This window comes from Haemorhous mexicanus, chromosome 13 (genome assembly GCF_027477595.1).
Source record: "Haemorhous mexicanus isolate bHaeMex1 chromosome 13, bHaeMex1.pri, whole genome shotgun sequence".
Classification (NCBI taxonomy): Eukaryota; Metazoa; Chordata; class Aves; order Passeriformes; family Fringillidae; genus Haemorhous; species Haemorhous mexicanus.
The window spans coordinates 18,955,772-19,026,504 of NC_082353.1; the positions used below are offsets into that span (position 1 = coordinate 18,955,772).

The 70,733-nt window shown below is 40.4% G+C and overlaps 1 protein-coding gene across 6 annotated transcripts; it reads left to right on the forward strand.

The window, feature by feature from the left end:
• The first annotated feature begins 5,740 nt into the window (after positions 1–5,740).
• Positions 5,741–57,027, forward strand: LRRC28 (leucine rich repeat containing 28). Of its 6 annotated transcripts, none has more exons than XM_059858613.1 (10): positions 5,741–5,851; positions 8,098–8,315; positions 12,062–12,102; positions 14,706–14,743; positions 15,501–15,638; positions 37,520–37,726; positions 43,950–44,052; positions 47,457–47,632; positions 49,831–49,990; positions 52,882–57,027. In XM_059858613.1, the coding sequence occupies exons 2-10, from the start codon at positions 8,133–8,135 to the stop codon at positions 52,952–52,954; spliced, it is 1,119 nt and encodes a 372-aa protein (XP_059714596.1). In that variant the 5' UTR covers positions 5,741–5,851; positions 8,098–8,132; the 3' UTR covers positions 52,955–57,027. The 6 variants fall into 6 exon arrangements, with proteins under 6 accessions (XP_059714596.1, XP_059714597.1, XP_059714595.1 ...); XM_059858614.1 differs by having other exon boundaries at positions 5,834–5,974; XM_059858612.1 differs by lacking the exon at positions 5,741–5,851 and adding an exon at positions 6,366–6,384.
• Positions 57,028–70,733: the final 13,706 nt, after the last annotated feature.

Consider the following 70,733-nt stretch of genomic DNA (forward strand, 5'->3'; position numbering starts at 1 on the left):
CCTTGGAATGAAAAATAGCTCACCACCTGCCTCATTTCTATCATAATGTAACAGGTCACAGAGTTAACACCCTTCTGAAATGAATGGCAGAATTAAATTACAAAACTGGTCACCTTATACAACCAAGACATTTGCCACCTCACTTGAAACCTTTCCATAGGAAATACAAGCATCTCATAAATGGATAAAAATGTTACTTCAAGTGTGTGTATTGTCACTAAATACTTTCATTTCAAGACTATATGTGCTAAAAGTATGGAACTGTGTGGGTGAGAGTATAGGGATTTAATATTTTATCAAAGTCTTAAAGTAAATTTATGGGAACAATGGAGCTTTGCTGATGATATGGAGTCTCTCTACAAGATATGAATTTGTTTCAACACCAGATCATGGGACTTCTCAGAAGAATAAATGGCTAAGAGAAAAAATAAAATAACATTAGGCAGCAATAGACATAGATAAAAGAATTGGAGTAGGTTTGGTATCTGGAAGAAGGAACAACTTCAGAATAATTAATGCTTAATGTTATAACTACTGATTTCGGTTGAATTAATAGCAACTTCTGGTGAAATGAGATCCAACGAATCATTAGAAATACTTGGGAATCTTTTGACAATTATTGTGAACTCAGCAGATCTGTCAGCTGGACTGAAGGGAAATGCAGCGAAGATGAAAAGAAAGGAAACCTGGGGCAGACAGAAGGATGGAGAGAAATCACCACCGCAGAGCTTCGATGGCAGCTGAGGGCGGTAGTAAAAAATAATATTATTGAGGACACATAAAAATAGACCAAAGAACATTTCATGCTATTTGTTGTCTGAAAATAATAAGTGTCCATGTGCTGTCTAAATTTGCTATTCAAGTTTTACTACTTTATTGGCTTGAACGAAGCAAAACTGGAGACAATATTTTAAGTGACTTTAACCAAATCAGTCAAATTTAAAGAGTTTCATAACGTGAATAAACAAAATTTTATTCATTAATGCTTTTGTGACATACAGCAATGTTAGCAAGTTGAAAAACAATATTTGGTTAATTGAAATTAATTTGAAAGCCATGATTATCTTGTCAACAAGAGGTAACACAAAATACCTCCTCATGAGCCTCATGCTCCTTTCACAGTCTTTAAAGGACTATCAACTGAAAAGCCATGGGGAGCTGCTGGTTTGGTACCTTTGCAGTGATCCCATATTGAGATTTCCCAATGGAGCAGAGGCAGAAATGTTGATTCTGCCTATTGTTGTATTTGCTTAACACATTCACAGAGGAATTTGGTTTCTGGGGCAGCCAGTGAGGCATTGTTCTTTTTCCAATTGAGATTAATTAGATCAGTGGGGATTCAGAATGAGCAGAAACTGCATGATCAGGGACAAAATCCACTGCTTGCTTATTCTGTATTAGTGTTGTTCCATTCCAAATGCAGCCTGTCCAAATGACCAGTGCTTTCCACTACTTCTTCGGGAGTCTATTACACAATATAATCAATGTGATTACCAGGAAATTTCCCTCAAAAATCAGTTCAGCCCAAATTAGCAATAAACTGTTTTTAAAGCTTCCATTTTGAGCGATGATGATTTGAAGCATACCAGGCAGTGCAAATAACTTCCTTTGAAATTAGGTTTTTCACTAGCATTACTGTGCCATTGAAAAAGGAGTCAGTTTGAGTTTAACAAATACAATAAAGAATAAACTGAAAATAAAAAGGCTTGAGCCAAAGGTGGATGATGTCTAAACTCTGAATACTGGCATGCTGGCACTCGGTGTGCAGGAGCTCCATCTGCCTTCCCACTTTTGTACTGCTGCAGAAAGCCAGAGTTAAAACATGCATGGAATCAAAGTCAGCAGTACTGTGATGAGTCACTGTAACTTTATTCCACTCCAATAAGAGAGCTTTGTCCCTAAACCAAAATTACTAACTGAAAGTTACAAAAGACTTCCTAAGAAGAACAAGGACTTTCTGGAGAATGGATTCTTTCTCCATTAGTAAAGACCGAACATTTTACAGAGTTTATTTCTTTCTGGTACAAGACACAAATCAACAAATGATGCATGATGCAAAATAAACCTCCTGTGGAAAGAATAGAACCAAAATTCTTGACATTTATACCAACTGAATCTTGTATCATTATGCATATGAAATCTGGATTGACTGAAAACATCTTATATAAGATAATGTAAAGTGAAAACAAGGGTAAGAAGAATGAAGATTTGAAATTCTACAAAAAAGGATGCAAACTGGAAATGTTCTGTTTGCTTCTTCAAGTCTTTGCAGAACCTGATGATGACACGAGGCCCTTGGCTCTTTGTTCAAAGAACCATGGAAGAAATTGAAGAAATGGAAGTTATTTGTCCTCAGATGAGGAAGAAAACCTCCCCTTGGTGTCTGTAAGAGCAGAAAAATGGAATTGCATATTCAATTACATAGGAGCTTTCAAAATTCCAAGCAATGTTTATTTTCTAGGGATAAGCAGAAGACAGTAGGACAGCACAAAGCATTCAGCCCCCATGCTGGAACCCTGCCACTTGAAGGAGAGCTCTGCCATTTTCCTTGACCACTCCAAATGTCCCAAATATGTGTTAAGCAGATTCTTCCCCAGTCTGAGCATGGGAAAGATGTTCTCTGGCTGTGAGAGCTGGCAGATGCAGCAGGCTGGGTCACTGCTGCTTCACACACTTGTGCTAACACTTGTACACACCAGAACCTAAAGAAAGCTGAAACTCCATCTGCTGATCACTGGATTGATCTGTGCCTAGAAGATTCCTCCAGCCCACAGGACCTCTCTGCACTAAGCATAGCTGCATGAGCTTAGTGTTTACTGACGGATTTTTGCCTCACCATAATTCTCAGAACACAGTCATGAACAAGAAAGCCTGTTTTGTACTGCTACTTGACACACTGAAGAGCAGAGAATAAAAATACTTGGTAATTACCTGACCTTAAAGGAGAAACTCTCTTGCTGTCATGCATCAATCACACTGAATTTTCCTGCTGCTAAAAACTGACCTTTAATTGCGAAGTGGGTATTTTTATCATATTCCAAATTTACAAAGTCTAATTTAATGCACATGATTCAATATAAGTGGTATCCACAGCACTGGGTGGAAAAGACTCATGCAGGATTATTAGGGAGGGAGAACCTCACAGTGTTCAGGACTCAGATTCAGAAATTCACTGGGATACTTTGGATTTTGTAGGTCTGTGACATTCAGAGATAGGAAACTTGTCATAAAAACCTCAATAAACATAATTTCTTCATGTTTCACTCAGCAAAACTAAAGAAAATGTTGGCATAAAGTTTTACTATGCAAAGGTATTTCCAATTACATCTCCCCAAAGGTGTCAGTCTCAATTAGTTGCCTTGTGTAATAAATCTGGTATAGCATCATCTCTTTTTATTCACACTATCTTCATCTGACTTGTGTGATTTCAGCACACACAAGGGATCACCAGAGAAGCTGTGCCAGTTTGCTCCAGCCACTGGATTTGTTCCAGTAAACCACCAGATGATGGTGGACTTTCAAGCCACTAACAACTGCAAACTACTTGAATAGATCTACTCTAAACTGGCATTTCAAAGCAAATGTTATTAGTTTCTTTGTAGGCACAGATGAGATCAGCCATCCTTCTTACAAGATGGAAAAGTCAAGCTCCCCGTGCTCTCAGAAGCACAAAAATAAGAATTAAATTAGGGTAAAAAATAGTAAACTTTACTTAGCAGAAGAGATTGCACTAGTCTGACAAGTTAGATGAGAATGACTTGGCAACCATGAGGCAAATGGTCTCCTCACCAGAAGATCAGATTCCAATATCCCTGCTCCACTCATCATTTTTAGCCTTGTGACTACATGAGCAAGGCTGGGCACCTGTGCTGGGCAGGATCAGCGCTTCAGGGATCAGCTTTCAGGTCTGAGAGCAGCACTTTTCAGAGATCACCATGGCATTGGCTGAGGGGGGAAATACAGAATGAACGAGTGTGATGATTCAGGCTGCACAAAACAACTACGAGAGAATCCTGAGTAACCTTGCAGGGGGAAAGACACAAGAAAAAATTATGTGTGTTGGTGTGAGCAGAAAAGAACCGACACAATTTGCTCTCAACAATACCAGTGTGCAGTAATCTTATCTCCTACCTGTTACTCTCTCAAAAAATCTCCGACCAAAAAACCCCAAACCATTACAACTTATGTGTAAATAAACACATTAAGTATCCTGGCTCTGCTAAGAGCAGGTCTCCCTGAAAAAAAGCTTCATCTTTCCTTTTCTGTTTCAGTAGAAGAAGACAGAAACAGTTTCTGTCCCAATCAATAACTCAATATTCTGGAGAAGTACATTTGGTTTGACACATTGAATTCTCTCTGAGGAACATGTTGCTAAAAGTCCTCATATTCAGCTTCTACTTTGGTCTGAAATAAGCTTAACTTTGAATTTCTCAGATATTTATAGAGTGAGACCAAAGTGACATTAAGAAGTGTGATGTGTTTGCTGTTTTTAAAGGCATGGTGGTCTACAAGCAGGCCACTTTGTAACATCAGCTGAAAAAAAAAGACAAGTGCTATCAATCACAGTAGAAATCATGTACACAGAATGATCTGAGAAATATGGAAGATGGTAATTTTTGAAGGGTAAATTATTTCAACGAAACCCAATCTATTTTTTTCTGAAAAAAAACAACTCCAAAAAGACTGATTGCAAAGTAAGATGGAGCAAGTGTAGTTGTCACAATCAATTATTGTCTTTCAAGTGCAGGAAAATGACAAATGAGCCATTAAGAGCTGCTATTCTTTATTTAGAACTGAAAAAGAGAGAAATGAGTCTGCAAGGGAAAAGATCTCGAGCTTTTCTGCATATTGATTTATTTCCAATGAAAGTTATGTGAATATATGGAAGAAATATCTTCTGCAGGTAACCCTGCAGACCCGCTGTGTGAATCTCGTTAGGACCCGTTTATGTTAATTAGTCTGTGGAAACTGGAAAGAGTATTTCTGCAGCTGAGATTCTTTTTTACAGCCAGCTCTAGAGGTGATCTTCAGCAAAAAGCAACTTTTTAATACCCGGTGATGTTAAATACCTTAAGGATGAGGAAATTAGCTGTCAGCAGAGAACGGACAAGACACGAACAAGTCTTTAGGTGTCATCCTAGTGTGTATGAATACACATAAAATCAAACCATTTCCACAGGGCAACGATCATGGGTAAAAATGCTCGTGGTGGGCAGGTGGTGGGTGCAGGCAGGACCCTCTGAGCACCTCCACTCTGTGTTAACACAGAAATAAAAGGCAGCGGCAGCTGCACCACAGGTAGAGGGTGGTCCCTGACCACAACTTCTATCAGCAAATTATGTTCTCTTTTATCAGCGATAAAGCAGGGATGACTTCTTAGCACCGGGGGCTGTGTGAACACGCGGGGAGGCAAGTGGAGCCCCCACATTAGCTCATGGAGCCGCACCGGGAGGGACTGGGACACCGGGAACACCTGGAACACCTGAGCACCGGCAGAGACCGGGACACCGGGAACACCCGGACACCGGCAGAAACCGGGACTCCGGGAACACCCGGACACCTGAGCACCGGCAGAGACCGCGACACCGGGAACACCCGGACACCGGGACCGCCCGCGACCCCTTAGCCCACACTGAGGGGCGGGCGCAGCGCTGAGGGGGGGCGCGCTCCCATTGGCTGGCGAAGGGAGGCGGGAGAGACGGAGCCTTGTGATTGGTTGCTATCCGCGACGGGGCGGGACTGTGTCTCGCGAGAGCCGCGCGGCAGCCGCGGTCTCGCGCGGCCCGGCCCGGCCCGTCCCGCCCCGGGTCCCTGGGCCGGCGGCGGCGCCGATCCCGCTGCGACGGCCCCGGTGAGTGGCAGTGACCCACCGGGCCGAGGGGGGAACGGGGACAGGGCCAAGGTGATCGGGTCCTGACGGTGGGAGGTCGTCTCCGGTGCTTTGCCCCTGCTGTCTGCTCGCCGGACCGCGCGGGTACGGCACCGCTCCGTGAGGGGGTGCGCGCTAGGGCTGGGCCCCATCGCCCCTGTCTGTCCCGTTCCCTCCTTGTCTCTCCGTTTTTCCTTCTCTTCCCCATGTCCCCCTTGCCCGGTGCCCCTCTCTCCCCCTTGTTTCCCTCTTTCCCATCCCTGTTTCCCCTCATTCAGCCCCTCTCCTCCTTACCCCCTTCCTCATCCTCCTCGCCGTTCCCTGAAGGACCCGGCCCCTCACAGGGCCACGGTCACTGGGTGCTATCAGCCCTCATCCTCCTTTTTTACTCTCCTTAAAGAGCATGGTTGTGGCTGTTCCTCTTCGGTAAGGCTGCACCTCATCCTTGGAAAAAGATAATTGAGAGATGAAAAGTTTGGCTGGTGGTGGAAGGGAGTGGAGGAGGTTCCTTTGAAGTAAGAGCCAAAGTAGATTGTGACTGGACTTTGCATCTGTGGCGTTGTATGTCTGTGTATCCGTGTGTGCCATGGCTAAATGTGCAGTTGTTTTATGGAGCCACAGCTCTGTGAAGAGAAGCCCACAAGTGCAGGACACCTGAAAGCCATCTCTGGACAATTTGGAAGGCTATTGGGTATTTATGTGTGTGTTTTGTCATTTGTCAGCTTCTGATTAAAAACAAAAATCAGAGAAAGATGAGCTTTCCTTCACCTTGTCTTATATTGTAGAGGCTAATAATAAATACTCAGATTATGTTCATTAAAAATTTTAACACTTTTCCAGGAATTATTTTAATGCTGATCACAGAAGTAGAGTTGGGAATTGTCATGACTTTATTCCTTGCTCTTCTGGACTAAGAGAGCTTTAATGTTAGGAGTGCCAAGGGCCAGTGTATGTGCTCTGTTCCCTAAAACAGCTAATGAAGGCAATGGTTAAAAACCTCACAAATGTGCATTGCTGCAGAAGGACTCAGATCACTGCTAAGAGCTGTTATCTGCAAACCAAGGCAACTTCTCAAACCAATGAAGTAGTTTGATTTCATGTATGGTTGGGCTGTCGCTCTTCAGCTGGAGTTTGTGTACCATGCCTATAACCAGATGGGATTTATGATTCAGGGCCTTCACTTCCAATATTTGTTATGATTAGAAACCTCTCCTTCAGTTAAGAATTGAACTAAAATAGAAGATGTTATTGGTGGGAAGCAGTTCTGAGTCCTTGCCTTTCATTAGTGGGAATTAATTTATATATAGAAGTCTGTAGCAAAATGGTAGCTTTAAATTAATGAATAGTCTGGGTTTATTATGTTTTTGTGAGATAGTTGAAAAGATGCAGCACTACTGTTGTTGTCTAAATCTAGACAGCATAATAATGACTTGAATTTTGGTTATATCTGAAAAACAAGTTGAATAAAGTCAGCTTTCAGATACAAGTTAATTTTTAATTTGCCTTCCTGCTTTTGTTTTCTGGTTTTGAAATTGTCAGTTAAAGCTTGACACTTTGTTCTCTCTGGTTTTATTTTTAGTAGAGCAAGCTGAAAATCTGCTGTCTTATCTAACCCTTGATAAATTTTCTTGCTGCAAGTTTCAGATTTCTCATATATTAGTGTATAATTTTAAATTACTTTACTGGCTATCTATCCCAATTACCTCTTCCAACTGGTAAATTATTCCACCAGTTTTATATGGGAAAGCACTTCAAACTTTCATTGCCTTTTGTCTTACTGCCTTAAAAGATAATGGTGTTTTTAAATCATCTGACACTAAAATCCTGTATTAATTGCCTGTTTTTCTTATTTATGAGTTCTTCTTTTAGCACATGGGACAAGATAGATGTGGGACATCAGTAATGTTTAATAGAAATTGCTTTTTTCTTCTTCTTGTGGTGGCAATTTTGACAGAATAATCCCAAAGGTCCATTGAACATGCATGAAGCTAAAGGCATTAAATATAAACAAATATAACAAAGATTTTGTTATTTCAGATCCTATAATGCACTAAAGCTTAATCCAGAAAATAACTTAGAGTGTGGATGTTCTGGAGACTTTGTGTATTAACTGGAACAAGTGTGTTTAGATAAATTATCAGAGAATCTGTAATCAGGAACTCCTCCTGCAAAAGAAGCACGGCTACACCTTGGTAATACTGGGATTTTTTCCTCTTTTTGTCTCCTAGAAATGGCTCTGCTCCCCGACGAGGCGATGCAGTAGATGTGGTGCTTAGTCATGGCATCAGAACTGTGTAAAACAATCTCTGAGGCAAAGCTGGAAAGGCACAAGAACTTGTTTTTGAATTACCGAAATCTCCATCACTTCCCTCTGGAGTTACTGAAAGATGAGGGGCTGCAGTACTTGGAGAGACTTTACATGAAAAGAAATTCCCTGACCACATTGGTACGGCAGTCTCTTTATTGCAATGCTTACTGTCTGTGTGCTTAGCAATTCTGATTTTTGAAACAGAAAAGAGTTTACATTATAGATAATCTGACCCTGAATTATATCATCAGCTGTAAGATGTGAGTATTTGAACTTGCATAGGTAATGTAGAGAATAATAAATGGGTGTTCATAACATTTTATGGTTACCCTTCTCAAGCTTTCAAGACCTGCGGGGGCTTTTCTTGTCAGGCTTGTTGTTCCGTAGGATTTTTTTTAGCCTATAGGTTTTACTCACATAAGTGGTCAGTTTCTCCTGTTAGATGATGATGTGCAGTCTATTCTACATTTCTTCATTAGGCTGAATGACTTTTTCCCTTGGTGTGTGCCTAATTTCCAAGGCAATGTCAATCCCAGGGTCTAATTCCAAACCTGTTAAGGTGCCAGTAAAAACTTGCATCTATGGGCTGCTCTTGTTAGGAGAACACAGTCATATGTCACAATTAATGTGGGATTTTCTTTTGAGATTTCTTCTTGTTTTGTTGTTTTTCCCTGAACCGAGGAAATTCTCACCCTGAGTCAATGTTGTGACCTCAAAATTCAGTGTGGGGCAGTTAAATAACTGTGAGAGATGTTCTGAGCTGGTAAGACTCTATAGGATGTGGTCAGAACTTGCCACTGTCAATAGGCTCAAGTCTCCAAGTTTTCATTTTTGGTTGCTTGATTGGTTTGGATTTGTTGTTTGGGGTTTTTTTGGTGGCCTCTTCCAGGGTATGAGAAGTAAAATTGTAGCAATGGTAGAGGAGCTGTAGGGGATGGCTGCTTAAAATTCACTAAAATTGTACAGTTTTCAGGGTTTCCTAGAACGAGTCCAGTACTCCACTTTAAGGGCCAAAAGCTGAAAGGATTCTGAAGATTTTATGCCTTTTCTTCATCTGGAATGAGTCACTTAAGTTGACATGTACTGTAGAGAATTATTTTAGCACTCTGGTTTTGGGCAGTAATTTAATAATGTGCAATAATTTAACAGGAGGATAGGATTCATGGTTACAAATCAAAACTGCTATAAAATTAGCCAAAGGCTGTAAACAGCTCTGCCTTGACACTTTGTGAAATTCAGTGATGATTTAGTGCAGTAAGTTCACAAACTTTGCACTGCTCAAAAGATGAAACAAAAAGGAGGGTTTTGTATGTAAGTGTTAAGACCTAGATAAAGAAACTGAAACAAAAGTTAAAATGTAGGTCATGCTTAGGCAAAATTGCTTTCAAACAGTGTGAAGCAGAGCTTGATTAGATTCACAGCAATCAGGATAACTTGCTCATAATGTGCCTTGTTGGGCTCTCATTCAAGTGCTCAGCACTATTGTTGGAACAAGGCAAACAAATTTGGGTGTCATTCACTGAGCATCTGTTCCACAGAAGAGATGTTGGAAGTTGTAGTGGACCAAAATAGATCAAGTCAGCAGCATGTTACAAAAAAAGGCAGATGTCTTTTTGGAACATGGAAAGTTTCACAATCTCCATTAAAAGCAGAAGGAAGTAATTATTGATACTGTTAAAGCACAAGCTGGAGCAGAGAGTTTCATACCCATGAACAGCCTGGGTGAACTGGAGAGAACCTAGAGAGCAGCAGCAGGGGACCTTTAGAGAGCACGTCCTGAGAGAAAAGGTTAAAGATGATGGAGAGGAAAAAACAGGAGGAACTGGGGGAAACAGAAATCAGATGTTTTTACGGAGCAGAATTTCATAATGAGGTTTTTTTGATGTCCACTACTTGTAGGATAAGTAATGCCCTCGATTTTAGTAAAGTCATAGGTAGTCAGGTACACTGAGGCAGTGGAGGGAGTGGAAATCTCAGCTGAGAATACTTGAAAACAAATTATTGAAGGAAGATATGCCTTCCCTATACTTCTCTAATGCAAGGTGATGAGCAACAGCAACACTTCAAGTTGCATGAGCATTATTGAAAACCATCAAAACAGAACCTGAACCATATTTCTCTAAAATTAGGCGGTACTTTTATCCCACTGGTCCATTCCTTCAGAATTCTGAAAATAAATGACTAAATCAGCTTTTGTTCTTTACTCTTCTCAAATGACTCTTGTCCTTGACAGATGACTCTTACGAAATGTCTGGGATAGTTACACTGACAGAATTTACCTTGCCTAAGAATAATTTCATTTTTGTCTCCATTGGCAAGATGGAAGTGATGGAGTGCTGTGACATAATGAATGGATCAAGGAGCCATACCAGGAGTATCCCAGCCCCAAATCTTCCCACTTCTCAGTTCATCTTTGATCACATGAGCCTTCCAGTACCCAATTTCCCCATCTATTAAAAGGAAATAGATGTTTGCCTTGTTAGCTCTGTCAAGCTAAGCAAGATCAAGAGTAATTGATCTTCATTTCCTGCCTCAGAATATGTGATGCTGTCCTGTTCCGACAGAGCAGCAGGTGGAATGGTGACAATAGGTCGTGGTTCAGGTTAACATCCTTATGGTAATGAAGGCAGTAGGATGGCGGTGAAATCGGCTTTTCCCACACTTTTGTCCCTTGAGGCTGGAATGGTTTTGTGCTTGAGCCCCTTTTCCCGGTTGAAGCTGCGGGGTTTGCCCGGGGCCGGTCCCGCCGGGGCGGGCGCTGCGCTCCGGCGGAGCTGCCGCCAGGGGGCAGCGCCGGATCAGCGACAGCGCCTGCCGGCTGTGACGTCACCGCGGCGGGGGCTTCGCCTCCCCGGCGCCGCTCGGCCTGAGCCATCGATTGCTGCTCCCGAGCTGGGCAGTCTCGGCTTTGGACTCAGCTCTAGCACGGGGCATGTTTGCTACATGAGAATATTACCTTTTTCATATGAGCATATTTCTCCATCGTCAAGTTATCAACAAAAAGTTATATGTTTTAGAGAATATAGCTATTTAAGGTGTCATACATCATGTTTATTCACATGAATATCTCTAGTTTTAACAAGAATTTAATTATGTGATCAAGCTGCTTTTGAAATATAGTCATTTCTGCATCTATCAGTATTGTAACCCTTTTTTTCAGTAAGACAAATATATGTTAAAGCAGGTTTCCTAAGTAATAAAACTGTCTTAACTTTGAATAATTTTGAGTACAGTTTCCAACACGACATCTGAAGCTTGTGAAGCCAATTTTGTGATATGTGCTCATGGTTATAAATGCCACCAAGGAAGAGAATTACAGCTAGGGATCAGTTGGCAGTTAAGAAATGATATGCATGTTAATATGTAAATATGAAAATCTAGTTTGATGGATTCAGCAGTTCTGGCTTGGTGGTAATTGATCAAACTACACAAAGATTGTAGGTCATTTCCCAGTTTAGCAGCATTATAAAATACATTCTGGTTAGACATCTTGTGTAGTTCTTGTTCTGCTGGAAGTCTGTAAAGGCTGCAACTTCTTAGCAATCTCTCCCCTTCAACTAACCCATTTATTTGAATATATTTTCTAAAGGAGATGAGGTAATCTATCTTTTGAGTCTCAGAAATCTGACTACCATTTTGCTGAGGACATGATAATGGCACTTCTAGGCTGTAGTTTTGTTCAGTAGTGAATTGCTCACCCAGGATACATCTGAGATTGCTTGATGGATACTTGGGGTATGGAACCAGGGTATTGTATAGACATTCCTTGTTGCTATTTTTCCTGCTAACATGTTGTAGTGTGGTGATTAAAATGACTTGGGTACACAATGTTTGTGTGTCTGGTTTTTGTTTCGAAACCTAAAAAATCTCTAACTCTCTTTCAGCCAGAAAACCTTGCTCAGAAGCTTCCAAACCTCGTGGAATTGTGAGTTTGTGTAGGAGTTCTAATATATTTTTATTATGCTTATCTGTCTCATCTTAAAATAATCTAGAATCTATTACTTGCGTATAATTTCTCTCTTAAGTGTGGAGGGTTTTCTTGGAGGGCAAGAAAGGGTAATTTTTTTGTTGTTGTGTGTTCTTAATTTGTTTGTTGTTGGGCTTTTTTTCCAATGGAGGTGTATTAAGTCCAATTTTAATTTTTTCAAAATTTCTTGTTTATAGTATGAGAAGAACTTTATACCACTGTGTGTACTGCTGAGGGAAAAAAACCTTAGCCCATAAATTCCTTGTAGACTTGTCACACTGATAAACCCCTGGAACCTCCCAGTGCAGTGGTCAGAGGGCTGTGACAGAGCCAGAGTAACAGGTTACAGCCTCCAGCCCATCCCTTGCTGCTCATTCCCACCCCAGCTCCCAGGGGTTTTATGATCTCAGTCTTGCTGATTGCAGTAATCAGTTTTTGGAACCAAGTCACAGATTGTCAAATAGGAGCAGGGATGAGCATGTAGGGATAGTAACTATGGAATGATGATTGCTGTAGGCAGAGCAGTTTATCCAGTCTTGTCCAAAAAATGGATGTCCCATGAACTGGATTATTTTGACAATTAATTTAATTAAGCCCCTGAGACAATGCTTCCTTCCTTCCTTCCTTCCTTCCTTCCCCTTTTCTTATAAAGTTGTGATTGCCTTCTGTGGTAGGATTGGCAGTGGGGGGTTAAAAGGAATATCCTCTTCTCCCCTTTTAAGCCCTGTGTCTCAGTTTCACATGAGTAACTGGTGGAGCATTGATAGCATTGATCGTTTATTTAATGGCCAGCTCCACATGGGAGATGTTTATCTGAGGAGTCCATGCCCTCAGCTGGCTGATCTTGTCATCCTCATGTGGCCCTTTAACCCCACCTTGCTGGTGCCTGGTCCACAGTGTAACTGAACTGGTTTGCAGGTCACTGCAGTCTCTGACTCACTCAAGAGCAAATCCTATCTGATCATGCCTCTGTCTTGAGAGCAGTAAAATTAATATTTTTATATTTGATAATCATGATTTGCCACTGGGCATCAGGAAACCTCTCTGTTATTTGATACTGCTTTTAGGAAAACCTGTTTAAATTACAGCTTAAAATAATTTCTTAGAAACACTGATTTATAGGAGGCAAACCTAATTATTTGGTGTTCAGCAAGCTCAGTTGTCCCACCATTATCCCCACACATTCTGGTGGTCTGGAGAGAGCTGCAATGGGCCTGTGGTTTGTGTAGCTCTAATAGGACAAGTCAGTTTTTGATGAGACAATAAAAGGTGTTTTGTTGTCAGGGAAGAGACCACAAAACAAGGATTTATTTAAAGAATAATTTGGTACAGTATCTTTCAGTTTTGAGAGACAAATTATTTTTATTTTCCTAAAAGTTATTACATCCTTAGCTATCTCACTTGTGTGTTTTTCTGGGTGTATCATGCCCCTGATGCTGGGCTATGAGGTGTAGCTCCTCATAATACAGGGGTTTTTTAGCTTAAGTGAAATAGTTCACAAATATTTTAAGGGCTGCAGCTGAAATGGGTAAGAGAATGCTCATCCTATGTTTCTACAAACATGTATGCTATTTTTATTTTTGTTAAGTTTTTAGCAAACTACAGCTTTTAAAGAGAAAGAGAAGGTTCAGATGCCCCATGCAGTTGAAATGTTTATAGGTCGTTTCACTTGTTCTGTCTCCCTGAAAAGAGAGGTTCTTACTTTAGGAAATGCTCTTGGAATACAGTAGGAAAAAACATGCCATGAAAATAATTCCATGTGTGCCGAAGCAATTGAACTCTGAGCACTCAATATTCCTTTACAGTTGGATATCAGTATTGAAAAAATTTGTTACTGTATTTTTCTACAAGATACAATTGTTCTTTTGCAGCAATGATGATTGAAATCTGAAATGTGCAAAATCTAAGATCAGTGTTTGTGTTACCAGAAGTACTGGAAGTGCTCCATCAGAGGGTGCTGAATATTCTTAGTGAGAGATCTGGCCACCCTCTGTAGCTGCATAAATAACCATGTGCAGGATTGGGTTTTTCTTTTATAAAATGTACTTTAAGCTTGAAAAACCCACTTTCAGTGAATAGATCATGAGCTTATTTCTTCACCAGAGGTGTGAGAGTTTGTGTAGGGGAAAATGTTTGTAATTGTATAACTTCTGTGGGTGTGGGCTTTTTTGCTTACCTTGGCCAGCATTTAGTGTCAAATAACCTGGTGATCAAATATGGTTTATTCTGGTTATTCTCTCTGCTTATTCTTTTCCCTTTTTGTTTTCCTCCATATGGCTTGCAAAATTAAAGCCTGTTATTATTGTAACTGTGAATGGTTTGTTTTACTTAATTGTATGTAATTTTCTTTTATTTTTATGGTAATCATTTAATAATCCAAGTGAAACTTAAGTACCTGTCCATTGCCAATTTATACAGTTTCCACAGCTTTTGTGGTCATAGGGAGGTATGGCTTTGAGGGTGCTCTTTCAGTCTGAAACTGGATATTTTGCAAACTGATTATGTAGCAGAAGTCCTTGAGGGTAACAGGTGGTGTCCTCTGCTTTTTCTCCTCCCCCCAGGTACCTTCATTCAAATAACATAGTTGTTGTACCTGAAGGTAAGTAATCTACCAGCTCACAATAAGTGGCAGGAATCATAAAATATTCATTTTTCTTCTTTTGAAGAGACCTACTTTTCCTTTATTTTCCCATAAAACATTAAAGATTTTCATACAAAATATACCAGTGTAGCTTTTAGTTGATAATGTCCTTATTTATGCTATGTTAAATTCTTTTAATGAATTCTCAAATGCACCTAAATGCTGTTTGCTCCAGTTCTAATTGCAGAAAGTGAAAAGGCTAAATGGCACTCTCTGCAGAAACTAAAAATCCAGAGTGTCTGCTGCTTTCAGGCAGTTACCACACTGAATACTCTGCTGGTTTAGATCATGACAGATTTGAAACCCAAAGGAGCAAGAACTTGTACTAGTTTCTTTGTCTTAATTGCAGTTATGCTCCCAACTTGAGGAATTTGTGTTCAATTTATGCTCTTTCTGAATATAAATTGGATAGAGTCAAAGGAAGAGAATGGAGAAAGTGGTTTCAGAGCAGAATTGTCTGAGGAGGGTCTGGAGATGGGAGTACTCTGTACATCACTGTGTTTGTTAGCCCTGTCTCACTGCCAGCAGAGCTGTTTGTTAGCCAGAGCAGCATTTCCACAATTGATGTCACTGAGCTGTGAGACCGGCTTTAACACCTCGAGATGCGCTCAGACACAGCTGTTGGGTGCTGTGGCTTGTCCTCCTCTCACAGTCCCATGGAGATTTTAATGTCACTCTTGGGTCACATTCATGTTTTAATCTGTTCTCTCACAAGCCATTGGCTCCCTGGTTAAGCTGCAGTTTCTGGACCTGAGTGACAATGCCCTGGAGATCGTGTGCCCGGAGATCGGCCGCCTGAGGTCCCTGCGGCACCTTCGCCTGGCAAACAACCAGCTGAAATACTTACCTGCAGGTGAGTGCCGTGTCTGAGGGCTCACAGCCCTGACACAGCCCTGCAGCTTCACTTGCCAGTGATCTGCTCTTGGTGCTCTGAGTGCTACACCCTGCACTTGCAGGATTGCCGTTTGTACTGCTCCCAGTGTGCTCTGGTTAGGGAAAAGCTGTGTTCTATGTGCTTGCAGAGTCCTGAGAAATGCTGCTGAAGTGGGAAAAACGTATTTATTTAACAGCCTTTGCCATCATATCAAGAAAATATTGAACTTCTTTGAGAAGACACAAAATGCCAATGACAACTGTCATTATGATAAAATGATGTTTCTTCCAATTTTCCACAATAGAAAGGATTCCGGTCTTTCCTTCCTTTTTTTTCGCCCAACAGCCCCAATCTCATATTTTCTAAAAAGACACATGTCTAGTAGCTTTGCCTATGGCAGTTCTGTCTCATTGTGGCAGTAGATAACAAAGGTTTGTCTTGCTAGTTTATAATAGAAAAACAAAACTTATTCAAAGTAAATGTGACACAAAGTCAGAAAAAGTTGGCCATAGGCAAATTTTGAATGCTTTTTTTTTTGTCTTCTAAATACTTTGATAAGCAGATACACCATTATTATTCTTCTATCACCCTTATAAGGGTTCAGATAAGATGATGGTGATTTTTCAAATACTTTTTTAATTTTAGTTTTTAATTTTCATTTAGTGTATTTGCATTTTCTGATCTGCAGAGATGATAAAAATTTAAGGCTATGATTTCAAAAAACTGGTCTAACTTAATCTAACAGGATGAGCTCTTGGCTCTATTTTAACTAATTTCTCAATGTGACCTTCATGTGTTTTAAGTTCAGATTGTTTATTCTCAAGAAATGTTCTGCAAATGCTCCTTGAAGTTTTGGGTGCAGAAATCTTGCTGTCCTTTCCTTGCACTTTTCTAGACTGCTTTAAAAAAGTCAGAGGACGGTTATGATTAGAAAGAAAAAAAAATGTATACGACTATGTAAATGCTCTGGAATGAAATTAGATAAACCTGTTAAACATTATGACCCAGGGCCAATAAAATTTCCATCAATTTTCAGATGTCCTACATTCAAAAGAAAGGAGTGACTTGAGTGTGCTTTATGTTCCTCAAAGATAATTTACCTTATGGTGCTGTACCATGAAAGAAAGACTTGTTCAAAGAAAAAGTGACACATTTTCTGCAAAACTTCACACATTAACTTAAAAAGGTTCCAAAAAAGACTTTCAAAAGGATAATTTACATTACTGAAGAGTTGATTTGGAGTCTACCACATTTGATTAGGAACTGGTATCAGCTGAGACTTGCTGCATTAAATTCCTCCTGAAGTTTATAGAAAATCGGGTCCTGAGCATTGTCCCTGAACGTGTTTTTTGTGTGCATGACAAGGCTGCATGCTTAGGAATACTGCTGGTGTTGCCTGCTTGTGCACTGGGGGCTGCAGCAGTGTGTGGTCTTTGTGTTTGTGGTGGTGTCCCTTGTGCCACTGCTGGTACTAATCCTGTCAGTGGGACTGGATGTCACACAAGTGTGACCAGCCCAAGCAGGATTAGCCTTTCACTAACACTGCATAATTTGCCCACTGGAGAGTTAATCTATTGCACTCTTTCCTAAACAGAAGTTTAGGAATTCCCAAAGAGGGCTTCCAAGTGTGTTTTCTTAGTTGTTCTCTGTAAAATTGTGAAGACTTCAAAGACTTCATTAAAAAAATCTTAAGAGTTTCAAAATAACACTTATGTTCAACAATTGAAAAAGGAGAGCAAAATAATAAATTTTGATGAATTGTTTCATCCTTAATTATACTGGTAGCATGAATCTTCATTATAGTGTCAGCTAGCATTCTATTGGGAAAGCTGGCAAAGTTCAGCTGAACTAGGATGGGATGTGATTCCACTGCAGTGCATCATTTTACTGTGTGTTCACTGCTTTCTGTGCAGCAGACACTGCACTGCTAGGTAAAGACAGTTCTAAATGGCTCTTAATTTATAATAAGGCACCATTTAAGATATGATTTAGCTTCTACTTGTGCAGAATTTAAAGATCTGCGTTTAAAAAGTGCTTTTGGGTTTAGATGACAGTCATTTATGGAAATTACTTCAGAGTGGTTGCACTGGCATTCCTCTTGGGTCTTCATTCCCCGTGTCTGGTGTTAAAAGTACTGTCAGTTTTTTCAGAATTCCATGGATATCTAGGAAGATAGTCTCGGTAATATCCTAAATCAATTGCTAAAAAATATCTTTCTTGCAGCTGCAGAACAGTTGGATGGTAAATGTTTGCTGTTATGTGTCTGAACAACCCCACTGTTCTATTGCATTTTAATTCTTAAGAATGATTCTTTGCTGTGTCTTCCTTAATTGTGATTAAGAGCTGGAAGAAACAATGCAATTAATAGCATATGTTGATTCATTATGCATTTTTAATGGTTTTGTTCCACAATTGTGCTCTTAGTGTTCATTTTTAGTATTTAAGATTTGCCTTATAGAAATCAAATTTTAAACTAATTGAAGTGGTGTGCATTTAAGATTTAGATTTAAGCCTCTGGTCTGATTGTAGAGATTCTTCAGACTCTGATAGAGGTTGAGTCTGTGCTGTGGTTTGTCTGCACTGGGATGGGCAAGGTTTTAATCTCTTAAGTGCTTGTTTTAATAAAACACAGGAGAATTTAATAATAACACCCACTCTGCTTTTCTCAGGTATGGTCATGATTGTTCAGTGAGTTTTAAAAAATCATTTTAAGACAGGAGATGGGGGAGAATGATAAAAATACACGAAGCCAGTGTGGAGGCATCAGCTTTAGCTTCCTGAAGAAATCAGGCAATGGAGGACTGATAATGGAGAATGGGCATTAGGTGAAGCATGGAAATGGCATCCCTTGGAGATGGGGAAGCACCTTCTGTGCAGTGGCTCTCTGGTAGTGTGACTGAAAGTCCTTCCTTTGTGCTCAGCAAACACTCCCAAATCGCTGCCACCCTTGGGTCAGATCCTGAGCTTTGGCCTCAAGGCTCTGTTTGATTTTCCAGTGCTGAGGGGGCTTCTTTCAGCTGTTGTGAGAACTGCTCAGAGGTGACTCAGCTGAACTTGATGAGAATTAAAGGGAAAAATTTGTCCAGAATAAGTGTGTTGAAACTGAAATATAATAGCAAATGGCTGGAAGAAAATGCTTTGTGGAATTCTCCTAAAGTCATATTTGGAATATACTTTAGATAAGATTAATAAGTGGACCAGCTTCTGCCTAATGCAGAGTCTTCAGTATCTACATTCTGGGGTAGTCAGAATCCCTGAGAGGTTCTGCCTTTCAGAGATGAGCTGATTAAAGAGTTGCAGATAAGTAAAAAGAGATTTAATGTTCTAAAGTTCTCTTGAGGACTTGTTTTCATTTAAATGCACAACATTTTTTTGTTCTGCAAATTGTAAATCTTGTAGCTGCTGTCTGTAACAGTTTCTTGGTTCATTTATTTGGCTCTGGTAAATGCAGTTCTTGAACATGAACTAAGTTTTGTCAAGTTTTCTACTATTTAAATGCAGCACTTAAATAATCTGAATTCTTGAGGGCCATTTGGAGATGTGTGACACCAAAGATGTTACTGGAAGAAGTCAGCACAAACGAAAGATGGTTATTTTATTTTATTACATTAGTTCATGTAAGAGCTTGACTTAGACATGACACTGTTTTCACAGTAGCTGAACTTTTAATTTTTCAGAGATTTCTCCTTTTGTTCAGTGAATTGATATTTCATTTTAATTTAGAATTGTAGAGTTAGTTCTATATGCATGTAGTGTCAGAAGGAAATTTCCTGAATCTTTCTGAATTCTCTCACTCACAAATTACTAACTAGAAGGGTCCCCTTTGTTTCTGATGGTTATAATGCATATGATACTTTAGCTCCTTTCATTTTTGAGAAATAATATTTCTCTTTGTGTAATAGTTATTGTGTCATTTGAAAAAAAAAAAAAATCCAGTGAGATGCATTATAAAAATTATTGTTGAAGAGTCCCAAAGCCAAGGTTCTCTGTTTTGCTGTTACCATTTAGATTTGGTTTGACTTTAGCCTTGGAGTCTTTTGATGTGTGGTGGTGGCTCTTCAGGTTTACATTTTGGTCTTATAGCTGGAATGCATCTTTGGGGAACAGATGACTTAAAAGAGGGTGGATTATGCTCAAATTTGGATTCAAGTTTCTTATTTGACAAGGATTAGATTTTTTTTTTCCCCCCATTATTTGAGAGGTACTTCTCTTTAGAAAGAGCAAGTTTTGTACCATCTTGTTCTAAGATTTAATTAAAAGTGAGGTTATGTTTACTCAGCACATGCTGGAGTTAATTATAGATTTACTGAAATGAAAAGCTTAATGTTTTGCCAAGTCAAGAGCAAAAGCTAAGTAATTAAAGAAGAGGGTATGGTTTATGATCCCAGCCCATCTTTTGGCAAAATTCCCTTTAAGAAGAGGGGAAAAAAATCAGCAGTTGTCTTTACATGGGCTAGACCGTGGTTCTCTTTGTGTTTGTTGTTCAGGAACTTTAAAAACCAAGAGCTGAGTGCATTGACCAAGAAAAAAAAAGTGACCAAATTTGTTGTCAGAAGTGGGCTTGCTGTTTGTTGGAATGGTAGAGGGAAGTGCAGGTGATGGAGCAGCTGAAAGGGTGCAGGTCTGTGCCAGAGTCCAGGGCAGGATCCTCCCCAGCAGAAGGAAAGTGTGGCTTCCACTGGAAATCCACACCTCTGTGTTGTCTCTGGAAGCTCTGCAGCTCGCATCCACTTGTTGCCATTTTGCTTCCTTTAGGCAGACTGAAGGAAAATGAATTTGTGTGTGTGCCTTTGGTGTATTTAAAGTGCAAACTGCAGCAATGTTAGGGGAGGTTAACAGCACAGAGACCCTTCCTTTCAGTTCTCTTCAAATCCTTTTCCTTTTTAAGGCAAATTGTTTTAGAAATATAATCAGTTTAAGACTCATTAAAATACATTTGTAGGCTTATAAAACTTTATCTTCAAAGCATTTGAGAAAGATCCTGTGAAGCTGATAAGGGAGTGTTATCCTTATTTTACAGAGTGGAAAAAAAGTGTTTTTAACAGAAGTGATTTGCTCCAGGGCACGGCAGGAGTCAGTGTTAGCCAGAAATAGAACTTGGGTGTTCCCATTCCATTTGTTAAGACCACACCTTTTTGAGGCTGATCATATTTAATGTTAGGGAGGATTGAGTCTTCCCACCCATTATTAGGAAATTAATAATTATCTCTCCATAATGAATAACCCTCTAAGTTAATAGGAAATTAATAGCGGTAAGATCAGTGAATTTTTGTAACTGAACCAACTCATGCTTCCAGAAGGCTGGAAGAGTTTAGGATGGTGAATTTTGAAATACATTACTTTTATAGATAAATACTACATCATTTTCTCTTGCATAGGTAACTTCAGTGTAATGACAAGGAGGGTTCAGTCGTTACTAAAATTATAAATGAAACGATAATTGTTGATTGCTGCTTTGTCTGTTTATACAGTAACCCTTGGAATGTTGAGTGATTATTGCAAAGTCTGCTTTGCTTTGGAATTTGCTTTACTAATTGGGGGCAGGAGAAACTTCCAGATATGAAAACTGCATATTCATTTCTCTCACTTTTTTAATGTTGCTGTAAAGTACAATATCTGTATTTACTATTCATACCAGTATTTAACTGGTAAAGACTTCTTGAATACCCAACTTAGAATTCTGAATAGAACTCAATATAAGGGATTTCAGTAAATCTCAAGTAAAGGTACATAAACACGACTTCTTCCCTCCCTTCTTTTCACAGTAGATTTCCACTGATGGGGACAGCATGCCAGTAATTCAATTTTTACTCTAGACCCTGGCATGAAAATATGTGGTCCTAACTCATTTTTTTGAACTTTTGCTCCACATTTTGATTTAGAGGCTTCAAAATCAGGGGAATAAATTTGTCTTCTTACCTTTTCTCCCCAAATTTCCCTTCTGCTATTATTATTATCTCTGGTTAGGGCAGATTGCTTTGATACTTAATAAAATGCAAATTTTTTTTATAGTGGTTCTGAGTTTAAAAGCAAAGGCACAAACTGATGCAGACCCTGTTCTTTTTTCCAAGTTGGCATAACCTTAGTCCACTCTGCTTTCCTAATTTAGTAACATGGATAAAAATATGCACGACGGGCCAGGTTTGGTACGCCAGGCACCCATCCAGGAGCGTGGTGTTTTTAAGTAAATGGACTTGTGGGGATTTGAGGAAAACACAGATTAGGTTACATGAGCTTTGCACTCTGGAAGTATGTGACTATTTAAAGGAGCATGGCCTCCTAAATAAAAATGTTAATTATTATAATAATATGTTGTTTTCTGTGAAGGAGTTGATGCCTAATTATTAAAAACAAGGTTTTCTTTGCACAAATCTGTAAAATATATGCTCTGTTTAATAACTCAATTCTGCCTTCAGTTTGCTGTAGAAAACCAAGGGCCAGAATACATTACCTCTTTTCATTACCTCTTAGGTTCAACAACAACTAATTATAACTTTTTCCTAAATCAATGCAAAACTTACCCACACTTGCCTATTACTGTGTTGTGTTTTTCACATCAGGGTTAGTAAGGCTTTGGTAATTATGCTGTATTAATCCAGAAGCACAATAAAAATACCTGATAGTATCTCTAAGTCATTCCTTAGATTTCTCAGAGGAAAAGCTTTTAAATGTTTTGGCTTTGTATAAACTCCAATGCAGCTCTATCCAGGCAGCCTTTAAATTTTTTTTAAGGGAAAAAAAAAATTTCAGCAGGGAGGAGTCAGGAACAAAATGGCAACGTGGATATGGGAAATGATAGGGGTTGGACTCTGAGACTGCCAGAGGTGACCAAAGCACAGGGCAGTGTATTGTACAGCTGGTATTCCTTATGGATTACCTTCCATGCTCGTCCAAACACAGTGGTACCTATTTAATTAAAGGATGTTGGTTGCTTGAGATTTTATAACAGTCTGCCTTGCTCAAACATTTGGTTTGGGTTAAAATCTCAGGAGGACTACTAGTACTTCTGAGTGCTTGAAATTTATGGGGAGGGAAGTGAAGACAGAGAATAAAAGAATTCCACTAAATTCCTGGAAATTTTCCTTAACTGAAGTTTTTCCTGTATACCCTCACCTGTATAGAATGTCAGAATGAGTCATCTGTGCTTAGAGCTGCTCACTGTTCTCTCTTTGTCTGCTTGCCCCTTCTTGGTGTTATTTTCTTTTCCACTTCCCCCCTGTTGAGGGGCTTTTAAAAGCCTCTCTGTTGCTATCATACAACATTTTTCAGTGTACCACGGAAGGTTCGTAATGTCACTGGATGCTGGTAACAAAAATAGTATAAACATAGTCAGAAAAGTTCCAGACCTATATTTTATGGTTAAAAATGTTGTTCCAATGTAGGCTTTTGTTCCAACACTTCTTCCAGATGGGCTTCTATTGGGTGCACTGGAACTGAAATATTTCCCGTAACTGTAGCAGAAATGACGTTAAGAAACAAAAAATCCAACAGAAGTATCTCTTTCAACAATGGCCTGCGGTATTCCTGGTATTCCTCATTCTGGTGGTGCACAGCAGGTCCTCAGAAATGCATGTGCTGAGTATGTATGTGTTGTAATTCAGTAATGTGAAAACTAATGGGAACCAGTTGGAAGAAGCCATCAGCGTCTCTCATTGTAACATTTAAATTAGAGATTCAAATATTGCTTTGTGTACCAGGCTTATTGGACTAGAAAATTCCATCTTTGAATTTGCTATTCTAATTTTGAGCAATCACTGGAAAATGTATTTAGAAATTAGGCTCATTTAATGAGCATGGGCTTAGTTAAAAAAAGAAATTGTGATATGGTTCAGTGCGTTATATTTTCAAGTACCTGCAATTTTATGAAACAGATTTTAACTTCTGTGATCATTTCATATCAGAAAAAAAGATGAGGCACAAACTGAAACTGAAGCCTGGCGTGGAGGCTTCATGTCAGTAACTGGAAGCCTGAAATCCTATTGTAGCACAAGGTAATGGCCAAGTGTTTTCAGTTTTTTAATATTAGTTTTATAATATTTAAAGGTCACTTGAAATTGTAACATAACTTTATTGATTTTGATTTTTTTTCTTCTTTCTTGCACATTTTAGCAAGATTATAATGATTTTGGCTCTATCACGCTTTTTTTTTTGGCCTCTAGTTTTAGTGATGCTTTAACTTGAAAAAAAATCTGTGCCTGATTGAGTTCTGACTGTATTTAAGCATGAGCAGTATGCTGATGTAATTACCGAGTTCATTAATAGATCCAGGAATGTCTGGGAGCTGGGTGCTGTACATCAGCATCTCAGACATCCTTGTTTTGTTGGAATTCCTTTGTATGATCTGGGCAGAGACTCACTAAAATATTCCCTTTTTATGTGGCAGTTCTTCCTGGCTGCCAAATTGTAGTGACAGTTATGGTGGTATCACCTGTCTGGACAGAGACAGCTCAGAATAACACCACCTGAGTTCTGATCACTCATTACTTTGTTAATAGATTGTTGAACAAATCTGATTGTAGAGGGTATCTCTCTGTATGCATGTGAGGCTGCCTGTGACTTCCTGGTGCCCGATTTTTTTATTTTCAGTTCTGATTTTATTCTCAATTCCAAATCCCAGATCCTCATGTTTTTCATTTTGAGACTGGATTCTGAGAATGGGCCAATGCTGCCATTTGTTCCCTTCTGTTCCATGTGAGATCCTAGTGAAAGTTTTCCATGCATCAAACTCACAGAATTACCCTCTCCAGCCCCCTCTCCATTCCTTCCCTCCTTTGAAGAGGAGCTCCTAAGAAACCTGATGAGGTGTAGGTGAAACCAGGATGGAGCAGGAACAGCCAAACTAATTATTGCCCGTGCTGCTCCCAAGCCTGTTGAGCTTCTGGCTTAGCAGTGCTCCTGAAAATCAGAATCCTTGCAGGGGCACGTCTGTTGCTGAGCTCTGGGCCATGGGCTTTCCCCGTAGCTGTTCCCCTCGAGGGCTCTCTGATAGGAGATAAAGGAGTTGGAGCTGCTTCTAATGGGGGTACTTGGATGATTCTCACATTCCTGAGAGGATGGGAGCAGATTTAACTGGATTCTCTATTGTTCTGAGATTTGGTGCTGCCTCTCAAATCCTGGCTCCCTCTCCTGCTCGGCAGTGCTTGATTTCTCAAGTGACTGTAAGCCTCCTTTCTCCAGGGGTTTTCCTCTTGTTTGTGGGGGTAGGCAGGAATTTTGAAGATGTTGAGAGTGCTTTAAGTAATCCTGACAACCATTCATCTGAAGCTTAAAACTCTGTGAAGATGTTGGAGGTCTTAATGTGACTGTAGAAGCGTGGTAGTTATGTTGCGTGTTCTTATGCCATTTTATTAAATAAGGAGACTTAAGTACAACTCATTTCAACACAGTTCATTAAACATAAAATTGCATAACATTTTTCTAGTAAACTCAATTTGAGATTTCTCAGTGAATTGTTAAAATACAGATTTATTTTTTTTTAAAAAGGGAAAGACTTCCATGTCCAAGTAACTTCCAGACTTTGCTTTTAAAAGCTTTGCTATGTTGTGTATGCAAAGCAATAAATTGAAAGGAATTTAAGATTAAATATTGATTTTAATACTAGAGTGAGAAACAGTCTTGAGATGACAATAAAATGAGTAATAGGGTGATGTGGAGATACTGCCAGACCGACAGATAGTTGATACAGCAATGTACAAAGTTGTCATTGAAACATCTGACAGAAGAAATGACAACCTGAAATTTCTAGGGTATATGGGAACAGAGCCCTGATGGAATTCCTCTCCCCACTCCTGCCATGGGTAGAGCTGCCACTTAGGAACAGAGGGTTTGGAAAGGAAATCTCCTGACCTTTGAATGTCCCCCCAATGTCATGCAGAGCCTGAGGCCACGAGACAAAAGTGGGAAGTTTATACAGCAATATCTAACTTTAGAGAACATTAAGTTGTCATTGCTGCTTTGATCAGTGATAGAATATACTTTGATAAAACTCAGATAAAGGGCTTCAGGCTGTAGCATCAAAACAATGCATTGTGTTCCTTTTAGTTTGAAAAATGTATTTCTACAGTCTGTTTTTAAGAAGTGGAATGTGCTTGTGAGAACTGATTAGACCTGGCACACAGACCTAAATAATGAAGGTCAGATAGAATTATTTGTTTTTTACATTTTGATTGTTTGAAAACCTGGGTTTGAAATATATGGGGAGGACTTGTTATGACACTTACATACCACAGAAAAAAATCAGTCTGGAAGTTGCTACAGTTATGTTTGAATTCAGTCATTATTCCCTTTGTGGTGTTTGTTCTATGTGAATTTATTGTCTGCACAGCAAATGAGAGGAAGAAGTAGAGGGTCTTTGGTTGCTTTTGGTCAATCTTATTCCTGTGGAGTTGAATCTAAGATGTAGGAAAACAGACTGCAAGAAATTTCATTTTGCAGGGTTGTAATTCTGTGTATTCTTGCTTGGAGTATTTGAAGGTGTTAGTTACATAAATGTATCTAGAAATCCATAAAGACTATAAAACCTAACATTTCTAGTTGTTGTAATTTTATGGATTATCAGAGTAGGCTATAAAGCTTAATAGATCATTACTCTCTGTTCATAGCTCTGGCAAATCCCCTCCCATCTCCAAAATTCTTGGTGGCACCTCTGATAATCTTGATAAATAAGAGAGTATGATGGCTCGTTGCTTGCCTGGCTGCTTTGCTGTGCAGGAAACTGTCATCAGGACTGTAATCACTGTTGTGTTTATTATGATAAAGTGTGATAAAGATTTTGTGCTTTAGGAAAAGCCCAATCTAACCAAAAAAGGAATCTTTAGGATCTTTTACCTTTATTCATACATAAGAAAAAAATCTACATCAAAAGAAAATTCATGTAAGTTTCTGCAACTTCTTTTAAGGTGCCATTCCCCTGCTTTTGAAACTTCTTCCCTCAACATGCTGAATCCTTTACTGAGAGCACAGCAAAGCCTCCTCTTTGGAATTTGATAGCAGGGTTTTTCCGTGCTAGGGCTGGCAGCAGTCAGGTTCTGAGCAGCACCCCCGGGGCTGTCACGAGGCGGATTCTCCGCGTTGTGCAATGCGTGCATCAGCCTGTCTCCATCGGGGGAGCAGCAGGAGGGTGGCACTCCTAGTAAGTCTTCTCCCTCTGACTGGTCTTACAGAAACCACTTGTTAATGAGGACGTACTCTGAGAAGTTAACCTCAGCTCAAGTAATTGTGTAGTGCCTAAGCTCAGACCTGCTTCCTAAGTTAAGGAATTGAAGAAAAAGTTGGTTTGTAACTCATCTGTCATCACTGAATTCTTCTGCTGATTATCTGATTGTAAAGATAAGCCTTTACTGATTGCCTGGCTCAAACACATGTGAGATATATGAACCTCTCGCTTCTGCAACTTCAAAACAGATGCTCTTTAAAATACTTGTAAAAGTCTTTGGGGTAGAGCTGTTACCCAAAAGTAAAACTGAACTTCAAGGGAGTTTGAAGGGCGTCTCTCATAAACGTTTGCCAATAGCTGTTCGCACGGGTGAAGACAGATGTGTATTGATAAGGCTGAGACCAAACTCAGAGGTGGGGATGTATTTTGAGAAAGATGTTTCCCATACAGATGGTGTTGAGCTTTCTGTAGTATGAGAACTTCTTTAATACCAACAGTCTGTTCAGTGGTGTTTAGTCAGGCTTTCAGAGAACCTCAGCTTTGAACAGATACTAAACTGCAGGTGTTTTTTCTCTGAAATTTTTCATCAGTTTGTAAATGTGTGAAAAAAAAATGGTGGTAAGTGCTTTGCAGTTTCCAGGTTTCCCTCAGAAAGGCCTTAGTGATTTCACTGTGCTGGACTGCCAAGGAGCTCTTTGTTTTGCTGCAGTGACTTATTTTGGGAGGGTCCTAAGACAAGTTCAAGTAATCCATCCAAGCAAAACCAGCTTTTCAGGGGGATTATGTCCATGCTTGCTGCTTTTACTGACATTGTTTTAAAATAAATGTATCTGTTAATTCTAATTAAACTAATTTGCTAGTATTTTTTCATTTAAAGTCTCTTACTAATTTGCAGTTTGTGAGATTTCTTTTTTTTTTTTTTTTTGGTTGCACTAAATTAACATTTGTGACAGGAAAAAATAGCTCTTGAAACTTATTTTTCATAGTTTCTAGGGCTGGTTTTAAAAGTTAACTTGCTTCCCCCTTAAAGTCTTTATTTATAAAGTTATCTATGAATGTACTTTTTTGTCTCTTTCGTTTCCTTGTCTCCTTTTTTTCCTTTCTTTCCCTAAGCTGTCCCCAACGTATGTGCAGTGATTAGCAGTATTAACAGGTAGTTGATTTTACTTGTGCATTAAGCAAATGCAATTTACTAGTAGGGATTGAGTGCTCAGGGAAGCTTGGAGAACAAAGTCATTCAGTCTTTGAAAGGGAACAAACACTAACTGTTAATGCTGTGCAATAGAAGAATTTTATAATATATTGATTTCCATTTTGACCATATTGACCAAGTATAATTTCGTTTTCTGCATACCACTGAGAGAGAGTTAAATTACTGCTTGTTATTGATGTCCTTGTTTTAACTCAGCTGCTCTATTAAATGAATTGAGGCAAAATAAAATGCATCATTTACTGACACTAAATCTAAATGGAAAAAGCCTGTAAAAAGAGAATGTGTAGAACTCGAGGTATGATGTGAGATTAACCTTCCCATGGTTCATGTCACACACACAGAGTTTGATACCTGTATTTCAGTTAACTTAATGTTATTGCAGTGGTATTTAAAATAAAGACATGTGTTTACCTTGGCATTGTCCAAATCTGCATTAAATTGTCATTCTAGATGGAGGGCTTTGATGCCAAGCAAGTGCAAGTGTACTCTAGTTGATAATTATTTAACTTTTGAGAGCTTTACAAACTAAGACTATTTGTTTGTGTAGGTAAAGGAATGCAGTTCAGAATTACTTGAGTGGGGGGTTTGGAGTGTAATTGCAAACCTTACTTGTCTGCTTTGTGCTGATTTGAAACACTAAACAGCAGAAACTATCACTGATTAAGACAAGGCTTGCAGTTGCTCTCAGCATTTATAAAATCAGGACAATGCTAGTGTTGCTTGAAGTCAGATGTCTTCTTTTTTACTGATAATCTTAGTTTAAAACTGTTAGTAGTTGGTCCATAGCATTTTTCATGTAGTAACCATGTCGCTATAGCAGCTCCTGCCTTCCCTTCTGGGCTGGTGAATTCTCCAGGCTGCTGAGTTCAGCAGAGACAGCTGGGACAGTGAGGAGGGAGGAGCAAGAGAATCTCCTGGTGCTGCTGCTAGAAAAGGATATCTGGATCTATAGTTTTCATGGCTATTATAGTGGGAATGTTTCCTGTAAGGTTTAGCCAGTCCCTCCCCAGTAATTACTGTTGCAATTTGTAGTAACTGCCAGTGGCCTGGAAGAGCTCTTCTTTTCATAGGACTTAAGACAGTCCCATCCAGTTGCATTCTTTAAAAAAACAAATATAGTGACTCCACTGCTGTAAACGTGGCTCCAAGCTAAAGATCTCCCTTTGATTCTTTTTCTTATCCCACACAAATTTATAGTTGCATCTTTTTTGTTATGAAGGCCAAATTTGACCCACAGGGAAGAGTGTTCTGTGGTGTCTCCCAGTAGTACAATGAGTGAGCTGTAAATTGTCTTGCTACAACAGTACTTTCCACTGAAAGATGAAAATTGAACCTGGACTATTGCTTTTGTTATGCATTTAGTGGAGAGGAAGAAAAAAAACCCTAACTAACCTCAAGAAGAAGAAAGATGTGTCTGTTGTGAGTTGGCTGGAAACAGTTGATAGCAACAGTCACAACAGATTGGTCTTTGTGTGGATTATTTAGACACCAGTGCTGTAATGAGTTAGAAGCCACTAATCTGTGTTTGTCAGAGAGACCACTCTGTTGTGTTGATCTCAAGTTGTTCCTTGGACGAAGAAAGGAAAAAGCTGTCCTAGAATTTACAGCCAGGACTAGCCTTGTCTCTGTGGCTTCCTGAGCTGTCCTTAATATCTCCTTAGGATGCTTCTTTTGTTTGCCTTGGTTTCAGTACTGGTTTGTTGTATTTAAGGAGCCATCTTCAGCTGTCTGGCATCATGAGTTCAAATCATCAGCTCTGTATTTTATGCACGAAGTTTTTCTGGAAGGCTTCCCGCCTCCCCTTTCCATGTATTGATATTAGTGCACTTTGAATTGTGGACAAAATGCAGCAGTAAAGATAGTCAGACGTCAACAAAACAAGAGAAACATAACAGGTCTCATACTTTATTCATGTCACTTTTGTTTATGTTCTTACCACCCAGAAAAAGGAAAACAGCTGCTCCTCAACAGAAAGATAACAGCAGAAAAACTCCATAAATAAGAGACTTTTACTGTAGAGTGCTAGCAGAATTTTTCATGCCATGTATTTGATAAAGTACCATTTTGACTCTTTATACTTAATTTTGGCTGCTCTAGTCAAAATTTGAGGTATCATTTAATAAAACCATAGAATAATATTAATGCATTAATCTCTTGTTTGTGTAACAACAGTACCTTGCTGTGGGGCAGTGAAATAGGCAGAGCACACTAGAGCAAAATGAAAGGATAGGTTGTCTTCTGAAAAAACAAACCAACCAAACAAACAAAAAACCCCAAACCAAGAAAACAGCAAACCTGATAGTTTCATGGCCTTGAGTTACCTTTGTGCATAAACAATTTTTTCCTCTCCCTGTTCCTCTTGCCCTTCCTCCCACCTTTTCCACTTTTCTCGCATATGATAATTTCTGGTATTTTTATCATCTGGTTTATCCTAACTGTTCTCATTGAAACCATCAAATTGTGGACAAAAATGTAATTCCAGACCTGCAGTGAGAGGAAATACAGGCTAATAACCACTGTGGATCTGTGCTCTGTGTGTGTGCTGAGAGAAGCACAGAGCGCTGGGCCCATGGCATTCAGACAACTGCCAGTTCTGTTAACTGAAGTTTAATTGTGGTGTAAGATGGGGAACCACTGACCTTTAGAAGAATTTGACTTAATGAGACCCTCATACCTGATGTCTATTTTCAGCCATTTTTAGCTGACCTAAAATTACTGTTTAGCAAGGTTGGACTTTATGGAGCCACTTTTCTCACCTTTGCTTGTGAATGATGGCACAAAATAAATAAAGATTGGTACTAAGTTTGCATGTGACATTTAGCAAGGTTGAGGGAAAAAAGATTCTATTTTGGTATGTTCAGCAGAAGTATGTATTTTTCACTTGGTTTTGGGCTTTGTCTGCTTCTTAAGTGTTTTGGAGGAGAGTCAATGTAGTTTATGGCTGAAGTAGGTGAAACCAAGAATTGGGAACTGCTTTGAGAGGTGTTACGTGACTATGTTCATTCACAAAGACTGTCCTGCCCCAGAAAAATCTTTTCCCTTGTTCTTTGCAGCCAGAATATTTTTATGAAATGCAGCCTTAAGCATTGCTTTGAAATTAATAGATTGAAGTTTGATCAGCTGGGATAGAGGCTTTCTTCTTCCATAGAATTTTTATGGGTTTGAACCCTTTGAGCACCTTATTTAAAAGTGAGTTATTCATAAAACAGTTGCTGCAGTATCACAAGATGTCTTCCAGTACCTCCTTTTTTTCTTCTTCTTTTAAAAAACTAAGCAAATATTAGCCTATATGGTAGAAATATGAGGAAAATCATCTTCAGGTCTGTTAGATTTACAGACCACTTTTCATCACCACAGTACAGAGAAAGAGCTGCATGCCGTAGTGTCAAAATGTAAATGGGATTCAATTTGCCTGCCCCTTTCATTGTCCTTAAATCAATGATACCAATTTCAGTTATGGTTAAACTTCCTTGTTTGAAGATGGCACAGGTCTGCCTTAAGTGTCAATTTGTGCTAGAAAATTTAATTTTTATAGGCTATGGAATGTGAGCTGCGTGGTAGAACAGTAAATGTAATGTAATATATAATAGGCTATTTAATTTATTTTAACCATCTTAAAGTCTATTTAAGTCCTCCTGAGACATCCCAGAGCAGATCTAAAGGAGATCTTCTCCATCAAGCTCTCAGCAATTTAGACTTACACTTCCTGTCTGTTACAGTTTTCAATTGATAATAGTGTTCACTTCAAATTCATGGCATGTATAGACTTGGATTTTTTTTTTTTTTTTTTCTAGTGGGACAGGTAGTAAGTTCTCTTAAATATGGAAGACTTCAAACACTTTTCCTCACTGGTGCATGTTTTTACAGGTCTAATAAGGAAATGCATCTTGTGCTCAGGTTCATGGAAGTTGATTAAAACATTATTTCAAGAGTGAAGTAGGGTGAAATTGCACTATTGCCCTTTGGGCGGGAGCAAGTGTAGCCAGTACCTCTCCTCCTTCACTGTTTCAAGCAGAGACCTGACTTGCAGCACCTTCTTATCATGATTTTCTGTTCTTTTTTATTATGGTTTTCTGTTCTTTTTCTTTCCATTTCTATCCCTTAAGTCTAGAAGTTCTTGCTTTTCCTGCTGTATGACAGTTTGGTTATCTACCACATTACTGCTACTTTAAATACTTGGGTTGACAGCAACCTGAAACCTAATATTTTTTACCCAGGTGCAAATTGAGAAATCTAAACAAGGTAGACCCTTGAGGAACACCACCACTTGTAATATTTTCTCCATCCCAGTAGTTTACCATGAGGTGTGATCCTCATGTATTACCATTAACTAAGAAATTTCATCAAAGATGAACCTGTATGACTTGATTGACATTTGAGAAGATCTGGGCTGCATTTCTATTCTGCTTTCTATTTATGTTGCAGTCACTGGTTACTCTTGGGTGCTCTTTCCCCTTAGAACAGTTATGAGATGCTGAGGAACGCTGAGCTCACATTAACAGGTTCTACATTTCTTCTCCAGCCCTAGGCTGCTATCCCAGAAAATGTCCTATTCATTGAGAACCCTCATGCCCAAATCTGCAATTTTGATATATAACCCTTTTTTTTTTTTTTCAGTATTCTGGGATGGAAATTTTTTTAGGCAGCCTCATTTCATTTTAGTAATGGATGTGGTAATTTGCAGTGCTTTGTCCTTGTTCCCATGAGGTATTCTGTCTCTGTCCTCACACACACCATTATTCTTACAGGAAAAAATGATGCAAAAACCTAATTTAATATTTGGTTTGTCCTCCTAATTTCTACTCCTTGTTGACATCAGTTCTTCATTTCTTGCTTTTAATCTCTTGTTGAGAAACCATTTGTCTGTGAGTTCCCATTTTCTTGGCAGTTTGCATTTAACCTCTGCAGCCTGACCTCTGAAGTGCCAGCTCTCTTTGCTGATCAGTCCCTTTTTCCATTCCTTGTAGGTTCTCTACTTTCCCTTAATATCCTGCTTTGAGGTGCATTCTCATGCAGGTAGGTCTGTAGCCCTTTCCTCCCCCCCTTTTTAACTTTACTGGGATATAAGGACTCAGATTTAAAGTAAACCCTTCCCTCCCATACACTCAAATCCAACTGTGTATGTGTTTCATATATCTGTGGATGAAATTTTGGTTTATGGCCCATCAGGGAAAGGTGGGATTACTCTTGAAATGTAAAGAAAAACTGTTGGTTATTTTTGGGTCATGCAGCTGGTGAGGCCTGTACCCCTAGAAAAGATTAAGGAAGTTTGAATTGCCTTTGGCAATTACTCTATGTTGTATAGGCTGCTTATTTCCAGATGGGTGGGTTTTTGGTTTTTTTTTTTGTTTTGTTTCCTTCACGTAAAACCATGGGAATTAATTTTTAAAACTGGCATTTAAACTGTCTGAATCAGAAATAGATTTTTTTTCTTTATGCTAGTTATGTTTATATAAACACCGTCCGTTTTGTTAGAAGGCCAATAATTTTGGACATTCCCTGAAATCCTTACCTGGTTTCACTTTTTAAAAGAAAAATATTAAAGGTATGCTGATGTTTCATTTTTCACTATGTTGGGGGCCAGGTCTATTTGGCACCTTTTTGTTGAAAACCCTAACACACAAGAGGACAGTTCACTTTTCCATTTCTCCAAGTAGTTGGGAGAGCTCTTATAACAGATGCCAAGGCTGCTTTTTGGAGCTGAGCGATCCCTTCTGACTCTGCATATTATCAAGGGAGAAAAGGATAAAATGAATTCCCCAGTTTTGGAGCACAGCCTGCGGGGGTCTGTGGCACCGCACGGCCCCTCGGAGGCTGGAGGAGAGCGCTGGGTGCGGAGCCTGCGCTGAATTTCCGTGGGGTGGGGGGTGTTGGAGTCCCAGTCTGCCAGCCCCTCCTGTGTGCACATTGGGACCATATGGGATTGCCCAGCTCCATGTGCTGGCAGCACTCCCTGCAGATGGACACGGATGGAACGCCCGAGTCCACGAACCAGCACGGAACGTCACGTTTGGGCTCTCTCTGCCTGCACAAGTCTGTGTCCTGAGCTGGGGGGTGGCAGAGCTACTGAGGAGTTGGGGTTTTTCAGGCTTCTGGTATCAGAGTGGGGCTCAGTGCTCTGCTGTGTTGATTTTGATAGTGTTAACCCTAGAGCTAATATAAATTTTAAATTACACTTTTATGAATTTCATTTAAATGTAATTGGAACTCCTCAATGTGGTCTAATGGTGATGTATAATTCTTGTCTCTTTCTTACCCTTGGGGGTGCTGGGGGAATCTCTGAAAGTCCCTTTGTCAGCTCTTTTTGTTTGGGAATATCCATTTTCTTTTCTGGATCTGCTGTAAATTTCCAAAGTTCACCTCTGGTATATCCTAGTGCTTGATGAGCTGACAGCAAAAGAGAGATTTGTAAGTCTTTCACTGTGTTTGTTAGCCAAGGCTTCCTGCAGTATTTATGCTACAAGACTTTAAAAGCAAGGATAATAGCATTTAGTAACTAAAAGCTTGAAACACTTATTAATGGACTGTTTATATTTGTGTTATTCCTCTTAATTGTTTCCCTTTGCTTTAATGAGATGAAAACCAATTTAGCGTCATTAGTAAGTGTCTGAGCATGTTCTTCAAACTGAGCTTTGAGCACTATGGTGGGGAGTCTGGGGGTTATATCTTTAATATGAGTCTTATATCCTTCATATGATGGCACTTTGTTGTTTGGCTTAGTCTTAAACTTCACTGTGGGTCAGTGGGTGTTTGTGCAACATGTGGCACTAGATGTTGAAAGTGGATGTTTACATCTGGTATGCATTGGGAGATTAAGGTAGAGAGGATGAAGTTTTGGGTATGTGTTTTTTGGATGAAGGATAAAGTGAGAATACTTTTATTTCCTCTTAGATTTGAAACATATCATTCTAGCAATGCCTTTGAAACTCTGCCAGCTTTGCCAACCGTAACATTTATGGGATTTTGGACCTAAACTGAACTAGAGAACTGTTTTTAGTGGCAGAGAAAAAGGTTAGTGCATGAAAATAGCTGGGCCTATTATTGACTGCATGTGGTCAGTGGTTTGGCTGAATGTAGGTGGCTCTTTTCCTGTCACTGTTTTCAAGCATATGGCTTTGTGATGAATATAAAACTCTTTCGAAATGAGATCTGCTGCAGTTCTTTTTGCACAGTAGTCTTGTGCTATTTAGTAGTGATTATTTTCCTTTTGTCATTTATTTTCAATCCTATAGTAAAAAAAAAAACCTTTTCAAGTAAAGCTTATTCCTGTTGACATCAAAGCTAAGAGGTTTGAAGAATGTGATCATCTGTGTATAGCAGCTGCTTCTGTCAGTAATATTTCTAAAAGGATGCATAAACTGTGTTTGTTGAGTCTTTATTGTAGTTGATGCTGGGATTGTTTGCAGTGGGCAGAAACTCCCTCTAAATGTGCACATGCATTTTGTTTAATGATTACTTGTGTGAAAATCTCTAATACTGAATTACAACTTCCCTTTCTTTGCTTTTCATGTTTCCAGTCTTGAAAGTAACAGTTATAGCAGTTTTTCCCAAGGTGAACTTCTTTTTCCCATTGTGTAGAAGACAGCTTGGGTTAACCCAGTGTTTTGTTTCCTTCTTTGTGTGTAGAATACAAGGTGCAACCTCAGAGCTCAGGGAACAGTGAATTTTCTAGCTCCTGCTGCAGAGAGCTTAAGGGCACAACAGGTTCTGTTTAACTTTAACTTAAACAGTGTTACCCTATTTATATCTTTGTAAAAGATCTGGGTGATAGAGCTGTAAATTGTACAGATTGTGGATTGTGTAGATTGTCTGGTGTTTTCAGTGTAGAAGATTCTAGTGAATCTTGTTTTAGCAGCTCTCAGATGCAAGAGCTGGTTTCATTCAGCTGAGAGCAAAGTACATTTGGGTCTGCAAGATGCTGAGAGCTGCAGCAAGTTTTTGGGGCACAGAGCACTTCATGAGTTGGTTCCATTGCTGTGAAGTATTTTTAAAACAAAGCAAAACTGTTCTGTAGGTTTGGGGGAAATGTTATGGTTTCCTCCTGTTTGAGGGAAATAATATATAGAATTATCCAGTTTTTAGAGTAACTGTCAAAGAATAACTAAATAAACAATGAGGTAACTTGCAGAGCTGCTTAACATATTTTGAGTGTGTTTGTCAGTCAGTCCTGCATCCTGTTTCACAGGCCAGACACAAGGAATAACACCGTGGCACAAGTGAGGCTGCTTGTGTGATCATGCCTTAGACATTTTTAAGAATTGAGTTTGTTACCTACCTAAAAAAGTTATACAATACCATTTGAAACACAAAATCAACTTTTAAATTCTTGAAATAGAAGAAAAACCAAACTTTTAGACACTGTAGTTATTGCAACGGTAGATTAGAACTTTGTGAAATATCTTCCTACAATATAACATTACAATATCACTTACAGTTTATTAAGAAATTTCTTTGCTAATTTAAACTAGCCCTTCTGAACTGTATCATGAAGACAGAGCTTTTTTTCCCAAGCATGCTGGGTGGAAGACTGTCACTAAGCAAGAAGTGCTATGCATGTGTTTGTAAGTCTTCTTGCAAGAGAATTTTAAGTAATCCCTCGTTGCATCCTCAGTATTTAAAAAAAACAAAAATTCATTTGAGTTTTCCTGAGTTTGGGGCTGTGCAAAACACTCTCAATATCAGCAAGCTTTGTAATGTTATTTTGTTTGCGTTTTGGTTTGCTTGGGTTTTTTCCCCTCATTCTGATTTTGGACCAGGAAAATGCTTGATATTTTAGCAGTAGTAATTGTCACAATTCAGGAATGCTCTATGAAAGATCTCATACTTGAACATACTGATAAAGGTTCCTAACTGATACTGATAATCACCTTCATATTCCAGATCTTTTTGATCATGAAGATGATGGAGATTATCATGATGCCTCAGGTTTTATCTTTTATATTTTTCACATTCTGTGCTGCTTCAGTGTGTAGTTCTGAGCTTCTTATTAGGGGATGGTGAGCTCTCTTCACAGAGCAGGGAGACAAAACAATTCCTTCTCTAGCTGGGGACCAAGGACAAATGCCCAAGAGCACAAACAACACGGGCTGAAGAGAGAAAAAGAAGGATGGAACTTCATAACCTAAAGCTGTAGACTCCAATATGCTAATGGACTAAAACTTAAAAAAATGTGAGACCCCGTGCTCAGTCATGCATTTTGTGACCGTTTTGCTTCATCTTGGGTGTAGTCCTAGCTGGGCTCTTGTGCTGCCCAAGGTGGATCCACGGAGGAGATCCTTTTAATAAATCCCTACTTTATTCTTTAACTCCACCCAGCCTCTGTTCTAGGGCAGCCTTCCCAAGGCATCAATCAGTATCAGTTCTCAACATGGATGGATAGAACAGTATCTACAGAAAAGCAACACTGCTGATGAACTTTAATTTTAATTTATGTGAGGGTTTTTGGTGGTGTTTTTTATGAAAATAGTTATAATTCCCTTGCCTGTTGTGCAGAGGTTGGAGACCTGCGGGAGCTGCAGACTCTGGACATCTCCACCAACCGCCTGATGACGTTACCCGAGAGGCTGCACATGTGCCTTTCCCTGCAGTACCTGACTGCAGACAGGAACCACCTGTGGTCTGTGCCCCGCCACCTGTGCCAGCTGCCCAGCCTCAACGAGCTCTCCATGGCTGGCAACCGCCTGGCATTCCTGCCCCTCGGTGAGTCCCCACCTGGGGGGTGGGAGACAGCAAAACAAAGTGCCCCCAGACATTAAAAACCAAGCAACAAGTGAGTTTCTTTGGTGGTCCCCGCAGACTCTGTTTATGGAGCTGTCACCGGGATCATATTGTTGGAAAATATGTTAATAAAAAAAAATGCAGGTTAAGGTTTCGTGGTTTTTTTTAAAGCTATCAAATTTGCTTTATTTTTAGCTAACCGAGGGGAAAAAGTTTAAATGATGTGCTTAAATATAGTACTGTGTAATCTGAGTTCCACCACTTTGGGTAATGATCTGTTTCTGTTTGCTGGATCTGATGATTTAACTAAGATTCCTCAGCTATGGTTTAAAACTTGTTGTGGAGTCCCAGTAACTCCCTATAAATTACTTTTCAGCATTAGGAGCGTCAGTACCACATAATCTGGTGCAGGTTTAGTTTGTGCTGTGTACAGGCATCCATCAAAATTTCCACAGTAGTAGCCCAGGGAGGAATTGATGTGCCTTTTGCTCAACTCTTTGAAAGTTTGGAAGAGTGGAAGCAGGTCAGGAGTGGGAGGTGCAGTCAGTGTGTGGGGGTTTGTTGGGGGCAGTCTCTGTGTGTTCCCTTTGGGAAAAACAAATCCTCCTCTCTGAGCTTGTCCCTTTTCAGCCCTGCCATGGGCTGATCTCAGCTGGGATACTGACACACATGCAGAGCTGCCCTGCCATCTGAATAGCCATTAATACTTTTTCTAGAATACAGAGTTTGGTGTTAATTAGGTGCAGATTAAGTGATGATAATCACATTGGAAAAAAGCTGGAAATTGAGATGGCTAAAAATGAGATCATAATTTCTAAATTAATTACCTTGTATAGGTTTAACTTAATCTTTTCAGTACTAGCAGTTCACTTGTTAAAGAACTTACTGATCTTTCTGAATTTTTTATCACCTTAGTTTTTATTGCTGGAAAGTAAGTGCAAATAATGTCTCCAGACAAAGTGTTGCAGTTATGTCCCAGCATATGTCATTATATAAATGAGAAAACGAGTTCCAGGATGCATCATCCAGATTCCACAGTACTAAAACAAGCAAATTGCCTTCCCTTATTTTGGCAAATATTTTTAACTCCCATGAGAGAGGAAGTTAAACAATTTTAATTTTGCAAAAATTCAGTAAGATAAGATGTGAAATTTTAAAGGATAAAAGTTTTTGCTACTTTTGCACTGCACTAGTAGCTTACCTATGAGCGAGCCATGACCCGGACGAGCCATAGATCTGCCAAAGTTTTAAGTTCAAAAGGAGGAAATAAATCTCTAATATAATGACACACCTTCTTTTTTCTTTATTTTTAGACTCAAATTCAAAACATTCAAAAGGAACTTTTAAAATAACGGGAAACATCAAAGACTGTCAATTGACCTTGTTCAGTAGTTCTTAATAGTGACTCACTGGTGAACATTTGGAGATAATTTGCTATCTGTGGATATGAAACTGAATCATAAATCCTAGAGTTCAGAGGAAAAGCAGCACAGTATAAATGTAAATGTTTAATCCTTCCTCTGAAGAATCAGAAGGCTTCAGAGTGGTCAAGATGTGATGAAATAAAGTAGAAGAGAGAGTGCATTGAAAAACAAAAAGATTAAATCTATCTTCTGTTGCTTGGGAAAATATTTGTCTTGGAGTATTGCTGAAGTTAAGGCATAATTGTAGCATTACTTCTGCTTGCTGCACATGTTGGCTGGTGGGGCTTTTGTGTTTATTCTTACATCCAACTTCACTTTACCAGTTAATGACTGATAAGGATGCTAAATAATGGTGAAAAATACTGCAGAAATACTTTCAAGTGATAGTAAAGCAAATATTGTCAAAACAATTTTTTACAGTTAGGGAGCTGTGTTGAAAAGCAGAGAATTTATTCATCTCCTGACAGAATGGTTGAGGTTTTTTTCTTTTTTTATTAGATGTGTCCATGTTAAAAGAAATACGCTTGAAACAAATTGCTTAATGCTTTTTAAAGCATTATTTACTTCATTTATTTCATGTGGTGGGTGACATCTACTCTGTCAACCCGAAGTCCATTCTGCCTTGTCCAAGTTTGTCCCTCTTAGCTGCCAGCAGAGCCTCTTGTAAAGTGTAGTGGAAATCTGCATTTTCCTCTTCCTGGATTGATGGGTGCAAGGTTTGTTCCAGCAGCAGCACAGCCCTGCTGGACAGGGATCAGGAGGTTCTTTGCCTTGTACATTCTTTTAAGTTTGCAGGCACGTGTGTCTTGGGAAAAACAGTGTAACACTTTTAATCAGTTTTAAAATACAGCAAAAATACCTGATCCCACTCCCTGACTTTCAGAACAGGACCATAAACAAACAGATGGGTAAACAATAGTGAATTAGTAATTTGTTTTGCAGAATACGCCTAAATCTTGGATATGCCAGTGTTTTGTAAAAATCATTTTTCAGTATTTCAGTTTATACTGAAAGAAATGAGACATCATGAATCTCAGCCTTTGGGTCTTCCTATTATACTAATTTTTAAGAACAACTCCAGAAATTCTATGTATAAGTTGAACTGGAAGCTGCATCCTGAGCAGTTGTATTATTGTCATGGTAACTTCATGCTGCCTTAGTAAATGGTCTTAGAAATCTGCTGATCATTGTATATCAATCTACTTACAACATAAATTATCTTTTGACAGAAAATTAACTTTAAATTTTTAGCATTACCGAGTGCTCCAATGCCTGAAAACAAATTCCACTGCAAGCAGAAATGTGAATCTGATGACACTGCAAAAATAAAAATCATTTGTGTAATAAAGTACAAATATAATTAAAATAGGCCATAAATTCTCAAGTGTACTGGCAGTACAGGGGATGTTATGACAGCAAATATTCAGTATTATATCACTTTATTTGAGGGTTTATGTGCACTTTTTCTTCAGAAAATGGGTCTAGTAATTATCAGTGCACAGTAAACAAAGGTCTTATTCTACCTCAGTATATGCTGCTTTTGTGTCCATGCCCTCACAGTATGGTTAAAAGAGCATCAGTGCAGCCACACAAGGGCTTTTGTTCCATCTTCAGCCATGTGGAATGCATATGCCAGGGCCCTGAGGTTAAAAAAAAAAGGAAAAAAAAAAAAGAGGGAGAAAAAGAAAAAAAAATAGAATTGGGGTTTGTTCAGGACTCATGGCATTTGGTCATTTCTGGGAGAGAGGTCTTTGATCTGGGAGGCTGGAAGGAGGAAAGTGGAAATGTTTTAGACACAGTACAGTGCTTGCAAAAGCCACATGAAAACGTTCTTTGTAGCTTTAGCCTTTTCAGAGATGGGCAACTTCCTTATTGCACTGAGTTCTTCACAAGCATGGTTTTTAGAGAACTTTTAACAATATTTGTTGGCTGATATAAGACATAAAAATTAATGTGGATGGGATACAAAGAGCCTTTCAAAGTGATGATTTATTAAAATTTAAACTTTATGGATAATGTTTGAAACTGGGAGAAAATCTTTTGGAGTCTAGAAGATGCTTGGTTATTTAATGCAAAGAAACTCTATCAAAGGAACATTTATAGTTACAGGCTATTTGGCTTTGGGAATTGAATTTTTCCTACTGAGATATTTTGTCTAACATCCAAAAATTTGCTTTAATTACCTAGGAAATGCAGTCAACTCAGAACTTAGAATCTAAACATAGCATAAGATAAAGACAGAGGGAAGAGATGAGATGCAGCCTCACTCCCCCCTCTCAGTGCATATGAAAAGAACAGCTTTAGGGCTTTTTTTGACTTGCCTGATTTTCAGCCCATTTGCATACATCTGTGTAGAAACCAGCAAGATGAGCCTCTTTTAAAAATTTTCTGCCATTCTCTAAATTAATAAGTTAAACAGTAGCACATTCAAGCTACCCCAGCAACCCATGGTTTCCTGCTGGTTTTAGTCTAACTGGCTTCTGCAACACGAGGGAACATTCTCTGAACATTACATGTCCCATCCACCTGCTACCTGCTTTAAACTGTATTGGCTGATTCCTCACCAGCCTTACAATATTTTATTGTGTTACATTGCTTCTGTGTTGCAGTATTTTTATTCATTGTAGGATAACAATGGGGTTTTGTTTCATCTAAAAATACCCCAGAACTTCACTAAACTATTTTCAGCCCTGCAATAGTGAGCCCAGATAAATCATCTGGTTGAGGTGATGCTCAGCAGCATCTCCAGCAGTGCCCATCAGTCAGCAGAGGGATTTGTGCTCCCATCCTGAGGCAGGACACTTGATGGATGCAGCAGATAGTTCTGTGAGCTGGAATGTCTCTGGGACAGGGTCAAAGCAGCATGTGATGGTTGAATGTGTCCCTTGATGTCCAGTGACTCTGCTTTGAACAAAGCCCAGATTATGGTCCCTGAAACCCCCACAGACTGTTGCAAAGCAAGGGTCTCTGTTAAAGGGGAAAAAAAAAACCCCAAAACTAATTTTTTTCTCTGTTAACACTTTTATTTTAGAAAAGGAGTTTCTTGGTTTTATGTTGGTATCATCACTTGTTCTTTATATCAAAGATTTGATATCGTGCCATTCCTCAGCACAAGCTTTTAAGGTTTCTGGTTCTCACAGCTGCCATTCAAATGGGTGGTAGCTGAAGAGATTTAGTATATTTTCAGATGGACACAGATCTGGGGAGGGATCACCCAAAATATCTGCACTAAGTGGTATTTAGGACCCTTGTGTACAATAAAACTATTCAGTAATAAAGAAGGGTTTGTATTACCTATTGTTGTAGCAGGGAATGACAAGAGATTGGTATTCCAAATAGAATTTCTATTCCAAAAAGAATGGAAATATCATAGAAATTGTTTTAATTTTTATTCTGTTCTTGGTCATGATTACAAAGGGGACAGAAGCTGTGCCCATTTCTCCAGTTACCCTTATTTCTGCCAGCCAAGGTAACTGATAAAGATGGAAGTCAGAATTAGTCAATATTAGTATTGTCTTGCTGTGGCTGATGCAGCCAAATGCTTGTTTATCTTAGTCTCTCTGAGGTCCTCATGAAAGTTTAACAAGTTGGGAGGCACACAGATTATTTGTGTTTTTCATGATGCAGTTTGTCTGGGTCACAGCTCTCCCATCCTGGGCAGAGGCTTTCAGACTTTGTTCTCCTGGTTTGTGCTTTGCACTAAATATAGAAACCTTTTCCTACCCCAGTGTCTCAAAGGGCAGGGAGTGCAGATGAGTTGGGCTGCCCAGCTGATCCTACACATCAGCTTTCTTACTAGTCCAGAACTCTTTCAGACTTTTCTGTTTAGCTCCGTTTGGTGTCTTTTGAAATGTCTCTCATTTGTTTTTCACTTCTTTTAATAGCAGACAGTTTTATCACTCACTAGACCTTGATAATAAGCAAAATTCTCATTTCTGAGAATTCTTCCAAGAAACCTAAATTTTCCCATTTAATTTTAATTTTCTAAGCCAAATAAAATGGATCCATACTGATATGCTTCTATCCAGAGGTATCTTAATAGATTTCTAGTCCACAAAGGCATTACTTAATCATGCTGTACTTGCTTCTTTTGACTACCAGCCATGAATATTTTAAGAGCAGTAATGCAATCAGCACACCTGCAGAAGTATTGATCATTTATTGCAGCCGCAACTTTTGATGTCTAACGTTCTGCAGTTAAATGCTTTGTGTTTTCTGGGGCTCTGTAATTCACTGCATCACACAGACTCGTTTCTGAATGACTGCACTTGTATTTGGTTAAGGCTAATGAATCCCAGCAAGGATCTCTCCTTGGAGAAGAGAAGGAGGGGGACAGAGCACATTCTTGTGTCTGTCTTGCCCACTTTCCCAAAGATAGAGACGCTGTGATTTCACTGACATGAGGCCACTTAATGAAAGCAGGTTTGACCTTATGAACTTGAAGTATGCACGGAGGATTTGAAATCAATTGTCCCTTTGCTTCTTCAAACTGACTTCAGAGTTTGTCAATGTTAAAATTTAATTATTTATAATGGGATTTTCAGGGCTTCTGAAAGGGGGCTTTGTTTTGTTTTAGTAATTTGAAATGCTTGCTTCTAAACAGCTTTTCAGCTCATCCATAATAAAACCATTGGCTGAAATTTTACAACTGAGAAGTACTAATTTATGTTTGCTTACATTGAGTCTGATTAGCTTATTTATAATTAAAGAGAATTGCGTTGCTTATAGTTGTCACTATGTCACCCTTTCTCCCCTTGACTTTTCTTGTTTTCTAAACCCAGATTTAGGTCGTTCTCGAGAGCTCCAGTATGTTTATGTGGATAACAACATTCACCTGAAAGGCCTCCCATCTTATCTGTATAATAAAGTCATTGGTTGCAGTGGGTAGGTATGAATTAATTCAGATGTCTTGTGTACCTGTCCCTGTAAAACTTCTCTATGATACAACTAGTTATTTTTTGTGTGTCTGTGATTGATTCAGAGCTAGTGTTACTTGGAGGGAATCACTGCAGCTCCCTGCTCTGTTTTATTTTTGTAATAAATCTTCTGTGTTAATTGCTGACTTTTGACTATTTTAGTATTAAGGCATAACAGTGAAGTTATTCTGAAAGAATTTGTAATAATAATGTAAGGTCTAGAGCTGACTTTAAAAGTTGGCCAAAAGTGTAGGCTTCACAGAGTTTCCAGAACTAAAGAAAGAACAAAATGATTTTATTATATTGTGGCTTCTCTTTGTTTCTAAGTGCTCACATTTCTGTAGGTTGTTGGTCATATCTTGAAAAGTTATGTGCAGCTCCTTCACTCATTTTACATGCCAGTATCAGCTTCTTGTAGGTCTTGGTACCTACTAACTAAAGTGACTTTTTTTAGGAGTTATGGATTGACAGGTTTATTTTTACATGTGGATTTTAAAAATATCCTGGGCTGTCTCATGTTTGTGGTTAGAATGCAAGAAAAAAGTGGTCTGTGTAGGACACTGGCTTAATTCTTTCTGCCCTGACACTGGCATAAATTAGGATCAGCACCCCTGATGAATGGAGCCTTACTGGTGTAAAACTGATCAGAAGAGGATTGTCCCCATTACCATCTAATTATAAATTTCTGGTATGCTCACTCTCAGCAGATCTCGCATTAAATATAAATTCCCTCTCTACAGCCTGCACTCTGCTGCAATATGGGAGATGCTGAGTCTTGGCATTTTAAGGTTTTTCTAATATTCCCATGTCAGCTGCTTGGTGATATTTAAATACTTGCAGTTGGATTACAGTTCTGCTGAACTGTGTGACTCGCAAGCTTTTACTAATTTTGTTTTTCAGGAAGGAAAAATTCTAGCCTTTTTTCTTTCAGATCTGATTGTAAATTGTTAGACAGACATTAAATTGACCTTAAATTTACCAGAATTGTATTGATTGTGACCAAAAATAGTAATGGTAATGCAGGAGGTGGTCTAACTGTGCTGCCTATTTCAGGTGGTTTTATACAACAACCATGTCCTTTTTTTAAGTTTTCATTTAATACTCAGTGAAAAGACTTTATCTTTGCACTGACCTTTGTGAAGATCCTACCAGTTCTTTTAGCTGTTCTTACGTGTACAGTACTGGTGAGACCACCTGCTACTGTTTCTGATACTATATTATAAATCTAGTACAGAATTATAGAACCTAGTCTTAAAAATCTGGTATAGAAGAGACTAAAGGAGTTGCAAGTGTTGCAATGAAATTGATTCTTGTAATGCCTCTGTGGAATGAAAAGTAATTTCTTCCTTAATAATGAATAGTTAAAAGAGATCATTTCTAGTAAGAAAAATGTTTGTATTTGTGTACCAAACAGATCCTTGTCATTGTTGTGAAACTATCTTGAAGCATTACAAATTTTTTTTTTTAAATTCCAGTATGAGAAGAGCACATATATATTGTTAAGAAACCAAAGGTTTTATTTGATAATGTGCTAAGAGACTTTAAAATTGTGTAATAATGGTCATGTGAAGAATTTCTGTGTTCTTTCCAAGAAAGCATTAGTAACCAGGCTAAGGTTTTCATGGGTCAGGCAAGAGTTGAAGATCCAGGCTTTAGTGCTCTGTCTGGCCCTCCACTGGAGAATAAAATCTGACAAGCTGCTGTTACTGACATAAAGCTTGATTTCTGAAAATAGAATATAAATTGCCTTGTGTAAGTATTGAATCTCTGTCTGGGCATCCTGCAGTCAGACTGACTGAAAAAAGTCTTTTATATGAGAGGTGATGATCTCAGCACTCAAAATAAATTTTGATCTTATTTTTTGCAGATTGGATTTCATAGTCCCCAGTTAGGGATTTGTCAGTCTTGTTTAAGGCAGCCAATAGGTGGTCTCAGCTTTTTTTTCCCCTCACTTATTTATCCACCAGGCTTCTTCTGCAGCTCCTGTTTTTCCCCAGCTGTTTAGACCATCCTCTATTCCAATTTTTAACCTCCATGGATTTTGTGTGTGGCATTAATAGCCTCACCCTTTACATGAAGTAGACCAAATGTCCCTGCTCTGAACTGCAGAGGCTGTAGTGAGTTCAGGGTTTGTTCCTTAGTGAGGTTGGTAAGGGGTTATTCAGCTTGAAAATACATTAGAGATTTATTTATTGTGATAACTTACTCATTGGGAATGGATCATTGGAATACTGGATCTCTGAATTCCCACTTATATTTTAACCTCACTAATGGGAAAGTATTAAATATTTAGCAAGAGGCTTATTGACTTGCTTGCTGTTTGATGCTGCTCTTTTTTGGTTGTTTCTCTGGGCTGTTTCTCCTTTAATCAGAAGAGATGAGGTTCTTTGTTGTCTGAGAAGTACTATGAGACTTCTTTCACATCTGATAAGGTTGAGAGTGGTTACCTCCGTTTTAGGTCTAATATCTGGGAAGGCTGACAAATTTGTGTTTCTGTTCCATTTGTTAGGACTGGCCCTAACAAGTTGCTCTTGGCTTCAAATTTCAGTTGTCATAAACAATTCCAATTCCCCTGTTGACTTCCCCAACCTCTTAGTAGAATTTTCCTATGCGTGTCTCTCTGGTATGATCGCTTGCAACAGGGATCACATAAAGAGTTATTATTTTTACTACAAGCTAAGTTTCTCTCTCTGGATCCAAATAACCTTCCCCTTCCATATATGATTTGGGAAGGGCAAGGCTAATAGACTTATTAGGATATCTTCCCACTACAGCATGGCTGTTGTTTTTATTTTTCCTTTATCTGCCTACCCAATGTCCTCCAAGGGAGCTCTGTGGATGGGGAAAGGTGTAGTACAGAATCACCCAGTGGCACATAAAATACATTTTTTAGAGGGGCTGGAGTTTGTCTCATGTGTTATGGTTGAGAAATCCATGATTGCTTTCAGCTGGTTGATCTGACACGGGAAGCAAACTGTTGGGTAGGAAACTGCTTCCCTCAGTAAAGGATTTACAAACAGAGGCTAAAAGGGATTGTCACGTGGCAAAGTAATGGGCACGTAGCATACGTGGTTCACCCCCTTGGGTGTGTTCTGATTTCTTTATGTTACTTGATGAGTAATTCCTCCAAATGTCCCATGTCTAGCACATCACAGAAGGTGGGAATCTGTAGAAACAGAATCATAGAATAGTTTGAGAAGGACCTTTAAAGGTCAACCCCACCATGCACTGCTCTCTGCAAGGAATCCTTGAGGGGTGCTGCACTGGAGAGCAGTATCAGACTTACTTTGGGTTGGTCATCTGGGTTTCCCTGTAAAGTTACTTTTATTATTTTTTTTCTAACCACTTTCTAAATGTCTTGTGTCCTTCTAGTTGTGGTTCTCCAATTCAAGTTTCAGAGGTGAAACTGCTCTCTTTTTCATCAGGCCAGTTAACTGTGTTCCTGCCAGCAGAGGTGAAATCTATAGGGACAGAAACAGATCATGTCCTGCCTTTGCAAGAACTGGCCATGAGGACCCTCTATAACACCTACTACAGGTTTCTGAAAGGTATGAAATTTTCTGCTTTCTTCAGATTACAGAAAGAGTGAAAGTGTTTTCTGGCAGTGATAGGAACATTTTTAACAGTTCTTCAAAGGCTTGGGCAAGGACTTATATTTTAAAAGGTTTGTTTAATCAAATTATATTTGAAATGCTGCATTAGAACAGAAATGTCCAATATAAAAACAGAGTTCCAAAGACTATTTCTGAGGTCAAGTAGTGCTTATAAATGGTTTCTTACTTGAAGCCTGTATGAAGAAGGACACCTTTTTTTGCAGGAGAAACTCTTTAATGGAAATAGGAGATGAGAAATACAGTTCCTGAGGCAAGATAAGATGCATCAGCCAACAATGCAGCTCCTTGCCAGGCAGCACACTCCTAAACTGGCAGACTTGTTATACATAAGGCAGAAGAAATGCGAGCAGCCCTCGGCCATTTCGGCACAGCGTGACAGCTGAGCTGCTTTAGTTCTGCCCCAATTCAGGCTCTCTGCTCTAAAGTGGCCCTTGGCTCATCTGGTTCTGCATCATGCAATCACATGAGTTAGCAATATCTGATGATAACCTGCAGATCTTCTCAGATCTGGATTGTTGTGACTCCCCACTGTTGATGCTATCTTGGGAATTCTCAGCTTTAAAGGTCAAAGGAGAAAGCGGAAGAGTGGAGAGTTCCAGTGGGAAGATTAGAGGGGTTATGGACAGGGTCTCTTTGTACCTTGGCCACTGGGGTAAATCCTCATTGCTTTGCCAGGAGAAGTGTACAAGGAGGTCTGCCTTTTCTCACCCACTTGTGACTTGCACAGTCATTTTTGGAATCCAGCTGTGTGGATGTGGTTCCTAAAGATGCCAGTGAACTCTGGTGTGGGAGTGGGAAGGTGATACTGCAAAATCAGTCAAAGGACTGGTTTGTAGACGGTTTTATACAAGGCTGTGAGGATTACACCTATTTTCAGCCAAGATGCAGAACCTGAAAAAGATGGATTTATATATCCATATACACTCACCCCAGCTATGTCCTGTTCTGAGTGACCTTATTAAAGACTGTGGGCATTAGCTCTGCAACAGCCCCGTTTCAGAGAGCAGGAGCAGGGCCTGTGTCAGACAGGTGTACGATAATGCTGTGCTGAGGAAGCAGGTGGCACATATGATTAAAGCAGCAGATTTCATCTGTCACTGCCTAAATTTGCAGTTTCAAGAGTGCTGTTAAATACTTGGCGGCTGCTGGGGAAGTGACAGAAGTGACTGGACTACTTTTCCTCAGTCTTTGCTTGGCTGCAGAGTGTGACCTTTTCTTTCTGACGCAAGTGTCCCGCTCGTCCCCTCCTTGGGGCTCTTGTGGTACATTGTGTCTGGGGTTCAGCCTTGCAGTGGTGGAAAGCTGAAACCAGTGTGATACCATAAAACTGATTTATCAGGTACTGCATCTTGTCTTGATTACTCAGCACCTAAACTCACTCACCTGTCTTGGCTGTCTCTGTTTCTAGATGGAGATTAGCATGTGGGGTTTAATTTATAAAACACTGTGTGGTTTGGGCCAGGCCTGGGAAAGTGATGGCTCTTTCCCAGGAAATGACCCTGGAGTCCCTTTTGGTGAAAATGATGGCATCCTGTAGGCTGTGGGGGAACACTTAACAGATGAGGAATGTATCGATCCTTTTAGAGTGGTCTCTTTGGTGGGGCCTGTGAGAATTACACTGGGCTGGATTGAATTTCAAGTAATTCCAAATACTGCAAATCTCTTTTTGCTGATGGTGGAGTTTGGACTTTGTCGTGAGGTTAGCTATCCTGCTGGATTGGTTGCTGAAATATTTTAATAAAATAATACTGATGTCCTTTTCATAATGTTGTATTGTTATTAGTTACTAAACATCTGTCTAGATCATCTCTGTGTCTAAAAATCCTTAATGATCTTTTAATCCTTTCTAATATTTGCTCAAGCTATAATATTTTCACCTGGGTATTTTAGCCCAGTTGAACTTCTGCCCACAGATGCTAAACTTGTACATTTAACTTCAACTTTTTGAATTTAGATATGGAAAGTACTATGTGTCTCACTTTAATTGTGGTAATTTGTATTACCTCGTTGTTTTGACAAAACCTTAAGAATGTGAGGCAGCTGTTTTCTGAATGTTCATGGATCATGCTTGTGTTTGCCTTCATCATGCAATCCTTTTATTATAAATATTTTTTGTTTCTTTTCTTCTCTAGATTTAAACTTTCTGACTCCAATCTCACTACCCAAAAGCCTCTTGGAATTGCTGCACTGTCCCTTGGGACACTGCCACCGCTGCAGCCAGCCTATGTTTACCATTGTCTACCCAAAGCTCTTTCCCTTGAGGGAAACTCCAATGGCAGGATTGCATCAAGGGTAATTATACAGGAAATTACACTGGGGTTTCGTTTAGGAAGAAAAACACCTTATGGAACAAAGCATATTCTTAAGGATGTTTTTTTTTTAAACTTAGCATTTCAGATCCAAAGTCCCTAGCCTATGATTGCATGTATACGTTGACAAATATTTTATTCATGAGTCAACTAAAATATTTCTGTTAGACTGTTAAAAGGGTCTTAGGATATGCTTGTCTCAGCCTGGTGTAAGACAGGAAAGGGTTTTAATAGGATGGGATTGAGCTGTTTGTGCAGCACGTGCCTGGCACTTCAGCACCCTGGGAAGGAAGTGGTACCTAACACCAGTAATTGCCCTGATGGTCTCAACCCTGACTTCAGATTGCCACCACCAAACAAAAAGTGCTGCAGGATCAAGATGGAAAAAAGCTCTCAAGCTGGAGCTTAATTAAAATGTTCTGCAGTAAAATATTCTTGTTTTAATTTCCACACTAATTAACTTGAGATATGCTGTGGAATCATTCTGCATAGGAACATATATTTTGCAGCAATACATTTTTTTAATAATACTTCAGTTTTATGGTTGTAGCAGTTGTGAAAGTGTCTGCAGGATTCACAAGTCAAGTGCACAAGCCCACACAGACTTGCTAACCTACTGGACAGTACAGTCATAGAACTCAAAAAGGGGATATGGTTCAGGGAATGTTGCCTTCATGTAGATAAAGATATAAAATACCTTCAAGGTGAGCCCTGATTGCTTTACAGTGATTCTTTCCCTAATCCTTATTAGTCTGAGTGGATACTGTAGCCTTCCATGAGCCATAATATCAATGAATCCAGTTTCTGCAATGGAAAAACATCATCCGAGGAATTTCAGCTTGTACTATTTGAAAGGTAATAAAAGGGGGTTTAAAGCTAAGTCACTTGGAGTTTAACAAGCAAAGGTGATGTTAGGTTCTTGTTAGAGAATTCAAGCCAAGCCATTAATTACAAAGCATATACCTAAAGGTGGTTGGCAGAAAGAAAGGTGCTCTAAAAAGGAAAGTTTTTGAGATTTCTTGTTGGTGTCTGTATAATGCAGGAACACCACTTAGTTCCTGGCCTGTGGAAATCCATTGATTTGATAGTGGATTTGATCTTCCATAAAAAGAAGAAACTGCTTTTCAATAGGAAGATCATCAATAAAGGAGAAGAGACTAATGGGTGGTTCAGGTTGATGGTACCTGTTTTACACAGCTGTATCACAGCCTGTTTTGCTGTGAGTTTGTAACACGAGAAGCATCTGATTTGTAAGCAATTCGGCTTTATGAAATGAAACAACTTAGGTATGCCAAATCTGGGCAGCAGCCAGAGGACTGCATAAATGCTATTTTGGAAAAGCCATCTTTCTTAGAAAGATCTGATTGCAGAGATTGCACACTTCAATTTGCCACTCTGTTACACTTCAGTCATATGTCGAAATTCAGTGGATTTCATGTTGAGTGAAATAATTAACTTCCATATTACAGTCATAATACTGTTAGTCATGTTATAATCATGCTATAAAGAATCTCTTTCAAACATTCAACAGTATCATTTTCTAAGAAAATGATGGAAAACTACTGGCTAGTCACTAAATCCATCTATTATCCTGAATAATTCAACAATGCGAGAGTTTGGACTACTTTGTAATTAATTGCTAAGCATTGCTCATTGTAGAAGATACAGTTACAAGATGATAGACATTATCAGTAGACACCTTTAGGAATTATAAAAGTTAAGACTCCACAAAAACATACTTTAGAGCTGTTTTGGAAGAACACTTTATTAACATTCAAAAATGTAATAATTAAAAATACGTATTTCTGCATGGTTTTCACTTGTTTCAAAAATAGTTATCATTCCTTTCCTTAGACAAGAATGTACTGTGTTCTGCAAAATGCCTTTAATGAATCCAATCTTAAGTAGCTGACATTTGATGCAAATCCACAGAAAATGAGATCTAAACAGGGCAGCCTGTCATCCTTATCTCTGTAGCTTGAGCACTTGACGTGGTAAGATTATGTGGAATTGTGGAGGTGTGATAGCTGGTTTAGAAAGATGTGAAGGACGGGGTTTCTGTTCTAAAGAGCTTAAAGTGACCATGAAAACACACAGGGTAGGATCCTGGGCATTTGAACAGAACTGATTAGCACATGCCACATCCATGCCAGTAACTCCTGCCTGGATTTCCGTATCACATTCTGTATCCTCTTAGAGGGAAGGAGAGTTACGTGTTGGACTGGATTTCTGTATCTGAAGAAGCACAGATGCCATGAGCACTGGGTAAAGTGTGATTTCTGGGTTAGTGAAAAACAGATCTGAACATTTTGAAGGCAGATATCTCAGTCCCTGCCAGGCTGGAGCAGGAGCAGGGTCACTGTGAGGCTCGGAGCACACTTGCACAGTGCCATCCCTGCTGCACTGCGTGGCACGGTGTGACAGCACTGCCTGTCACTCATCCTTTCTGAAGATCTGCTTGTTCACTCTGCTAACCAGGGAGGACACTGGCCTTCAGTCATGTCATGCCTACAAGTAGTAATTTAAGAAACACACGAGCAGGGCCGAGGCTGCCCAGCTATTTTCCTGTCAGCTGCTAAACCTGCTGGCTGTGACACTCAGGCACACCCTGCTCAGAGAGAAAAACCACACAGTGCTGCTCTAAACCCAGTGCATAAGGAACCAGGAAGGTTTTGAGAACCCCTGCAGTGTTTCCCTGCCTTGGTGTCAGGCACTCAGAGACAGCAAATGAACCTGTGCTTTTTCTGGGCTGTGGAGATGGGCTAATCCTGTGTTTTACAAACGAGCACGTTGTCTGTGTGGAATGGAGCCAGGAGCTTTAATCTTTACTGACAACTGTTCCCCCCCTCCCCTTTTGTATTTTTTTTCTTCTAGGAGGACAACTGTTAGTTTTGTGGCATACTGCTGCTCCACCCAGTGTCTGCAGACTTTTGACCTACTGAGTTGATAAACATTTCAACCTCCTCAGGAGTGGTGCCAGTGTAAAGCTGCGTTCGATGCCGTGTCCCCGTGGTACTGGAATACCGTGTGTGCTTGTGCCAAAGCAGCAGAAGTGCCCAGTCAGGAACACTCTGAGGCACTTAAATCCTGCCCTATCAAATCTGGATGAACTTCAGGAACTTTTCAGAAGTGTAAATACTGAGCTTTTAAAAGTATTAATTTCTTTCTCCTCCAAGGCAGCACACAAACCAAACACATTCACAGGCTCTGACTTCAGGATTTCCAGTATTTTTCAAATGTGCCTGATTTCAGGTTGACCCATTGCATCATTTGAGGCAGTTGCATTCCTCTAACTGGAAAAAGAAAAGTTCAGTTATGGCAAACAAATTTTCACTTTTTCATCCCTGTCCTCTTCCCGTGTACAGCTGCAATCAGGTGTATTGCTGTAAGCCTGCAGAAACCTTTGATGGATCCCAGTGACTTTCCCATAGAATTCAGCCTTACTTTCTCCTTCTCATCTTAATGTCTGCTGCAGCAGAGTTATCCCAGTTGTATACCAAGTCTTTGACAGTTCTCTGTGGTATTTAAATCCACATGCTAAAAGCAGATCTTTCTTTCTAGTATCATTAAATACCACAGTTATTTAATGGGAGTGACTAGGATATGTCTGGAGACTGAAGATCCTGTTTCACTGAAGGCTGGTACTGATGCCTACACTAAGGGCTTTTGCTCCAGCATGTTTGAGGGTGTGTTGTCTTTATTTTCATTGCTTTATTTTTAGAAATAGTTCTCCTTTTGTTCCATGGAATTCTTCAGGAAGAAGACAACTTTAAGTATCAATTTCCCTTGGAAAAAATCCAACTAGTAATATGATAGTAAACCTTTATATTTATTGTATTTTTACAGTTGCAGGCTATAGCTCTGCAAAGAGCTGGTCTTGATCTTTTTCTAGATTCAGCATTTGGCTGATTTGTCCAAGTGTGTCAGTGGATTGTGTGCCTTGGAGAAGGCTGGAAGTCCAGGAGCAGGTGTGTATCTCCATGCACAGGTATATTTGCACACATGGATACCTGCACAGGAGGGCTGGGACATTTGTTTTTATACATTAATGGCAGATTTGGTGCAAATTGCCACTCACTATCATATTTGTGGGAATCTTTTTTTGTTGCATCTTGTTTATTTTAAATAAAGGATGGAAAAAAGGCCCAAAATGCCTACGTGACTAAACATTTTGATTTTATACTAAAACAGTTTATACATGATCAGCCCCTTTTGATTTGTTTTTGAATATATAATATTTTTTTAAATATAATTTGTTCTTTTTTTTTCTATTTCTTAGGTATAAACCACTTGTTGATTTAGCACAGTGTGCTGGTCTGTGCAGTAGGTAGTTACAAGCTGAAATAGATATGAATGAAACAGTTTGTTATAAAAATGGCAAGATAAAGAGACTTATTTGGTAGTGTATTAGCATATGTTGTGGTGAGGTGTGCGTACTTTGAAGGCAGGAGGCATTAAAATGTTTTCCTGTTGCCAAAGAAGCATTTGTTCCCTCTGCAGGCTTCCTGGCATCTCTTCAATAAATAGAGTATCTTAAGAGCTTAAAAGAGTACCAAAAAGGCAGTTTTGAGGGTGGAATTTTTAGGTTGTGCATGTAACTTGTAAAAATCTTTCCTGGTTTTATTGGGTTGGTTTTAGAGAGTTGAATTAGCATTAAGAAATGTAGAACTTAATCATTCAGGAATGCAAGTATCATCTACTGCTTAAGAATTGTGAAACTTTCTAAAATAAATCCCATTTATTAAATCTGCTTTGCAGTAGGGGAAAGAGCCATGTCCAAGCAGCCTTGGTGCTTTTGGATTTCTGTCTGTGTTGTTTCCCAGGTTTGTTCCATGTTGGAATCCCAGCAGGCCCAGCCACCCCACAGGGTTCACTGCTGAGGCAGCAAAATCCACCTTCAGCTTTATCCTTTTCTTTCAGTACCTCAGAGCTGAGAAGTAAATTGCCCATGTACAATTATATCTGTATCAGAAATGTGCAAGTGTAGGACAGAATCCACTTTTGTAAAAACAGGTTATAAAAGCTGTGGTAGTGTTTCAGATATTAATTTTTGTACAATATTCAGATCAGGATTTTCAGTATTAATTTTTACTGTGGCTTCCTCTGTCTTTGAAGGAGATGTTTTCTTGGAAGTTTTTGTCCTCTTTTTATAGCAAGTTGTAGACTTGAAATCAACGTTTATATCTGAATTCAGTCTGTAAATACTATTTTGGAGTTAAATCTGGATGTGATCACCTAGAAGACATCAGCATTTGTTTTATTAGGAGTCAAGAAGAGTGAAGCTTGATTTTATTATTATAACTATTTATTTTTTTTTCTTCTTCCCATAATCTAATTATTTCTTATTGAGTCTGCATCAATCTCTTTATTATTGTCTCCAAGGGCAGTTCAGAAGAAATTTAGCCTGTTCTATAAGCAGGATGAATCTTAACTAACACTTTAATAGATGATATTTCAAGAATGGAATGTTCAATAAATAAATGACTTAAACATGCAATTGAAGCTGAAATGTCATACCCTATTTTTATAAAACAAAGAAGGGGAAAGCCAATATATAGACTGAGAATGCAGCTTAAATTCATGTTTGATGATTTGGGGGTTTTTTTAATATGAACAGTATTTGTATTCATCTGTATCTTTGGGTGATATTCTTCTAGATTAAAATAACTCCATTCTCACTTGTCCAAATTTTTCTAAAGTTGTTCTGCTGTAAGAGTATTTCATAACCAGCAAGCATGAGAGCCAGCTATGCAAATTGCAGAGATGGATTTTGTTGCTGATTGAACTGTGCATCACTGGTTTTTCAAGATGCCCCAATGCTTGAACTTCTCTTTAGTTAGTTTGTTTCTGGGTAATTTTTGATTTCTTGCTCTGGTTTGTCAGGTTAGTTCCCACTTAGGTAATTTTTTCTGTGTACTGCAAAACATCAGGTGCCAGATGTTGAAAAAAATGACCATCTAAAAAGTTTTTTTGTTGTTAACAGTAGATCTTAATTCTTCACTTAGGGTGGAAGTAGGAAAAGTTTTCTAGTTTTTTTTTTCTCAAGGCATTACAAAGAGAAAGGTGCAGGAGAGGGATGAGATAAAATAAGTCTTTAACTCGTTGATACTGCTATAAAGTTTTTCTAAGATTAACTCCAATTTTAATTAGGGGTCCCAGGCATAACTTTTGTTTAAATTGTCATAATAGGCACCATGTTAATAAAATTCCTACCCTATATAGAGGTAGCTTTTTGTTCTACTGGGAAGGAAATGGAGGAATCTCTGGCTTTGTTTAAAAATCCTTTTGAATGCTTTTGTCATGGACACTGTTACATTCGGAGCACTGTTCCTGGGAACCTTCTTCATCAACTCTCAGAGGATCAGAAATGCCCTTTCCTGTGCAAAGAGCAAGGTCTAACATAAAGAAATGTGTATTTTTCTGTTTTGATGCTTCTCCTGGGCTCTTACCACGGTTCATTACAAGCCTTCTATTTACTTGGTTGTGGTGAGGTTGAGATGTTGCTCTGAGCAGAGCAGTGCTGTTTATTGCCAAGTTGGCTTCAATTCCTGCAGATTGAATTCTGCTGAATCCCTTTTTCTGGCATTGAGGGGAGCACAGGACTGTTCTTACACTCGTGTGGGAGCAGCGTGTCAGGTTCTACTGACATCACAGCCCAGCTGAAGACTGCAGAGTGACAAACCTGTCACTAGAGTGGACAACTGGCTTTTGAAGGCCACTTTGGCCCACCAGAGTACCACTGATAGCAGAAGAACTTTTGCCCTGATGTCAGTGGACAATGGGTCAAGTTCTAGTTGATGAGAGGGAGGAATGTGTGTTGCCATCTTTATATTTCTTGCCAAAACTGGGACGACACCAGATCCATGGCTGCTGCTCTGTCTGCAGCTGCACTTCCATAATTCCAAGATGTAACTATCTTTGCCTCTTACCTCCCTCTTAATACTACTCATGTTGTTGCAAAATGTTATAGTTAACTTGTGATGGAAGAGGCTGAATAAATTGAATCCAGAGTTTTTATTACTTTTTTGTATTACAGACCTGTTTTGTAGGAGACCAAAGGTCTGGTGGAAAGAAATGGCAATGTTCATGTGAAGTCTTCATTGCTTTTGCTTTTATGTGCCCTTTTTTGGATTATAACTTGAACTCTGTTTGCAGCTGAGTTCATTCTGTGTCTGTGGAAAGCACATGTGCATTGCTTTCTTGCTGTGTATTAACCAAATGTCACTTAGTGTGAAGGTGAGCTTGCTAGATGGTTTCTTTAAAGTTAGTGGTGCAAATTATTGTATGTGCTTGTTAATAAACTATATTTTTGGATAGAATTACCATTCATTTAAATTAACTAAATTTTTGCTCCTGGGACTATTAAGCTAGGTTAGAATGTAGCATTTAATTTACATTTCAGTTCATTTGCATGGTAATTAGCTAATAAGTCTCTTGTCCCAAGGCTGAAGAGGTGGGGTGAAGACACTAAAAGCACTCCCAAGCTCGAAACACCACTTCAATTCATTTAATCCCTTTGTCTTAGACAATGTAGTTCATCAGATCTTGCATAATAGGAACAAAACCCATATGGAAACGTTACTTCAGACCCTTCCACAGATTGATCAAAAGGAAAATAAGTTTCTGTAGGGCTGTACTGCCACCCTGATAGTCCAGAGATGAGGCTGTGGTTCGTGGATTCCTTACTAAGCAGCATTCAGCAGCTTTTTTTCCTCATTTAACAGATATCATGGGAACAAGGCTGCCAAAAATAAGTAGAAATTAAGCATCTGTTTTTCCAGTTGTTTCACTCCTTGCTATGCAGCATTTTGCTTCAGTCAAAGCTGCTGCTCTCCATGTTGTGATGAGTTCTTTGAGCTGGGTGCTGTCTGGATTTCTGTGATTGTGTCGGGCATAACTCAGTATCCATTCTCCAGTGAGACCTGTGGTGGCCAAGGTGACTCAGATCAGTTGTAAACCTTGCAGGTTTTGGTGCTGTGCAAACTTCCCTGAAGCCTGTTTGGTAGTTTGTTTGCAACTATTTGCTTTTTTTGTGTTTTACAAGTGACAAGGTAACTTTTCCTGCCCTTGAATTGGAGGTAACCTCTGTTTGCCTGGCAGCAGGAGGAGGATGTGAGTCCCTTAATAAATGGGAGAACAACCCTTAACCTATAACTTTTACCAGCCACTGATGTGTCCCTTATGAATTAGAAAGAAAGAAATGGGAGAGCTTAACATCCTTTTCCTTTGCAATTAAAAGTACTTGGCATAAATGCAAGCTAAGTGGAAACTTCAGTGACTGAATAATGCTATTGTATGCAGGAAATGAGAGGAGCTGAGATCTCACTTGGAAAGGCACTGGATGTTTTGTGACTTCTAAGCCAAGATTTAGGGCTGTTCTAAATGTGGTGACATTTTGAAAATTTGAATGCCAGGTTGAACCCACTGCATCTGTGTCCCCCAACTTCATCAACAATTTAACGTTGCAGTAGAACCTTCTCTATCCTGCACTGAAGAGCCCCGCCAATATTCCCTCTAGCTGGCTCAGGACTATCAGATTTCTGTCTGCTGCTTCAGCAAGAAAGAAAACAGGAGTTGACCATATGCTTTTTTTATCTTTTCACATTTTAAATAATAAACCCCTCACGTCAGACTCTTTTAGCACCCATTGTGCCCTTCAGACCCCTCCTGCTCCCAGGCAAAGACCTTGACACATCTGTGGGAGATCTGGAGTCTCAAGAACGAAAGGGGGTCTGTTGTTGGAGGTGCTGAAGTGATTTGCTTTTCTGATGATGCCTTCCAAGTGGCAATCAAGGGCTAATTTCTCAAGTACCCTGATGCTCTTTTGTATGTTCATGAGGAATGTAAATATTGACTGGCTCTTTCTGCCAGAGAAAGCTGCCACTCCTGGAGCCCTGTCCTGGTGCTAAATATGACTAGGGCCACGTGATGAGGACTGGCCATGAAATCACAGAGTATGCTAAGCTGGGAGAGACCCATCAGGATCATCCAAATCCTGGCCCTGCCACAGGACATCCCAAGGTGTTCTGCTGTCATTTGCTGTGAACCTCACAAAGTTATTAGGAGGGTTGATCTTTTCTCTCAAGATCAGTTGAAAAAGATTTATTGTAATGAAAAATACAATACTGTGTTTGTTTATTGATCAGTGCTATGAATGTTCTCTAAGTGCACTGTTATAACAGCAAATCAAGCTCTTTGATTAAGAAAGCAAAAAACAAACATTGTTAAATCCCATTTTGGTGCACCCAGGGTCCACTGGGAACACTAACATTTTGTTTAGGAATGAGAAAGAGAGCTCATAATTCATCACAAAATGCAGGTATGGTCTAAAGATGCTGACAACATTGCCCGGATCTCATGAAAAAATAAATTTAAGAAGATAACCAGTGTTTCTTCTAGGGGTAAATATTAACCTGGTGTATCAAATATGCCCCATTTTGGTTTTGTTGTGCTTTGAACTCCTAAAATTCTGCACTTGTAGCTATTATTTCAATCTTACTAGGTTTCCTTTATACTACAGAGTTCTAACCATTGATTTTTACTGTTAAAGCCATTAGAAGAATCAAGCTGGATATTGTTGGGTCAGTTTGTGATAACTGTGATTGCTTTGCTGGCACTGAAGTTCCAAAGCAGTCTGAGCATGGACTTGAATTTGGCTGCCTTTGATTTTGCTGTGTCTCTGTTGGCTCTCCAGTTTCATTTTGCAAAAAGCTGAATCAATGGAGATGATACATGAAGAGAAGAATTACCAAGAAAAACAGCTTTAACTTTCTTCAGAAAGCCTGGCTTGGAATAGGGCTGGCAAGGTCTCCTATATGAATTCCAGGTAAATGCTCCTTTTAAAGCAGGATGAAAAACAGTGGGTTGTAGGCAGTAGAGAACCCCATGTCTAAAAGTACCAAGATTAATTATTCTCTATATTCACACCTTACTGTTCTATATTTTTGTTTCTATAAAAGCTGAGTAACTGCCCAATAGGGAGTTTAGTTCTATCTTACATCTTTGTAGAATTGAGATTGATTTTATACTTCTGACACGCTCATTACTCTTCACAGTGTAATGCCTGTTCTGTTTCTCTGCCCGTATAGTTGTAAATAATAGCCCTTGTTTCCTCCCTCAGTCTTCACTCCTGACCAGAAAATGTTGTTCTGCTTTCTGGTTGGAAAACAGACTCTGTTATGACCAATATTAAAGCAGTTTGTTACCTGCAGAGTGACACAGGTTTGTGCTCCACCAGAGACACCACCTAATCACATTTCTGCACAATTACCTGGATCACAAATACGTGTTCTCTTCTGGCTGCAGATGAACTGAGGGGTATCTAATTTGAATTAATGAATTAGTGTATATTAAATCGGTACTTTGTATCAGGTTTTTAGATCTAGCAGTATCTAATCCTGGCTCTTAAGCCTCCATTATGAAACATGGGGGCTCGAATTTCTCCAGTAGATCGGTCTAGACTGTAGCCAAACTTCTGTCTGATCCCTATAAAGATACTTCAGAGAAGGTTTAAATTGAAAACCTCTATTTAATTATCTCCTTTTTCCCTCCTCCCTCCAGGAGGCTCAGATGGTGCAGGAACTGATAGCTACTAGCTAGAAATGTCTTTCCAGGTCAGTGTTGTGCCAGCTGTCCTCCCCGCCGCGCCGGTGTCGCGCTGGCTGCCGGCCCTGCCCAGCTCCTGCTCGCTGGCCCCGAGCTGCCAAGATGAAAAATATTGATTCCAGTCCATCTCATTGAAGTATTATCATGAGGTGTTCACAGACATGCTGGGACTGGTCTTTTACTTACAGGAACATTTATCCAGGGGGATCTGGTGTGTTATGTAGCAAGAAACTGCAAGAGGCAGAATGAATTTACTGTTTTCACTTACAGTCAGTAGCCTGAGACCTTACTGTGGCTTTAGCTATTCTTGATTAATTTCATATGTGGATGCTCCTATTCCAGAATAAAAGTGCCTTGTTACGAAAGAATTTAATTCCTTTAATTTCATTTGGGAATAAATACATCCACACACCTGGTATTTAAATCCGAGAGAACTATTTCTTTATAAATTTACACCCTGTTCTGTTTTGGATCAGATCTTGTGTGTAGCTGAATCCTTCTATTTATTTAACAAGATCTGATTTATTGCTGAAAAATCTTTCTTTTGGGAAGTACCTGGTTGGAAAATAAAAATTCTGCTTGCATGGATAAGACTGGGTGGAGAGGGGGCAAATGAAAAATTGTGAAAACAACTGGTTTGGAAGCACTGCATTGGAAAACATTGTTACATGTCAGGTCTTATTCTGCTGTTTTACTCTGAAACATCTGGCTTTTGACACTTAAAAAAAACCTATTTTGATGTTTTTCAAATTGAGAAATACAGCTTTGAAACATAGCATGGAATATTTATGTTTCCTGCCATGAAAATGTCTTTTATGTCTCCATCATCCTATTTTCTGGTGCAAACACAGCTGGCAGGAATGGTTTGGACTGACTTTGCTCTGCCTGGGTGTTAAGGTAAGAAGCTGCCCTCAGAAGTCACTGTCTGTCACAGCCCTCCTTACTGGATGTGGTTTGAGTTCCATGGGCACATCCCAAGATTTCGACAGCCACAGTTTGTTCTGTGTCCTGTGTGAAGCTGGTGAGGGAGGAACTAGTGAGGAGATGTTTTTCTCTCTGACAGTGTCCTCGGGCCTGCTGAGTGGCACAGTGGAGATGGGGACATGTTCCCCTTGTCTGTGTCCCAGTGTGACATTCTGCTCTGGTGCAGGGCTTTACTTTAAAGCTTTCTCTGTGTTAGCTGCTTGGATCTGGCTCAGCTGCCAGAGGGGTCCTGCTGTCACGAGAAGGATGTGTCTGTCCACAGTGCAGCATGTGCACTCTGGCTGCATAAGCACAGGGGAGAGCTTTCCTAAAGATGTATTACTAAGCTCTTTAAGATTTAATGCTTTCTCGAAGTTCAAACCGGTGTAAAGGAAGGCTTAAGCAGCTTAATGGGTTAAAATGATCCCTGACTGTGTCCTTCAGACAGTTGAGAGACCCTGCAGCAAGCCAAGCGGGCCACCTGTTCCTCTCCCAGACAAACAGGTTCCCCCCTTGACCTTTATTCTGCCACCCTTCAGTTTTGCCTGGCCTGGCTCCATGTGTGGAGTGATTGTTCTGAAGTTTGTCATTGTTTAAAATGCCACTTGCTAGAGTTTAATGTGCACAGCTGCAACCTGAGCCATCGCCGTGTGTTAATAAGGCTAAAACCATTGGACTGACACCAAAAGATCTGCTTGCACTTGGCATGTCATAAATTAATATCATTCTTACCTGCCAGGGATGATTCACTGCTGGCTCAAAGCGCATTTAAACTTTGGAGGATGCCAACAAACTGGGCGGTGGTTTGACCTGCCACGTGGCCCGGGACTGCTGCTTTCCCTGCCTCCGCCTTGCTGCTGCTGCAGTGTGTCGGGAAACAGAAGCTCTTTATGGCCTTATGAGAGCTTGTGTTTGTGTGCCGCCCTGGCCCTCCTGCCCCCATCTGCCAAAGGGCTGGCCTGTTTGTGGGAACATCTCACTGCCTTTCCCATTCCTGGCTGGACTGCTGCTGCCGGCTTTGGGAGCGGTCCTGGGGGTTAATGCTTCACTGGACTGTGGCCTCTTTTTGCAGCAGCTCCAGAAGGCTCTCATCCCACTGACCCTGCCTATGCTAGGCAGGCAGGTTGTGCCAGCATCCCAGAAACTGCAGATAAATTCCATGTTAGAGGAGCACACTTGACCAGCTAACAGCTCAGAGCAGGTGGGTTAAGCTGGTGCCCAGGGTAGGGAGCCTTGGAGGCGGGAAGGGATGGCCCGCATGGGAACGGGAGAGATCGGATTGCAGGCTTATATGCCAGAGGTTGAACGTGCTCCCCGGAGCCCAGACTCTGGGGCTCCAGTGTCACAGCAAGTGCCCAGCAGGGAGGTGCTGCTCTGTCCCCAGGGATGTGCTGAGAGCCAGCAGTGCCGCTCTGTTTGTCCAAGGGCTTCCCGGCTCCATCCAGGAGACTGCAGTGCTGCCCTGGGCTGTGGCAGGGCAGGGACACAGAGGAGATGGGAAGGGATGGGAGACAGTTAAAGACATTTTACCCTTTCTCCTTGAAGTCCATGGATGGGGAGAAGGTGTGTGTCTCTGGTAGTCTGGGGAGCTGTTCTTATATCTTTTATATAATGACTTGAGATTTATCTCCTCACGCTTTTTCCTCAGGGCTAATGTGTTCCTCATAAAATACTGTGAAGGCGTAACGAGGTCCTTCAGCTAAAACTGCTCCTTTGTTTTCCATGGTGTCCCCATTCCCTATTTACTTTGGCTCATCCAAATCATTTGTTAAATACCAGGTTTGCATAAGCAGTCCTGTGTGGACTTGGGACCCCTTAAGCCTCGCTGTGGACATTAGGAGGGATAGAAACTGCCCCTGTATCTGCCTGTGATGTGTTTCAGTCTGGAAATCCCAAGTGCTGCAGGGAACAGGGTGTAACCATGATATGGTTAGGGGTAATTATGGTCGGCAATGCCAGGAGCAGCCTGCAGCCCTCCTCATGTTCCCCACCACAACTGCACACTGCCTGGCAGCCTAACCCTGATGGAACTATTGCATTATCCTCACCACTGAATCCACTGGCTTTTGTTTTCCTTTCCAGCAGGGAAAAAAAATAAATTACAAATGGTTTACTATGTGTAGGTGAATAATGAGGAATCCTGGAAAGGGGTCATCCTATCCAGCAGGACAGACAGGAGACCCAGTTTACCTAATGACACGGTTGTGGTCGCCTTCTGAAGCACGTTCAGAGCCAGAGCAGAGGTTAGACAGCGTCTAGGACAAGGATTGCAGCTCTCCTCTGCTCAGCTTGCAGACACGTGGTGACTGAGCTGCATAAAGGCTCATGCTGTCTATATTTTATTTTGTGGGTAGTGCGGGCTGTTGGTTTTATTATTTTCTCTTTATGCAAGGCTGACAGGGAGCGTAGAGCTGGTTGCTGGGCAGTGGGATTGCAGTTGGTAATAAAGGTCTGTTTTCTCACTTCCTCTATTTTTGTCTCTGGGCAGGATGAGGCACATCAGGGGAAAATCTGACTTGAAACAGAAGCTCAGTTTTTAAGTTGGAGTTAGACAGTCCTGCTGAGAGAGGTTTGCTCACACCACAGCTGTCCGTCATCTCGGGGCACAGCGCTGAGGCTGCTCGCGCAGGCAGCCCCGGGGTGCCACGTCTCTCCCGGACACATCTGGAGGGGACGCTCTCACTCCAAACCCCTCATTAGTTTGCCAAATGACATTTTGGTGCCTGGGGCAGGATGTCTGCTTGGTTGTCCCCCAGGTCTTGTGAGCATAATGAAAAAGTGACATACATCCTCCTGTAAGGAGGGAACGGTCTTTACCAGACATGGAGTCAGGACTCCTGAGTCTTACACCTTTTCTTCCTCTTTCTGGCTCCTGTGGAAATGCTCTGTATCTTGTGAGCACAGAGATGTCTCCGTGTGTGGGACCATGCTGGTGGTCTGTTATTTGCAGGAGGATTTTTTGTTTGCAAGGAGAATTTTGCAATCACTAAGTGCAAACTTTTCTCTGGAAGAGTTCTGGTTTCAGTACAAATCTCTGAATCTCTCCAGGTGAGTCTGTTTTCAACAAGGTCACCGGATATCCTCACATCTGCTCTGATGAGGAGATGAATGAATCCAGCTGAGCTGCATTTTGTGTGTGCCCTCTCTAAAATGAACTGCAGAGCTGATAAATTCTTCACCCCTTGCCCCTGCCAGCTCTGCGAATTGTAGCTTCTTTCAAAGCTGAAGTGGAAAGTGACGGAGTGCCACAGCACCACTGCAAGTGTCACTTGAGGGACAGGCTGCAACAAGCCTGAACATGTACTAGAGGCCTCCATCCAGCCTGGAAGGGGGAGTGCCAGTCCCTCTACTCCAGGGACAGTGCTGGGATGTGGTTTTTTTTCTTGTAACTTCATTTGGAAGCCATGGAGAATCCGTGCTCAGCACTGCTGTAGGCAGGAGGGGAGGACTTGTCCCCCTTGGTATTGGTGGTCAGTAGATGTTGCAGCAAGAGCCTGTAGCCGGTATTTGTGGATTTTGGGTTTTGCTGTATAAAGAAGATCAGAATCTGGCCTGGGGTGAGGGTGTTTGTGCTTTGGCAGTGGGTGTGAAAGGAGAAACTCCAGAGGGCTGGGCGGCAACACGCTGGTTCTGTTCTCTTCCGTAGATGGCCTTCCGGAGACACGCTGGGCGAGTGGAAAATGTAATGAAATTCCCAGAGCCTCCTGGTGCACTACCAAGGTATTCCTGCCAGCTTTCCAGCCCAAGATGTTGGTGCAGCTGTAGGGGCCCAGGCCACAGATAGAGGTGATTGCAGATTAACCCCCACCACAGCAGGATTACTGAGGGAGAGGTTTTCTTCATCTGGGCAATAGCCCACACCCTTACCTTTGGGGTGGAATGAACTGAACCAAGAGCTCACAGTAGATCAAGCTCTTTTCAAACTAGCTTTATTTTTTAAAAGCTCACTTGTTTGTTCTGCTTTGCAAACTGAGCAGTGCAAGCAACAGTAAAAATGTGGTGCATCCCAAATTCTCGCTGTGAGGATGCGTTTTGTGACCACTGCAGTCTGCACAAGGTCTTTAGATCCAAACCATCTGTGGGGCTCAGAGTATGCAAACTATTCATGTTGTCTTAAAGATTTACCAGAGAGCAGGGCCTCAATGTGCTCGAATCTGTAGGAAAACAGACCTGCACCACTGATGGTCCTGGGGGTCTTGTTTGAACCTTCTTTTGAATAGATTGATTATTGTCCTGCAGCATTTAGTGGTGGAAAAAAAAGCAGGGAGGGGGTTTAACAAGTGTCTCATATGGTTTGTGTTGTCTCTGCTGTGCTGAACCTTTCTTTCTGCTCACACAGCAGGGTTTTGCTTTGCCTCTGTTTCCTTTGTGCAGATGGCAGCAATAGGTTTCGTTTCCCCCCCAGCCGTCAAATTAACAGCCTTGGCGAGCTTTCCTTTGCTGGCTAGTTTTGGGTGGTGCTGGAGAATTGCTCCACTCAGTACATTTCCAAGTCTGGCTTTTTAAGCCAAGCTCTATAAAAATAAACTTTTTTTTTGTTGTTTATTTGTTTGAGAGAAAGGACCTTGGGAAAGCAGATATGAAATTTGCTCTGACTGTATTTTGTCCGCTGAAGGAGTTGGCTTTGAGTTGCATTAGAATAGCAGATTGGCTTCTTGCACAAATCTCCCACAAGCAACGGGCTGAATTGGGAAAAGCTGGTGGGCAGAGGTACTGGAAACAATCTTCTGAGTTACAGCATCTGCAGGAGGGACTAATGAAAACTCTGGCCTCGTATCTCCAAACTCCACAGCGAAGCTGTTCGACCCACCCAGTTGCACTGACCAGCTTCAGAATACCATGATATCCTGAGCTGGTGAATTTGCACTGTGATTTTCTTCTTCTTTACTCCAGTCACAGCAACCCAAATGAATCTCAAGGAGCAGTAGCAGAATGGCAGCCCCTCACCATGCACTAATACCAACATTTAGCTTACAAAGAAATTAGTGATTTGAATAGCTTCATCAATACCAATGCTGATGCAAGTGGATCTGAACCAGAAATAGGTGAAGGTTTGACTTTTATTTTACAAATGTAACGACCCAACCCAGAGGAAGATAGGAGCAGAAGGTTTCCTAAACCTGTGCAGAAAGCTTGTGGGAGGGACATAAACTCAAACTGAGCCAAGTGCTCCTGAGCCCTTGTGCCTTTACTACATATAAATAAATCATGTGTATATTTATAGTAGATATAGTTTATATGCTGAGGGAACTTAGCACAAATCAGAAGTTCTTTCATTGCCTGCCTGTGTGCCTTTCTAACTCAAAAAGCTCTGCTCTTGGCACCTCTCTGTAGTACAGCAGCATGTGTGGGCACATCTAGGTTGGAAGCTTTGTGCATGCTTGGTGCATCTTCACCTTCTGGGTTTTACTTCGTCACAGAAACCTTTGCTGTGCCAGAGACTGCAGGACCCAGGCTTTTGGCTATCTCCTGTATCTTGAGGATGTAGTTTGAGGTAGTCACTCATCAGGTGTTTCATTTAAACTTGGTCCTTCTTGAAAAAGACCCTGTGTATCCAACATACTGCCATGCCAGGAACAACAAAAGCTCCAGAGCCCCTGCTCAGCCTCGCATTTGTTTCTCACATGTGTTCCAGGACTGCTCTCCTCAAACCTCCTCACTGGTTGTTTTCCTCTGTTGCTAGAGCCGTATGTCTCCGAAGGAAGGCCCAGCTCTGCCATTTGAACAATCCTCCTCCATCTGCTGCTCCTGCTCCTGGAGCTGTGTGGAGTGGCAGCGCGGTGACGCTGGGCCTGCAGACGCTGCCTTGGTCCCTCTGTCACTCCTGTGTTTCCAGGGAGCCAGGCTGGGTGAGCTATGACCAACTTGCATTTTAGTGCTGGGCTTCAGTGGTTTCAGTTTGTCAGGAATAAAACCACTGCCATCAGCAAGGAGGATAAAAATTTACTGGGCATTCAGACCTGCTGTTCCTGGGGAAACACCAGATTGCTGCTGCTGCTGGGAGTTAGTTCCCAAATGTGGTCTTTACAAACACGAGGAATAAGACCATGGACAAAATCTAGTCAGATCTACTCCACAGTTTCAGTTCTGTGTAGGTCAAACCTGTGCTCTAGGTTTAATTCTTTCCTGCTCAGTTGGACTTTTATTTCAGTGGAAACTGTAGTCTGAACAGCAGGCCTCAGATTTCAGGGGGTTATGCAAAAAGAACTCAGAGATGTGTCAGAAGTTTTCTATCCTTATCAATGTACAATATTAAGGGTAAAATCAGACACTTCTTGGAGCACTGGAGAGGCCAGAAGGTCTCCTTTGCTCTGTGTGGGGTTTTATGGACATAGATGTGGACTGCACTGCCTGGAACACAAGTTGTTTGTTTTAATTTACAAATTAAAAATAAAACTATGTTTATTTGCATCACTTGAGGGGTCTTTTGCTCACAGCTGCTTCAAAAGTGAGCTCTGGCTGCCAAGTAAAATAAAGTTTAATGTTTCAACATGCACTGGGAAGGGTAGAACTGAAAATTACCATGCCAGCAGCAGGACACTGTAGGTACCATATTTAGAAATCCAAAGGGCAGAACTTGGCTGTGGCTTGTAACAGATGTGGGACTGAGGTGCAGGAAGGTGTTGCAAAATGTCAGGCACTTACAGTGAGAACCCCCATGGCTCTGAAGGCGAGGGAGCCATGTCTTCAGGGAGGCCCTAAGGAGCAGCTCTCTTGCCACACACCAGCTGCCAACCCATATCTGGCATTCCCATTATGGAAAACTGGTCGGGAGGTGGCTTGAATCCCTGGTTTCCTTTTAGTCCTCTCTTGTCAAGCTTTGTGCTGTGGTGAACACTGGAAAACATGCTTGTGTTGGGCAGTGTTTTGCTCCTAAAAATTGAGGAGAAAGCTCATCTCCCCGGGGCTGTGTTGTCCTCTGGCCGTGTGGACGTGTCCAGAGCCTGTGAGGTCTGTGTGGGCTGGAGCTGGGCACAGCTCTCGGCCTGCAGACACCCCCAGGGCTGCAGCAGGACACTTGTCAGGCAGGGATCTGGGGTTTGCATCTCTCTTTGAGGCCAGTGAAGTGGTTTGTGGGGCAGTGATGGCTGGTGTGGTCTCAGCTGTGTTTCATCTGACTCATCTGGTGCAGTGGAATAAATGAGCAGGGTCTAAATGTTGCTTTACTGTGGCTGAATCTGAAAGCTCAGCTATCAGTACAGTGGGGCGAGGTACTGTATTTATTTACAGACTTCCCCTGCCTTTAGGGGACAAATGCAAGAAAAAAGAGAGGAGTCAAGGCAGAGAAGGCTGGGGGAGGCTGCCCTGTTTGACAGCCGCATGCAGAAGTCCAAGTCAGATCTTTTGACACCCAACAGAAAGACTCTTTCCTCTTGTTAGTGACAAGGAGGAGTGTGGCTGAGGTGGCCCAGATCAGATGAAGACAGTGTCCTCCCGAGCCCTGGGGGGCTCAGGCTGGTTGTGTTGCCTGCAGGGTGAGGAAGGTTTCCTGCACAGCAGGTGCTGCCATTACCTGCCTCCTGTAGCGTGTGCCTGTTTTGTGTTGTGCAGCCTTTTGTTGCCGGCCCTTCTCAGTTCTGGATTGCTTTGTGACCATAATTTAACAAGGCAGTTTACAATGGCTCTGACACCATTTGGGTAGATGAAGTTGGCTCAAAAAGCATCCACCCACTTGCTAAACAATGCCTCAGGCTCTGAACACATTAAACTTGCTCTGCTCTGCTGCCTACATGCAGCTTTCCAGGTGGAGTTTGTTTTTGATGTTATCCATCCTCCTTGATGGCTCGTGAGCTGGCCAGCTCTCACTCCACCTCCCATCTCTCCAGTCCATTATTTGTTGTCGAATTTTTGGGAGCCTGCTCGTTGCAAAGTCTTGCACAAGCAAGGGATGGTCTTTGCTTCAGGAAATGTCTCTGCTCATTCAGCTTGGCAGAAAGTGCAAGACCAGGATTAAGATTTTAATAAAAAAACAACAGACACCGTATGTATATTTGTTGGAAAACTCTGCCCAGTTATCTGGATTTACCTCACAGGGGTGTTAAGATGCCCTGGGTTAATGTAAATTCTATCCCTGTTTTTTTAAGAATTGGTGATTTGTTGCTGGATTTGACTTCCTGGAATTGCAGAGACATGAAATTGTTGAGAAACCTTGATTTAAGTTCAGTTTGATGTGATGGAGACTCCAATTCTGAGTAGAGCTTTAAAAAAACCCAGCAATCATCCCACCAACAACTACTTTCTTTTTTTAACCAGAAGCATATAATCTTCCTTGGAACTTTTCTTAAGCACCAGAAGGGCGAAGAGGTGGATGTTGTGAGCTAGAACACTTTTGGTGGCAAGGATTCTGCTTTTTTGGACTTTGCTAATGCAGATCAACGTGTGTATATGTTGAAACTCACAGTGAGTAAAGAACAAACAGCTGTCTGCCATCCTGACAGAGTTGGCTGGGAAATGGCCCAAACACAGAGAAGTCTTTAAAAAAAAGGAAAAAAAGAGGAAAGAAAGGGAGAGAGGAAAGTGTCTGTCTTCAAGTATGTTTGAAATAATGAAAAGAACCGATGTGCAAAGCGATTAAGAGATCTTTGAGGATCAAAAGCCTTGATTCAGTTTTGCCAATGGAACAAAACTTTTCATCTGTTCTTATGTGGACCTTAAAGTAGGGCAGAAGGGTGTAGTTTTTAAATTATTTCATTTCAGGATTTACTTTGGGCAGGGGGAAAGGGTTCTTTCTGTTTGTTCTTGCTCTTGTTATTCAGTGTCCTTAACACAAAAGGCCAGCCTGGCTCTGAAATGAAGAGCAGGGTCGTTCTATGAACTGGTGGTTCATTAGTCTCCTTTTGATATGTCAGAACAGTAAGGGACCCTTTTATTTTTTTTCTCCCTTTCTAGTAATGTCTGTGTTCTTAAATCAAGACATCTTCCCTCATCATGCTGCAGTGGCTGAATCTTTTTCAGAGGTTTCCTAAGTGGGTTGTACCAATAACGTTCATCTCGTGCACACAGAGCAGAGAGTCAAGAGTTCGATGCATGAGGAAGCCAAACCCAAAGATTTTCAGTGCTCTGTGCAGTAAATCCTACTCCCAGCTTTGTGTTCAATTGGAGCTGGATGCCCCCCACCAGGTTATTTCTGAGCCTGTTTTCTCTGGTAGCCTCCTGTC

Coding starts and splice junctions, on each gene's coding strand:
- LRRC28 (XM_059858613.1), top strand. CDS start 8,133: ATGTGGTGCTTAGTCATGGCATCAGAACTGTGTAAAACAATCTCTGAG. Junction 14,744..15,500: donor CATAGTTGTTGTACCTGAAG/GTAAGTAATCTA, acceptor TTCTCTCACAAG/CCATTGGCTCCCTGGTTAAG. Junction 49,991..52,881: donor ATGGCAGGATTGCATCAAGG/GTAATTATACAG, acceptor TTTTTCTTCTAG/GAGGACAACTGTTAGTTTTG.